Below are 72,089 nucleotides of genomic sequence, written 5' to 3'. Positions count from 1 at the left end.
ATCTGGAAGATACCGACGGCGACTTCAATAATCGTTTATCTATCGGGTCACATTTAGATGCTCCTGATGATCGTCTCTCGTGAGATTGATGGGCTGTTTAAGAAAGATAACATGCTTTACCACAGATTAGAAGTGCCCATTGATGAGTATGTTTTTCTCATTGTTTGTGTATTATGACCAATGCAGAGATCGATCTGCAAGTTGATAACAACGCTGAGAATACGCCTGATTTTTGATTAGATAGGCACAAGCCTGTCGACGCTCGAAAGTTTTCATCATTAACAATTTCAATCATTCTACTTAAAATCGTTTAATTTTCAGTAAAACAGTTATGCCAGCCACTGTTCTAGCGACCTCGGCTACGCAGATGTGTGAATCCTTTTTTCAGAAGAAGAAAACTGAAAAAATAAATAAAACAAATACGGGGAATTGTTCGAAAAAGATCGTGACATAAATACGATATCCAGTTTCCTGTATCGCTGTCTTAGCCTGAACCTGTTCCGAAGCTTTATTTGTGAAGCAGAAAACCTGACTTGCCGGTTATAAAGGCGCAGGCATTTGTGGCTATGGAGGAACATTCTTTTTCTTGTTTTTGCGCTGTAATAGTTCTCCGAAGAGCTTCTGTTAGCAGAAGTTGCCCGAGCCCAGGCTAATTCTCAGAATCCGCGCACACGGATGTGGCGCTGTGTGAGTCTAGCTGCGCAAAATCAAGCAAGTCACAGCTCAGTGGCCAAGCGTTACGTACCATCATCTTATGCTGTCATTTCTCTTTAACTTCAGCTTTCCTTCATTTTTAAACTACCTGAATCTATTTTGCCACATCAGTAACAAATAGGAATTGTCCAAACGACCAGCAGCAAACAGATCTCGTTTCTGTAGCTCCACGCAACGCTTTCTCTGCGATGTTAGGCTGTGCGAACAAAGCGAAGGACAGCTACTCCAAATTCTACAGGAGATTACTATTCGGGTACAAAAGTCAATGAAAGAGCGATCCGTCGGGAGGTGATAAGCTCAGTCTTCATCGTCGTGCTCTTCCCTACGCGCCATCGATCAAAAGAAGGAAAGCGTACATCACGTACACTGATCCCAAATTAAATTGTTTTCCTACCTGTCTAAGGATTTCGACCGTAAGAATTACGACTTAATCGTTCTTAGCTTTCCAAGTTCAACGGGCATTTTGTTTACGTCATGTGTAATTGATAGAAGCGGAGAGTCGCTTTAGACGGCCAGTACATTTTTCGTGCTGTATCGTCTTCTGTCTGGAAACAAAAGGCCGAGGCGTTTCGCACGGCTCGATATTAGCTTCACCTCTGTTACTGCTGTGAATAAATCACGTACCATCTTCTACAGAGAAAGAATCATAATCAGGCCCAGTAGAGATACTCCAGGTGGAGAATTGGCAAATTGTTTTGATAGTTTTTATATTAAAGGACTATGACTTAACTTGTAAAGAAAATAACTGTTGATTTATTTTCGTACAATGCAATTCAACAGGCAATCCTGCTGTTGCTGTTCGTGCGTAACGGAAAATTTCATAAAGTGCGCTTGGTCTCTGGTAAATTACTCCAAAGCGACTATTGTAAATAAAAGTGTTAGGGAAGAGAGGAAGGAGGTTAGGGTTTAATGCCCCGTCGGCCTCGAGGCTATTAGAGACATATCACAAGCTCAGATTGGTCAAGAAAGGGTAAGGATTTCGATACTGTCCTTTTAAAAGGAAACATCCCGGTATTTGCCAGAAGCTATTTAGGAATTCAAGGGAAACATAAATCTGAGTACCACCACAATGGCCAGCCATAAAATCGAACCTAATAGCTGCAATCGATGTTCGTGGGTTTTCTCATTTCCAGACCATAATTTGAGGTGTCGTGTGTATGCCTTTGAAGATTGGTCGGTTGTTTGGGGAAGGAGACCAGACAGCGAGGTCATCGGTCTCAACGGATTAGGGGAGGACGGGGAAGGAAGTCGGCCGTGCCCTTTGAAAGGAACCATCCCGGCATTTGCCTGGAGTGGTATAGGGAAATCACGGAAAACCTAAATTAGGATGGCCGGACGCGGGATTGAACCGTCGTCCTCCTGAATGCGAGTCCAGTGTCTAACCACTGCGCCACCTCGCTCGGTCCCTTTGATGAGTGATTGTGGAAAGTAGGAGTGCGTTTATAATGTTTGGGGTGATCATGCAATTTAAAGCAACAGAGACGGCAGAAAAAACATGATGTCATCGTACAGATCGCTCCTCTGAAATCGTACAAAGGGGCTGTCGAAGTTTATGTCCACACCCGATGGCTGTGTTACATGCACTCAATCCACGCGATGGTACGAAATGTTATATCTAAAATAGGACATTGGCGTGCGGTCTACTATACAGGAACTGATGGCTAAATAACTATGATGAAAATTTTTTCCGACACCATATGAAAGAAAATCCACTAAGACGAATAATGTGTCAGAAAATTCGTACGCACCTCTTGTGGATGAATGCCATATATATTATACAAGTTTGTGCGTATGTTTGTTACTCCTTCACGCTGGAATGGAATTAGTTTATACTCTGAATTAACACATAGGCTAATTTTAAAAATTGTAGTACAATACATTTATTGATTTGAAGGATATAACGCGAAATGTGAAGCAATACGTACTCTTAGAAAAAGCTATACTGTAAGAGGTCCGAGCAGATGTAATTTCGATGTATTGCTCATGCGCTGCCTGCGATATGCAAGGTATAAGAGAATCGCTGACCAGAGAGCAGTGTTGACTGCAGTAGGAACTGTGTAGCTTGACTTTTGGACTAAATCATATTTTTAAAAATGCTTTTATTATTTAATATGCCCTACATAATTGATTCAACGTAATGAATATAATCCTCATAGTGTTGAATCCATACTTCCATACAGCCCGTTGCATTTTAGCTGCTAAGTGTCAGGCGTATCTCAGAGCTTCTGAGATACTTGAAGACTCACAATGACGATGTCTTTTAAATGCTATACAGCAGAGAGACGTCATGCGTTTACATGCAGAACGTGGTAGGCTTTTAGTGATGCTGGATTTGGTTATGATATTCGAGTATATCCGCTGGTAACAGGCACACACATGAGGGCAGAGGACGTTGTTGCACCTACAGATATTATAAAATTTGCTCTACACCGAACTCGAAATTGCTTATTTTCTCCGTTATGTCGGTTGGACGGATTTGGATGAACTCCTGAATGGAGATAACCTGAATTAACAAATAGGCTGCCTTCTTCCCGAAAAAAAATCACTATTCGCGTAGGATGGTCAGCGTCACGTGACTAAAAAGTCATCCTTGACTGTTAAATATCAAATGAATGCATTAAGTTTAGCGTAGAGATTCTTTTTCACCGTTTTGACGAATGAAATAAGTAAATACTTAGATTTAGGACAACATAAATATTCCTCTAGGATAAAATCATCACTAAACTCCATAACAATGTAACATATGTGTTTCAAAATATTTTGCAGCACCTAGAATGTTTTGTAAGTGTATTATAGGGATCACTATAAATAAGAGTCAAGGACAAAAGTTAAAGGGACAGATATACATCAGGGTTCACCATATTTTTCACACGGACAGCTCGGTTTGCGTCCATTGAGGGCTGGAAATCTCAACTTATACGCAGAGAACAAGAAGTTTCGGAACGCTGTTCACAGAAATGTACAGGGTTATTACAAATGATTGAAGCGATTTCACAGCTCTACAATAACTTTATTATTTGAGATATTTTCACAATGCTTTGCACACACATACAAAAACTCAAAAAGTTTTTTTGGGCATTCACAAATGTTCGATATGTGCCCCTTTAGTGATTCGGCAGACATCAAGCCGATAATCAAGTTCCTCCCACACTCGGCGCAGCATGTCCCCATCAATGAGTTCGAAAGCATCGCTGATGCGAGCTCGCAGTTCTGGCACGTTTCTTGGTAGAGGAGGTTTAAACACTGAACCTTTCACATAACCCCACAGAAAGAAATCGCATGGGGTTAAGTCGGGAGAGCGTGGAGGCCATGACATGAATTGCTGATCATTATCTCCACCACGACCGATCCATCGGTTTTCCCATCTCCTGTTTAAGAAATGCCGAACATCATGATGGAAGTGCGGTGGAGCACCATCCTGTGGTACGTTTAGCTGCCTGCTTGCTTTATTCGTCGACTTCCGCGGGCTACGCGTGAAACTTGCCCGCACGCGTTCAACCGTTTCTTCGCTCACTGCAGGCCGACGCGTTGATTTCCCCTTACAGAGGCATCCAGAAGCTTTAAACTGCGCATACCATCGCCGAATGGAGTTAGCAGTTGGTGGATCTTTGTTGAACTTCGTCCTGAAGTGTCGTTGCACTGTTATGACTGACTGATGTGAGTGCATTTCAAGCACGACATACGGTCTCTCGGCTCCTGTCGCCATTTTGCCTCACTGCGCTCTCGAGCGCTCCGGCGGCAGAAACCTGAAGTGCGGCTTCAGCCGAACAAAACTTTATGAGTTTTTCTACGTATCTGTAGCGTGTCGTGACCATATGTCAGTGAATGGAGCTACAGTGAATTTATGAAATCGCTTCAATCATTTGTAATCGCCCTGTACTACAGTAGATTTCTGGCTCTTCAGACACACCGAGATAATTGTGATCTTTTCCGTGCTAGGCATTTCGCAAACAGTGCTCAAATTATTTACTCCCTTTCTTGGCTCATTTAGTATTTGGCTACTCGGTTGGGTAAATTTTTTTCCCCTTAAGTGAGTGAGTTGTGAGCGGCACGTATTCTGCCAGCTTCTCCCATTTGTCAAAATTTGGTGCTTTGTTTCTTGATGTCGCGCAGTTTGCTGGGCCGCAATGGCCCTCGCTTCAGTACCTCCAAGAGATAATTTCTGTCATGGTAAATATACGTGGATAGTGAGTTTCGGCATTAACACCTCTTAATATGTAACTGTTTAACGGTGGGTAACACAGCGGGGCGCAGTTAGTTGGATATAGAGCTAGGTGGGAACTTACGTGAGAGACAACCGACATACATGCTGGAGCAGTTCTCCTATAAGACGTGCCAATGGATCTTAGAAATGTTCTTAAAACGAGATTTGATGACATCCTTATGCGTGTTCGGCGTGGCAGGTAACGAATGCTTCGGTTTTGAAATCAATCTGATAAGTGACCCTACGATGATTGTGGAGCGATTGTTTTCGCAGACGAATATACACTGAAGAGCGAAAGAAACTGGTACACTTGCCTAATATTGTTTACGGCCCCCGCAAGCATGCATAAATGCCGCAACACTACGTGACATGGACTCGACTAATGTCTGAAGTAGAGCTGGAGGGAACTGACTCCACGAATGCTGCAGGGCTGCCCATAAATCCGTAAGAATATGAGGGGTGGAGGTCTCTTCTGAACAGCACGTTGCAAGACATCCCAGATATGCTCAATAATATTCATGTCTAGAGAGTTTGGTGGCATGCGGAATTGTTTAAACTCTGAAGAGTGTTCCTAGAGCCACTCTGTATCAATTCTGGACGTGTGTGGTGCCGCATTGTCTTGCTGGAATTACCCATATGAATGCACAATGGACATCAACTGATGCAGGTGATCAGACTGGATGCTCACGTATGTGTCACCCGTCAGAGTCGTATCTAGAGGTATCAGGGCCCCCATAACACTTCAACTGCACACGCCGCACACCATTACAAAGCCTCCACCAGCTTGAACAGTCCTCTGCTGACATGCAGGGTCCATGGAATCATGAGGCTGTCTCCTTACCCGTACACGTCCATCCGCTCGATACAATTTGAAACGAGACTCGTGCGACAAGGCGACATGTTTCCAGTCATCAACAGTCCGATGTCGGTGTTGACGGGCCCAAGCGAGGCGTAAAGCTTTGTGTCGTGCAGTCATCAAGGGTACAAGAAGTGCGCTTTCGGCCCCGAAAGCTCATGTCGATAATGTTTCGTTGAATGTTTCGCATCCTGACACTTGTTGACATCCCAGCATTGAAATCTTCAGCAATTTGCGGAAGGGTTACACTTGTGTCACGTTGAACGATGACCTGCAGTCGTCATTGGTCCCGTTTTGCAGCATCGTTTCCAGCCGCAACGATGTCGTAGTTTGATGTTTTACCGGATTCCTGATATTCACGGTACACTCGTGAAATGGTTGTCCCGGAAAATCCCCAGTTCATCGCTCCCTTGGAGATGCTATGTCCCATCGCTCGTGCGCCAACTATAACGCCGCGTTCAAACTCTCTTAAATCTTGATAACATGCCAGTGTGGCAGCAGTAACCGATCTAATAACTGCACCAGACTCTTGTTAGCTTACATAGGCGTTGCCGACGGCATCGCCCTATTCTACCTGTTTACATATCTCTGTATTTGAATACGCACGCCTATACCAGTTTACTTGGCGCTTCAGTGTAGTTTAATGTTTATGTTTATTTCATCTGGTTCGCAACCTAGTACAATCTATAGTAGCAGACTCAACTTTCGTGGCTTGCATGTCAGACGGAAGGAATAATGGGGTTTAACGTCTTGTCGACAGTAAGATCATTAGAGACAAAGCACAAGTTCGGTTTGAGAATGATGCACTACTGGCCATTAAAATAGCTACACCACGAAGATGACGTGCTACAGACGCGAAATTTAACCGACAGGAAGAAGATGCTGTGGCGGTGGCGACACCTACATCGTGCTGACATGAGGAAAGTTTCCAACCGATTTCTCATACACAAACACCAGTTGACCGGCGTTGCCTGGTGAAACGTAGTTGTGATGCCTCGTGTAAGGAGGAGAAATACGTACCATCACGTTTCCGACTTTGATAAAGGTCGGATTTGGCCTATCGCGATTGCGGTTTATCGTATCGCGACATTGCTGCTCGCGTTGGTCGAGATCCAATGACTGTTATCATAATATAGAATCGGTGGGTTCAGGAGGGTAATACGGAACGCCGTGCTGGATCCCAACGGCCTCATATCACTAGCAGTCGAGATGACAGGCATCTTATGCGCATGGCTGTAACGGATCGTGTAGCCACGTCTTGATCCCTGAGTCAACAGATGGGGACTTTTGCAAGACAACAACCATCTGCACGAACAGTTCGACGACGTTTGCAGCAGCATGGCCTATCAACTCGGAGAGCATGGCTGCGGTTACCCTTGACGCTGCATCACAGACAGGAGCGCCTGCGATGGTGTACCCAACGACGAACGTGGCTGCACGAATGGCAAAACGTCATTTTTTCGGATGAATCCAGGTTCTGTTTACAGCATCATGATGTTCCCATACGTGTTTGACGACATCGCGGTGAACTCGCATTGGAAGCGTGTATTCGTCATCGCCATACTGGCATATCACCCAGCGTGATGGTATGGGGTGCCATTGGTTACACGTCTCGGTCACCTCTTGTTTGAATTGACGGCACTTTGAACAGTGGACGTTACATTTCAGATGGGTTACGACCCGTGGCTCTACCCTTCATTCGATCCCTGCGAAATCCTACATTTCAGCAGGATAATGTACGACCGCATGTTACAGGTCCTGTACGGGTCCTTCTGGATACAGAAAATGTTCGACTGCTGCTCTGGCCAGTACATTCTCCAAATCTCTCACCAATTGAAAACGTCTGGTCAGTGGTGGCCGAGCAACTGGCTCGTCACAATACGCCAGTCACAACTCTTGATGAACTGTGGTATCGTGTTGAAGCTGCATGGGCAGCTGTGCCTGTACACGCCATCGAAGCTCTGTTTGACTCAATGCCCAGGCGTGTCAAGGTTGTTATTAGGCCAGAGGTGGTTGTTCTGGGTACTGATTTCTGAGGATCTATGCACCCAAATTGCGTGAATATGTAATCACATGTCAGTTGTATAATATATTTGTCCAATGAGTACCCGTTTGTCATCTGCATTTCTTCTTGGTGTAGCAATTTTAATGGCCAGTAGTGTAGTTCCTTTCGGAGGAACAGTCTTTTCATTTAGCTTAAGTGATCTAAACGAATGAGGGAAATCTGGACAGTGGGGTGGAGGTCTTAACCGTCGTCCTCCAGATTGCCACTTCGTCACAACGCTCGGCTCTGTTAATAGGTGGTGTAAGTGAACTCGTTTTGGTGACACTGATTACAATGATTACGTTAGGATCTATTGTCATTCTGTCGTGTGTTTTTGTTCTGTTGACGAGATTGTGAGATTCAGTGCCAGATGACGGCCTACTCCTCTGAAGCAACAGAAATGGGGCCGCCGAGTTTTACATCCTCTCCTGCGGATCCGCCATCAACGGTGCCATATGATACGATACTGCAAAGAGGCGTAGCACCTAATGTAGGATATCAGCGCACGGTATCATGGCCACAATCTGTATGCCACCAGTCCTCATCCCCTCACCGACCGAACAGTGCCAGGTGAGGAAGAAAGAGCCATCTCTTGAGCAGTATCAAGCACGTCGCGGACGTTCGTGAGCAACTAAAATGAGGAGGCCGCAACCGCTTTCCGTTGGCGTTCGGCTTAAAAATGGTTCAAATGGCTCTGAACACTATGGGACTTAACTTCTGAGGTCATCAGTCCCCCAGAACTTAGAACTACTTAAACCTATCTAACCTAAGGACATCACACACATCCGTGCCCGAGGCAGGATTCGAACCTGCGACCGTAGCAGTCGCGCGGCTCCAGACTGTCGCGCCTAGAGCCGCTCGGCCTCCATCGGCCGGCCGTTCGTCTTACGTGACGTCCCTCTCGTATGGTACTATCTTCGTCTCAACTTCCAGATTTACGGAAGTGTTATTAAGGATTCGATCGCAGATAAATATTTCTGACAAGGAAGGCTATAAATACGATTGCTGCTCATTTCGCGTGCACCAATTTGAGCTGTGCTCCTAAGTTCCGGTCTAACCACAGCGTTAGACATCGCGATATATTCAGAAAAAAGGCGATCAAATATTTGTGAGAAGAAAGAATATATATGTTATTGCTGGTTTTACACTCACAGCAATTTTATCTTTCGTTTTTTAGTCAGATTGGCGTCATAAAATCGAAGAAACTCTTTACTGAGAGAGCTCGCTCTTAAACGTATATAACATCAAATACTGCAGAACATACTTGTGTAACGTGAATAATAAGTCCCAGAAATGTGAAGATGAAAAAAAAAATTAGCATCTACTAGGACACAAACTTACTTCCTTCGACTTTGTAATTACACTCATGCTCGTAAATTAAGGATAATGCTGATACATGGTGAAACAACGCTCTGTTTGACGGTTTGCAGGTTTAAATGGTTCAAATGGCTCTGAGCACTATGGGACTTAACATCTGAGGTCATCAGTTCCCTAGAACTTAGAACTACTTAAACCTAACTAACCTAAGGACATCACACACATCTATGCCCGAGGCAGGATTCGTACCTGCGACCGTAGCGGTCGCGCGGTTCCAAACGGAAGGGCCTAGAACCGCTCGGCCACACTGGTCGGCGCAGGTTTAAGTCACCTTAGGGTATGACCATGCGGTGCATTTGACCTGCGGTCGTCGCACGGTGGCGCTGGCAGCAGTCCACGTTCTAGAGGTGTGTTGGTGCATGTCAGAGTACGGTGCAGCGAGTAAGTGTGCAGACGTTTTCAGACGTGCTAATGGTGACTGTGTGTTGAAAATGGCTTAAAGAACACACATTGATGACGTTATGAGGGGTAGAATAATACGGCGACTAGAGGCTGGTCAAACACAGCAGGTCGTAGCACGGGCCCTCCGTGTGCCACAAAGAGTGATTTCAAGATTATGGCAACGATTCCAGCAGACAGGAAACGTGTCCAGGCGTTAGAGGACGGGACGTCCACAGTGTACAACACCACAGGAAGACCGATATCTCACCATCAGTCCCCGCAGACGGTCACGGAGTACTGCAGATAGCCTTGCTCGGGACCTTACCGCAGCCACTGGAACAGTTGTCTCCAGACACACAGTCTACAGACGACTGAACAGACCTGGTTTATTCGCCCAAGGACCTGCAAGGTGCGTTCCACTGCCCCTGGTCACAGATGAGCCCGTAAAGCCTGGTGTCAAGAACACAGTACATGGTCATTGGAACAGTGGTCCCAAGTTACGTTCACTGACGAGTCCAGGTATAGTCTGAATAGAGATTCTCGCCAGATTTTCATCTGGCGTGAACCAGGAACCACATACCAACGCCTTAATGTCCTTGAAAGGGACCTGTGTGAAGGTAGTGGTTTGATGGTGTGGAGTGGGATTATGATTGGTACACGTACACCCCTGCATATCTTTGATAGAGGAACTGCAACAGGTCAGGTGTATCGGGATGTCATTTTGCACCAGTATGTCCACCTTTTCAGGGGTGCAGTGGGTCCCACCTTCCTCCTGATGGATGATAACGCACGGTCCCACCGAGCTGCCATCGTGGAGGAGTACCTTGAAACAGAAGATATCAGGCGAATGGAGTGGCCTGCCTTTTCTCCAGACCTAAACCCCATCGAGCACGTCTGGGATGCTCTCGGTCGACGTATCGCTGCACGTCTTCAAACCCCTTGGACAATTCAGGAGCTCCGACAGGCACTGGTGCAAGAATGGGAGGCTATACCCCAGCAGCTGCTCGACCACCTGATCCAGAGTAAGCCAACCCGTTGTGCGGCCTGTGTACATGTGCATGGTGATCATATCCCTTATTGATGTCGGGGTACATGCGCAGGAAACAGTGGAGTTTTGTAGCACATGTGTTTCGGTTTTCTGAACTTATCACCAATACCGTGGACTTAAAGATCTGTGTCGTGTGTGTTCCCTATGTGCCTATGCTTTTAGCGCCAGTTTTGTGCAGTGCCACGTTGTGTGGCACCACATTCTGCAATTATCCTTAATTTATGAGCATAAGTGTACATATCTTAACCACGTCACCACGACGATCATATAAAATTTTGAGCACTCTTATCGCTCATCTTATAATCTCGTAAGGATATCTAAGCAGATGTGTCGTTAACTAACATTTAATCGCAGCAAGTGGTGCCTAGAGTGACGTGTTTGTGATGATTCTTCGATGTGTCGTTACCTTGAAATGGCATACTTTCATAACATGCAAGTTATGATACGGAAACAACGAAACACAATGAATCCAATACGGCGTCTAAAAAGTAGCGAGCAAGAGACGTCACGTGACTGATTTCAGATTTCAGCCGAAAGCAGGCCGTACGCCGAGGCACTTCCTCATTTTAGTCACTCGTCCGGCGTACCCGCACACTCTAGTCGATCGGGTGGTGTTGAGAGAAAGTTAAAATGGTTTAAATGGCTCTGAGGACTATGGGACTTAACATCTGAGGTCATCAGTCCCCTAGAATTTAGAACTACTTAAACCTAACTAACCTAAGGACATCACAAACATCCATGCCCGAGGCAGGATTCGGACCTGCGACCGTAGCGGTCGCGCGGTTCCAGACTGAAGCGCCTAGAACCGCTCGGCCACACCGGCCGGCGGGAGAGGAGTCTTCAATGCCAATTTTGTGCCGTTGTTGCCAGGTAAAAGATGAATATTCTTGCAGTTATAGGACGGGTGCACGAATCGACATGTACGAAATCACAGTAGAGCAATTTGACCTCTTGATTCTATCACTGGGTAATGACGTGACATTCAGCGGCACGTACTGCAGGTACAGCATAACATACACAGACTGTTTCAGATGCAGTGTCTATCCATTTGTCACGGAAGAGGCTGAATACAGCTTCCTTTTGACAGGTAACATGCTGCTTATCAACCTCGAGTCGATGTTTTTGGGCCAATAGTGTTTTTGTCTTGGTGCGAACAATTGTACATAGTCTCCGCTGGACACACAAACATTTAAGCCAATACTTTTGTTGTAGACACGGACTGGCTAGAGTCGTGTAGCGTGTAGATGTTTGCTGCAGCACGTGGATGACGAGAATTTCATTAGGATTCGAACCGGCTGTTGTAAGGAGTGTGTCAGTACTATCCCTTACATTGAAAACAATATAGCCAACTTAACGGTTTTCTTTGCATTGTGTAAGGTTGGAAATGGATAAGCACTCAGATATCGCTAGTATCAATCTGATGGCGAAACATGGGATCATGATTCTAAGCATTGTTGTGAGACGAGGTCTGTCTGCGAGAGTGGAAGTAGCAGTGTCGATCGAGCGCTCGGAGACAGAAGACGTGTCATGCTGCCCTCACGTCGGTGTTGCAGATCTTACCACACTCAAGGCCTGATTTCATTTATATAGCCAGGAGAGATTTAGATGGCTTAACTACGCAGTTACGGCGCCTTCCATGACCACCAGCGGCGTACGTCGGCCCCACATAATGCCACCCCGAAACATCAGGGAGCCTCCACCTTGCTGCACCCGCTGAACAGTGTGTCTAAGGCGTTCAGCCTCAGCTGGTTGCCTCCAAACACGTCTCCGACGATTGTCTGGTTGAAGGCATATGCGACACTCATCGGTGAAGAAAACGTGATGCCAATCCTGAGCGGTCCATTCGGCATGTTGTTGGGCCCATCTGTACCGCGCTGCATGGTGTCGTGGTCGCCATGGACGTCGAGAGTGAAGTTGCGCGTCGTGCAGCCTACTGCGCACAGTTTGAGTCTTAAAAAGACGTCATGTGGCTGCACGAAAAGTATTATTCAACATGATGGCGTTGCTGTCAGGGTTCCTCCAAGCCATAATCCGTAGGTAGCGGTCGACCACCACGGTAGTAGCCCTTGGGCGGCCTGAGCGAGGCATGCCATCGACAGTTCCTGTCTCTCTGTATGCCCTCCCTGTCTGAACAACATCGCTAGGGTTCACTCCGAAACGCCTGGACACTTCCCTTGTTGAGAGCCTTTCCTGGTACAAAGTAACAGTGCGGACGCGATCGAACCGCGGTATTGACCGTCTAGGCATGGCTGAACTACAGACAACACTAGCCGTGAACCTCCTTCCTGGTGGAATGACTGGAACTGATCGGCTGTCGGAGCCCCCTCTGTCTAACAGGGGCCGCTCATGCATGGTTGTTTACATCTTTGGGCGGGTTTAGTGACATCTCCGAGCAGTCAAAGGGACTGTCTCTGTGATACAATATCTTCAGGAGTTCTGGCAACTGGGGTGATACAAAACTGTGTTTGATGTTTGTACATATATCCCGTAACTTGCCTAAACCTAATACAGACCAAGATCATAAGAGATTATCCGCCAACAATAATGTCGAGGGTAGCGAGAAACATAAAAATAGCAACAATTATCTTAGATTAACTTATTGACAACACGAGTTTAACGTTGTAAACTCAAATGACACACACTAAATTTAGAAAGACTAGTACAAGATTTTTTTCTGTGACAAAGATTGCGCTTTATCTGCTGATATTTCGACGAAAATGTTGAAAATTATCTCACTTTTAGTGCAAAAAAGAGGAATTATCACTTGTTTACAGGCTGTATCAGTTGCTTCTATCTAACATGAATAAATTGCTGTCGAACACGACATGGCCGGCCGCGGTGGTCGTGCGGTTCTAGGCGCTCCAGTCCGGAGCCGCGCTGCTGCTACGGTCGCAGGTTCGAATCCTGCCTCGGGCATGGATGTGTGTGATGTCCTTCGGTTAGTTAGGTTTAATTAGTTCTAAGTTCTAGGGGACTGATGACCACAGCAGTTCAGTCCCATAGTGCTCAGAGCCAGAGCCACGACATGAACCATCTCCTTCTTCTATAGGTGATATTCAGATGTCTACTGTACGTGCAAACCCGACTGTTTCAAGAAACACATCAGGAAATGACGCAAATAAACTAGGAGTTAAATACCAATTTTTGCCGTTTTTACTGACACAGCAACAACACATGGACGATATTTTAAGTTTCTGATACTGATAATAGACTTAAGATTTGTGATGACATTCAGCCGTTATTTCGCGATGGACTCTTTTCCGTAGACACTGCCAGAGTTTAAAGGACAAAGTAAGGCCATTGTGTATATGCCTTGTCCCTCAGTTTACCAACAGTGATCCGAGTTTTGCTGACAGCTGTTCCACACCTGTCGCACAGCTGACAATGTGTGTTGTGTTGCAAACGTAGGCTACTGCTGAAAGTTGCATTTCACCTGGTCGACGCTTTTAGCTGACGAGTTTGAGTACACAGACTACACTGAAGACAAAGTAATTTTTTCCGGCAAATTTATTTTACCTGGGAAAATAGATGTGTGTGTGGATCACTCTGATTGAAACATGAACGACGCTCACCACTGAGGGCTGTTGATTACTAATCTCACTAACTCGCAGGGGTGCTTTTCTCAAGTTACAGAAATGGGAACCAGGAACAGGAACCCATCACTCAAACCAGCTAACGTATTCGGCTTTCGAAACGCGAAGCAGAAATTAAAGAACGATGCAGTGTTGCATACATAGTAGCGAATACCATAAATAATCACGTTTAAATTTAATAACGAAAGTATTGAATCCCTATAGTTCAGTACAGAAGATGTGAAGTTTCCATGCTGCGATCGTTACAGTGATTCGATACATCATCCCCGGACCATATTTACGGAAAAGAATGTCGTTAAGTTAACGGAGACCCTGATTCACCAGTTTCTTCCGTGGTTGCCGACTTCATTGCCTTCTCTATGTTTTTACGGAATAATGGCTGGAAAAGAAGATTAAATACCTCGTGAAGTGTTTCGTGGTCTTCACGGATAAAGCAGCTGCAGTCCAAGATGCCCCAGATTAATCTACATTTACATGACTACTCTACAATTCACATCCATTGCTTGGCACACACAACCACTTTCAGATTATTTCTCGACTGTTCCATTATCGAAAAGCATATGCGAAAAATAAACATCGAAATCTTTCTATGCCAGCTTTGTTTTGTTTTATTTTATGATGGTGGTCATTTCTCCCTACGTAGGGGCGTGTCAACAATTTATTTTGCCATTCGCAGAAGAAAATTGGTGGCTGAAATTTTGTGAAAAGATCTCGCGGCAACGAGAGGCGCCCATGTTTTAAAGATTGCTACGCCAGCTCGCGTATCATACCCATGACATTTTCCTCTCTATTTCGCGATAATACAAAACGGGCTGTACTTCTTTGAACTTTTTCGAAGTCGACCGCCAATCCTATCTGGTAAGGATCCCATACCGTGCAGCAGTACTGTAGCAGAGGATGGTCAGTCATAGATTAGGCAGTCTCTTTAGTAGATGTATTGCATCTTCCAAGTGCTCTGCCTTCAAAACGCTGTCACCACAACGTTTTCTGTGCTGTGGTTCCAATTTAAGTTGTTCGTAATTGTAATCTTTAGGTATTTAGTTGAATCGACAACTCTGTTTAAATTTGATTTATTTATTGTTACCCGAAATCCAGTGATTTCTCTTTAGTTCTCACGTGGAGGCCCTCACATTTGTTATTGTTCAGTATCAACTGCCACTTTTCACATCATACAATGTCTTGTCTAAATCATTTTGTAATTCGCAGTTCACCCGTTTCTCACCATTTCTCTGAGATTTAGCGTTCTGATTTACTGAAGACCGCAACTCACTACATCTTCGTGGGGAGTACAGTAATGAAGTGTCCGTGTTTCGTAAGTACGAAGTTCATTTACTTTCGTTTTGAAGTTAAACAGATTTGCTGTTGGCAGGCCATGGGTCAGTTAGGTAGTGGATTAGAAATGCTGACAAAGAACTTCACTCTCAACGTTTTTCTAATGCTACCGAGAAACTCATACGTCCTTTTCCCTCTATCTGAGAGGTATCTTTTATTATGCAACAATTTTAAAACCCTACCTTAATTTTTTTGAGTTGGCCTTAGTTCGAAGTTTATTGTGAATCTACGTTTGATCACCTTCCTTGAGTCACTTCAGGACACATAGTCCCAAACAACAGGTCCAACCGATATATTCCATAACTGACTAGAAACTTATCGGTGGTATAGTACAGAAACTATCTGTTAACCTCAAGAAAACACATTGTTGCACTCTTATGTGTGTTAAATTTGGCTTTACAAGATACAGTCAATGATTCCATAGTTCATGCTGTATCTCACAACAACGGATGATAACATCGCCATCGAGCGCCCAGAAACCACACACACAAAACAAACACTACCAGGGAAGAGCTTTGTACCTCGGAACACTCTCCTCTACCTCTGTAATAGCAGTTCAAAATACTTTCTTATTTCATTTTGAAATGATAGCATTCACCTAATGTGTGCTGCAGTCTTTTTCTGAAATTACAAAAATTACTCCATAAGAATAAGGTTTATGCTAAGGTGAAAAACTGTTCCAAGGTACAACATGATCATGTACCTAAGAACAAATATTCTGTTAAAATTTAAAAGTGTTACAATCGAGGAAATCTTATCAGTAACGCATTTAATAGTCTGCTATACACTAATAATCAGTAAGTGAAATCAAATCAAGAACAAGTAATATTGGCAATTAAAACAAATTTCCGTTTTCAAGAAAGGAAAATTGTTTTAACTGTGTAACTGGAGAATTAACAATACATTCGAAATAACTTTAGTATATGATACAGCACTTAAATATGCAGAACTCTTAATATTTAGAAACCTCATGTCTCACAACAGCAAAAAGAGCAGAAAATGCAAGTACTTTGTATGGCAGAGTCTAGAATGCATTTATTCCTGTGATTCTAAAATCGGTCACTAGACTGAAACACTGACAAAGAAACATCGTGTGTTCCTAGGATACTATCCTCCAGGCACATCACTCTCCCCTACAGATTGGAAGTATGCTCTCTTTTTTTTTTAAAGCTATCCAATAATGCTTTCCACTCCAAAACAAACTAAAACAATTTATCAAATATTAATATAATGTAGAATACTGCGCATCCTTTCTCACGAGAAAGAAGTCTAAAGGCATTTGTTTTTGGCTACCCTTCAAAATGAGTGCTAAACACAGAAGACTGCCAGTTGAATGATACAGCTCTCTACATATTGGTTAATGGGCAACTTTACTGAATTTGTGTTGGTTAACGATGGCAGATGTAAATGGAATTCATAAACAGCTATTTCGATACCAGAAATTAACACGAGTCTTCTAAGTGAGGACAGATTACATCGTCACAGTAACGTTACGCATATGTGGGCTAGCGATTTAGCCACCCAGGGATGGTAGGAGGTAAAGTGAATTCGTTTGTACAGCTCCAGGGCTGAAGACATACAGTGGCCAGCCCACCTCAGCCACTGGTACGGGCCAACCTGGTACGAAGGCAAACAACGTGGCTGGAAATGGGCAAAATCCCAGATTGGAGCTGGACAGTTGTCACTCGCTTAGCAGAATAAGGGACGCACCAGCAATGACGGACTTAGAGACAATATGGAAGATGGCTAAGTTACAACTCACAGAAAATTTGTAATTATTCACAGTCAAACATTAAAGCAAATCTGAGTACACCTGCAAGCTCAGAAAAATGAGGTGAATCCAGTGGAACAATAATATTTGTAATACCTTCAAAACTAAAGAAGTTAATATCTACACTGAATAAGTATTGTCACAATGAACCTTTGAATTAACAACTTTTAAACACTTCATGCGGCTATTACAAACAATATCTCAGATAATAGCATTGCACTATAGCTCTCATCCCTGAAAGCTATGTATCGGTATCTGTTTTATTTATTGATTTATGACGTCTCTTACATCTTCTATATTATGCAAAATTTGTCAGAACATCGTATTATCTACAATAACACAGCAACTGAATGCAGCATGAGTATCTCATATCTTGTCATACAGGGTGATCAAAAAGTCAGTATAAATTTGAAAACTTAATAAACCACGGAATAACGTAGATAGAGAGGTAAAAATTGACACAATTGCTTGGAATGATATGGGGTTTTATTAGACAGCAAAACTGCTACCGTGACGGGTGAGAGGTACGCCGACATGTTACAGAATCGCATCATCCCCAGCCTGGTTGATAAACACCTGCTGGAACGTACGATGTTTATGCAGGATGGCGCTCCACCCCATATTGCTAGACGCGTGAAAGATCTCTTGCGCGCGTCGTTTGGTGATGATCGTGTGCTCAGCCGCCACTTTCGTCATGCTTGGCCTCCCAGGTCCCCAGACCTCAGTCCGTGCGATTATTGGCTTTGGGGTTACCTGAAGTCGCAAGTGTATCGTGATCTACCGACATCTCTAGGGACGCTGAAAGACAACATCCGACGCCAGTGCCTCACCATAACTCCGGACATGCTTTCCAGTGCTGTTCACAACATCATTCCTCGACTACACCTATTGTTGACGAATAATGGTGGACATATTGGGCATTTCCTGTAAAGAACATCATCTTTGGTTTGTCTTACTTTGTTATGCTAATTATTGCTATTCTGATCATATGAAGCGCCATCTGTCGGACTTTTTTTGAACGTTTGTGTTTTTTTGGTTCTAATAAAACCCCATGCCATTCCAAGCATGTGTGTCAATTTGTACCTCTCTATCTACAGTATTCCGTGATTTATTCAGTTTTCAAATTTATGCTGACTTTTTGATCACCCGGTACTTGCGTAGTTATTTAATGAATAGCTTACTATTTTGCCAGTAACTTCATTTAAATGTTGATTACAAGTGCTATTAAAAACCGTGGTACTTTAAAAGTGGTGAGTTGCATGTGTTAGCTTACTTCACTACTGAAAAGAGGACGATAGGATGCTTCCATCAAGGGGCTCGACCCTACGGCGTTATAGAACTATTATTTTTAAACTGATAAGTGCATATCCCATTTACCTAAAGTACAAGCGACAAGAGGTGAATTCGCAGTTGCTCTGGCCGTATGAACTGCTAGTTAGAGAGCAACTATTCAGCGGAAAACCGATAGATAACGTCATATCACAGGGAATTTGCAACTTCGTCGAAGGGCCGGAGCGTAGGTACCCGAGACAATTGCAACGGGAGGTGGGTCACTAACAGTAGAGTTTCATACTGTATTGTCGGCAGCATTGTCATTTGGCGGAACGTCATAGAACAGCGAGTGACTGCAGCAGCTGAAGAGGTCTATCTAGGGCAGTAGGTGGTTTCTGAAATGGTTACCGAAGACTCAACATCCTCGTTACACGAAACATTGCTCGTTAAGCGATTCAAGCTTTTACAAAATTACACAGTGTATTGCTCGTTATGCGAATTACTCCTTATAGAAGGTTCTCGTTAAGGGAATTTGTATTTTGTTCACCGTAACGATAATACTGGTGGCTGGCCGGAGTGGCCGAGCGGTTCTAGGCGCTACAATCTGGAACCGCGCGACCGCTACGGTTGCAGGTTCGAATCCTGCCTCGAACATGGATGTGTGTGATGTCCTTAGGTTAGTTAGGTTTAAGTAGTTCTAAGTTCTACGGGACTGATGACCTCAGCAGTTAAGTCCCATAGTACTCAGAGTCATTTGAACCATTTTGGTAATACTGGTGTATACATTATGCTATTAATTCATCTACATTTTCTTTTACCTCATTGTCATTTCTTCCCCGCAGAGCATGAGGCATATCATCATGAGTAAAGTCAATAACAATAATGGTAAGATTCAGCGATTATATGGAAATGTACCGCGCTTTGTTGGCACAACTGCAATTTAATGATTAATGGCCAACATCTCTCATTTGTATTATTTAAAATCATACTTGACAATTTTCAGAATTTTTTGTTTTAACTATTTTAATTCATAGGTAGACACCAGCGATATTTGTCATGGATGTCCCTTGACCAGCTAAAAGTAAGCGGGGTTGTAGGCCCTACACTGCGGTAAAAATATAACCGTTTCAATGCAAAGACTGTGCCTGTTTATTTATTAATAATTTCTCAAATCGTAGTTCTATTTTTGAGGCAGAAATTTTGAAGTCATTTTCTACATGTTGCCTATTTCTGTTCTTAGTTTTTATGTTCGCCATTGAAGAGAACGCTAATTCACATACGTAAAGAGTGGCGAATGGCACCAATAATTTGAAAGCTTTCCTTGTCAGATGTGGATATTCTTCTTTTCTCTTCATCCAGAAGATGTCAGTCCCCTGAGAATTAAATTCCATTTTAAGCATACTATCAGCAGCAAAATCTACAAGTGTTTCTTTCATCCTCGTTCTCTGCAGTTGTACTGACATATCCAAGAAAGATATCCATCTACGCCTGTTGTCAGCTTCAGAGTCCAGTTCTGGAAAGTAACTCAACGATTTCTCTTCCAAATTATGCAAGCTCTGTATCATACAATGAATGTGAGAACTTGCTACCACCGACTGGTTCATTGAAATTTCTTCGACACTATTCTGAAGGCAAGGAAAAGACTCAAACGTCATCTTTTATAAAGACGGTGACCACAAACGTAATTTTGCGAGAAATCCTTAGATTTTATCCTTGGCCGTTTCTCCTCTCTGCCTTGGAAGCTCTTGTTTAAAATATTTAGATGGTTAAAAAGATCAGCGAGAAGTGCTAATTTTAATAGCCAAACAGGGCCACAAAAATAATTCCCACATTCAGATTTAGAAGCTTTTAGTTCCAGAACTCGTGTCAATTGCTTTCCTTTGGTGAACCACCTGACCTCCGTGTAATAAGGAGGCTCTAATGGCGCGAACCCATTTCTTCACAAATGACTCTAAACAGTCGAGTTTGCAACCTTTAATATAATAGAGGTCACAAATCTGATCACCTCTTTAAGCCCATTATTTAAATCAGAAGCTATAACCGTGGGGGCCAGAGCGTATCAGTTAAGAAAGCAGTGTGTCCGTGAAACATTTGGCATTATTGATTTTAATTCCGCAACGCGGTATTTTTGTTGTTAGTTCGGCTTTGACACCATCGCCACAAATGTCGACACATTTTCTTCAATGAGTCTCGTAGTTGCGAGTGTTTTCCAAAAACATCTTTCAAAAACACTGGCCAGTAGTGTTCGCAAGAAGTGCCTTGGAAAATAAAATGTCTTCCAAGATACTTTCAGCTGTTTCAAAGCTTACAAATATCATAAACTGAGCGCAGTCTGAAACAACAGTAGATTCATCAAACTGTAAAATAAAATGTGGGCTCTTCTTTAATTTTTCGACAAATTGTTAGGTTAGGTTAGTGGTGTTTAACGTCCCGTCGACAACGAGGTCATTAGAGACGGAGCGCAAGCTCGGGTTAGGGAAGGATGGGGAAGGATATCGGCCGTGCCCATTCAAAGGAACCAACCCGGCATTTGCCTGAAACGATTTAGGGAAATCACGGAAAACCTAAATCAGGATGGCTGGAGACGGGATTGAACCGTCGTCCTCCCGAATGCGAGTCCAGTGTGCTAACCACTGCGCCACCTCGCTCGGTATCGACAAATTGTTCTTGAGTGTAACTGAACACATCGTTTATTCAGCGTTCAGTGGTATTATCGGAAAGTGGTACGCATTTTAGCTTGTATCCTGCTTAGCTACTGTAATTTCAACGATATTCAGGACTGCTGGCAAAATAAGACTCTCGTCATCCGGAATCTCGGCAACCCTGCTGTAGCGACTCGGTATCTAGCTAACAACGCTTTCTGTTTGACACTGGATATCCAGAATCAGATAAAAATATTGTTAAACGAGAAAAACAAATAAATAATCAAGAACATAATATTAGTTTTGACATCAAATAACACTACTATTTTATTACTTGAATAATGGAAGACTGCCGGCCGCAGTGGTCGTGCGGTTCTAGGCGCTCCAGTCCGAAGCCGCGCTGCTGCTACGGTCGCAGGTTCGAATCCTGCCTCGGGCATGGATGTGTGTGATGTCCTTAGGTTAGTTAGGTTTAATTAGTTCTAAGTTCTACGGGACTGATGACCACAGCAGTTGAGTCCCATAGTGCTCAGAGCCATTTGAACCATTTTTTAATGGAAGACTGCTGCAAGCTAAGGACTTTCACTTTCCTTTCGAAGAAAACCAATGGACTGTCATCTTCCTTGAAATTATTATTAGACAGGCGACGTATAAGCTTTGGTGGTTTCATACTCTCACGCGGGAATACACTCCTGGAAATTGAAACAAAAACACCGTGAATTCATTGTCCCAGGAAGGGGAAACTTTATTGACACTTTCCTGGGGTCAGATACATCACATGATCACACTGACAGAACCACAGGCACATAGACACAGGCAACAGAGCATGCACAATGTCGGCACTAGTACAGTGTATATCCACCTTTCGCAGCAATGCAGGCTGCTATTCTCCCATGGAGACGATCGTAGAGATGCTGGATGTAGTCCTGTGGAACGGCTTGCCATGCCATTTCCACCTGGCGCCTCAGTTGGACCAGCGTTCGTGCTGGACGTGCAGACCGCGTGAGACGACGCTTCATCGAGTCCCAAACATGCTCAATGGGGGACAGATCCGGAGATCTTGCTGGCCGGGGTAGTTGACTTACACCTTCTAGAGCACGTTGGGTGGCACGGGATACATGCGGACGTGCATTGTCCTGTTGGAACAGCAAGTTCCCTTGCCGGTCTAGGAATGGTAGAACGATGGGTTCGATGACGGTTTGGATGTACCGTGCACTATTCAGTGTCCCCTCGACGATCACCAGTGGTGTACGGCCAGTGTAGAAGATCGCTCCCCACACCATGATGCCGGATGTTGGCCCAGTGTGCCTCGGTCGTATGCAGTCCTGATTGTGGCGCTCACCTGCACGGCGCCAAACACGCATACGACCATCATTGACACCAAGGCAGAAGCGACTCTCATCGCTGAAGACGACACGTCTCCATTCGTCCCTCCATTCACGCCTGTCGCGACACCACTGGAGGCGGGCTGCACGATGTTGGGGCGTGAGCGGAAGACGGCCTAACGGTGTGCGGGACCGTAGCCCAGCTTCATGGAGACGGTTGCGAATGGTCCTCGCCGATACCCCAGGAGCAACAGTGTCCCTAATTTGCTGGGAAGTGGCGGTGCGGTCCCCTACGGCACTGCGTAGGATCCTACGGTCTTGGCGTGCATCCGTGCGTCGCTGCGGTCCGGTCCCAGGTCGACGGGCACGTGCACCTTCCGCCGACCACTGGCGACAACATCGATGTACTGTGGAGACCTCACGCCCCACGTGTTGAGCAATTCGGCGGTACGTCCACCCGGCCTCCCGCATGCCCACTATACGCCCTCGCTCAAAGTCCGTCAACTGCACATACGGTTCACGTCCACGCTGTCGCGGCATGCTACCAGTGTTAAAGACTGCGGTGGAGCTCCGTATGCCACGGGAAACTGGCTGACACTGACGGCGGCGGTGCACAAATGCTGCGCAGCTAGCGCCATTCGACGGCCAACACCGCGGTTCCTGGTGTGTCCGCTGTGCCGTGCGTGTGATCATTGCCTGTACAGCCCTCTCGCAGTGTCCGGAGCAAGTATGGTGGGTCTGACACACCGGTGTCAATGTGTTCTTTTTTCCCATTTCCAGGAGTGTACTTCGCCACAAATTACAGATAGAGGTTTATTATTCATTACAGTAAATTCGTACTTCACATAATTGTCATGATAAAGTGTAGCCGACCGGTGTGGCCGTGCGGTTCTAGGCGCTTCTGTCTGGAACCGCGTGACCGCTACGGTCGCAGGTTCGAATCCTGCCTCGGGCATGGAAGTCTGTGAAGTCCTTAGGTTAGTTAGGTTTAAGTAGTTCTAAGTTCTAGGGGACTGATGAACACAGATGTTAAGTCCCATAGTGCTCAGAGCCATTTTTAGATAAAGTGTATTCCTTGATTTTGGTTCGCTTCCGCCACTGCCAGAGGCGTAGTACTGCACAGATCTCCATTTTATGTTCGCTCTGAGCTAATCGCAAAGAGACAATAGTCACGTCCGTACGCGCTGGCGTATTCGGACAACTGATTGAAGCGAGCAAAAACGCGCACCTATGCGACTGCTGACTCTTTATCTCTCTCCCCCCCCCCCCCCCTTCCCCATGCCCCATTGCGGCCAACAATATACATTGAAGCGCCAAAGAAACTGGTATAGCCATGCATATTCAAATACAAAGATATGCAAACAGACAGAATACGGGGGTGGGAGCGATGAACTGGGGATTTTCCGGGACGACTAGTTCACGAGTGTACCGTGAGTGTCACGAATCCGGTAAAACATCAAACTCCGACATCGTTGCGGCTGGAAAAGGTCCTGCAAGAATGGGACCAACGACGACTGAAGAGAATCGTTCGACGTGACAGACGTGCAACCCTTCCGCAGATTGCTGCAGATTTTAATGCTGGGCCATCAACAAGTGTCAGCGTGCGAAACATGCAACGAAACATCATCGATATGGGCTTTCGCAGCCGAAGACCCACTCGTGTACCCTTGATGACTGCACGTCACGAAGCCTTACGCCTCGCCTGGGGCCGTCAACACCGACATTGGACTGTTGATGACTGGAAACATGTTGCCTGCTTGGACGAGTCTCGTTTCAAATTGTATCGAGTGGATGGACGTGTACGGGTATGGAGACAATCGCATGTATCCATGGACCCTGCATGTCAGCAGGGGATTGTTCAAGCTGGTGGAGGGTCTATAATGGTGTGGGGCGCATGCAGTTTTAGTGATATGGGACCCTTGATACGTCTAGATAAAACTCTGACAGGTGACACATACGTAAGCATCCTGTCTGATCACCTGCATACATTCATGCCCATTGTGCATTTCGACGAACATGGGCAATTCCAGCAGGACAATGCGACACGCCACACGTCCAGAATTGCTACAGGGATGCTCCAGGAACACTCTTCTGAGTTTAAACCATTCCACTGGCCACCAAATTCCCCAGACATGTACGTTATTGAGCACATCTGGGATGTCTTGCAACGTGCTGTTCGGAAGAGATCTCCATCGCCTCGTATTTTTACGGGTTTATGAACAGCCCTGCAGGATTCATAGTGTCAATTCCCTCCAGCACAGTTTCAGACATTAGTTGAGTCCTTGCGATGTCATGATACGGCACTTCTGCGTGCACACGATATTAGGCAGGTATACCAGTTTCATTGGTTCTACAGTGTACCCCTGCCCGCAGAGCGCTGCGTCCACCTTGCATAGTGTATTTGATTCCCCAAACAGTATAGTAGGAATAGAAATTAAATTAAGTAGGTTGCTTTTGAAATCACTGACATAGTTACATTACGGCTCTGTGGGGAGAGTGACCAGAATTTTTGTAATTGGAAAGGGTTTACGTATTTTAAATGGCTGGAAAACATTTGTAGCGGCACCGCCATTTAGGATAAGGAAAACTAGTTTTGTGCGATATTCGGAGCACGAGTTACAGCCAGGTGTGGACCGGATTGCAGTAAGCTATGCATACCAGCGGTTGCGAAGGCAAATAGAGGCCACAGGGACGTAGAACTGCTGGAGTGGGCGCACACAGCACTTTCCATGGCACAAGTCACAGGCAGAAGAGGGCCACTGGCCAACCTAAGTGTTACGTGTACGTGATGCGAACTGGCATGCTTGGCAAAACAGGCGCACAGCCAAGTATAAATAGGTGTTATTTTCTAACGAGATTTATTGAAGTGTGGCATGTCTCCTGGATGGCGAGGCATGTCACACCACCGGGCTACACGCAGCAACAGATGGGGCGTCAGCATCCCAGTCCAAGGCGGGTCATTGGTTCGACCCTCTGAGGCCGAGGCGGGGTCCGCAGACAGCCAGCGGTGGGCCACTCTTCGGCTCGCTGCTGTGGGCAGTCGTCTCGGCTCCCGACACACGCCATAGACTTACGAGGCGAGGGCCGCAGATTCGGACGCCGGATCGCGGGCGGTCATTGCCGCCGCATTCTTAGCCATGCCGGCGAGGACGCAGCTGGCAGCGTGCAACGTACACCGAGCTGTGCCGAGTCGGTGGGGGCGCAGACCGCCAAGTCAACTGCGGCATCCTTACGACGCCACAACTGTGCTGGCGTACAAGGCCTGCACGACACAGCGTTGCATTGCGCTGGTGTGCTTCCTCAGCATTGCACGGCTTTGTGACGCAGACCGAGGTGAACGGAGTGCTGTAGTGGAAACAAATAAATCATTTGGAAAGTTCTCGCCGAGTTTTAATATGTCACCTCCTCGCACCCACCCATAACACATTGTTCTAGACTATTATTTGTTTCCTACACAATTTATGGCGTTGTTATGTGATATTTCACACAGATTTCACTGTGTACCTCAAGTGTGTAAGAGTAATGTACTTATTTCTGTGTATGAGCCTTGCTATAAACACTATTATATGAATACACAATGTGAGATTGATGGCCCTCTTCCTATTAAATTGCACTGTAATGGTTGTAAACAGGAAGGAATAAATAAATCTTCTCTCACTTTATTATTTTCTTTCCTAGATATAATACTATGTGTAGTCATCATAGCTTAGCAAGCTGGTTGGGTTATGTTAATGGGAAACTATTTTGTTTAGAAATTTAGCGCCATACTCACTAAGCCATAGTGACTATGACTTTTTACTACCCTTATTTCACATTTGTGTGCTGGCTGCTATCAGGGAAGGAGGAAGCACTGCAATAGGTATGTCTCTCATTAATACACAAGGTCACCAGTAAGGCGTTGGCCATTAGCAAGAGCATTATGAATGTATGCACATGTGGGCAGCGTATCAAGACTTGTGCGTGAGCATTGACACTTGGTAAATAGCGATAGTTTATATGCATGCTTCTTCTTTTGACAAAATCAGTAGCATAGCTCTCCATCGAGCTGTAGTTATACAGAATTTGGATGGTAGGATGGGAATGAAGTGGAAAATAAGATATATTTTTTTAAATGTGTATATACACTTTGATATTGTCATAAATTTTTACAGTCATTCTGTTCTGCAATATTTTGCAAATGACTGTTTTATGTACACCTGAAATTCAGTCTGTATAGTATTCAACTCTTAGGAGCAAGTATGTACCTAAGTATTCTGTCTGTAAATTTAGCTTCTACAGATGTATAGGATCTACATTTGTAGACTCTGGTACTGGATGAATATAGGCAGTTATAGGCTGCTTTAATAGATTCATATTTATACTCTGCTGATGCAAATAGTTCATAAAGTCATACTATGCACCTTAACATGTGGACACCAGTTGTTCAGACATTTGTAGATATATGTGAGGGGTTGTACTCAGTTTTCGTATTCCTCTCTGTGTAGTCCACTGTACTCCACAGATAGCCCCATTTCTACCACATATGCCGTGCTTTAATGCCAACACATGTAACATTCTCTACTCCAGTTGCTACATCAGTGTCACTGTCCGGTGCTAGTACTACATTCACACATTTAGATTCACTAAATTATGTGCTATGGCAAAGAGCAGTATGCTGGTGGCTGTTAACTGAGACTCGAGGTAGTTCTGGCCACTGCTGCTGCCACTGTGGGAGCGATACAGGATAGTCCGATAAACCAGGAAAACTTTTTGTGGGCTGTTGAGGTGGTGCATACAATATAGCTCGAACATATGAGTATCCTAGTCCAGCGGTTCTGCTTGTACTGCATCAGGGGCGCAGTGCACTGTTGCAAAATAAGTAACCAAATGTAAGTATAAACGAATATGTTAATAAACGAATAATAACAATATTAATATTAATAAAAATAGATAGACAAATAATTATTTTTCAAATTTGCCAATCTTCTTGTTATTCTAACTGGTTACATGGGCTGATCCGTGCTGCTGCTGCTTCTGCTGCTACTGGCACTTCATGGTGACTCTTTCACTGCGGTATACACACATAAAATGATGAGACTCGCGCTATCTGATTCTGATGATAAAAATGGCAAGGAGAATTTGATTCCCATGGTTCCAGAGGTTTACCATCTTTTTTAAGCCAACATATTGGTTCAGTGAAGGAGGGGTAGAGGGTGACCTTGAATGTACCACATACAATTGCCTCACGGGCATGGGCAGGACAGAATACACATGGGTGGCGGGTTAGGCCAGGAAGATCTTGGAGATAAGAAACACAACTGCCTCAGGTGCAACATGACATTGAAAGTGACCTTGAGATACTATCGTTATCTTCTCTCGTATGCCCTCTGCGATACTACTCATACCTAATCGTCTACTGCTAATGCTATCCTGCCTTGAAAGGTATGTTCTACAATTTACCATCCGATATAGGATATTTTAATTTGGAACGACGGATAGAAAAGTATTACAAATCAACATTACATGTTTTTGTAAGGAGATGATGAGAGGTTGAATGTGAGAGAAGTGAAGAAACAACTGAAAATTAAGACCAGGCTGGATAGTATGAATTTAGAAGGGTAAGTCTCATTAAGAAGTTTTTCTGTGTTGTGAAGTAGAAGTTCTGCATATACGAGAAGGCTATAGTGACAGAGCCCTCTAGCTGATTAACGTAGCTGTCTATTTCTTGAAAGGAGTGGCGTTCGATATCTGTCTCCTAATACTTAATTAGGATTTCTATCGTTTCCGCAGATGGTTTCAGTCGAATTACAGGTCGATTTCTTCAAGAAGACCACCGCCGGTTGATTCCACAACTCGAGTGCAGCTGAGGTAGTTACCTTTCTCTGACACTGTTGAAACTGATGTAGTTGACAGTCTGCTGTTTGTTATACACTACTGGCCATTAAAATTGCTGCACCACGAAGATGACGTGCTACAGACGCGAAATTTAACCGACAGGAAGAAGATGCTGTGATATGCAAATGATTAGCTTTTCAGAGCATTCACACAAGGTTGGCGCCGGTGGCGACACCTACGACGTCCTGACATGAGGAAAGTTTCCAACCGATTTGTCATACAGAAACAGCAGTGACCGGCGTTGCCTGGTGAAACGTTGTTGTGATGCCTCGTGTAAGGAGGAGAAATGCGTACCATCACGTTTCCGACTTTGATAAAGGTCGGATTGTAGCCTATCGCGATTGCGGTTTATCGTATCGCGACATTGCTGGTCGCGTTGGTCGAGATCCAATGACCGTTAGCGGAATATAGAATCGGTGGGGTCAGGAGGGTAAAACGTGAACGCCGTGTTGGATCCCAACGGCCTCGTATCACTAGCAGTCGAGATGACAGGCATCTGGCTTTAACGGCTGTAACGGATCGTGCAGCCACGTCTCGATCCCTGAGTCAACAGATGTGGACGTTTGCAAGTCAACAACCATCTGCACGAACAGTTCGACGACGTTTGCAGCAGCATGGACTATCAGCTCGGAGACCATGGCTGCGGTTACCCTTGACGCTGCATCACAGACAGGAGCGCCTCCGATGTTGTACTCAACGACGAGCCGGGGTGCACGAATGGCAAAACGTCACTTTTTCGAATGAATCCAGTTTCTGTTTACAGCATCATGATGGTCGCATCCGTGTTTGGCGACATCGCGGTGAACGCACATTGGAAGCGTGTATTCGTCATCGCCATACTGGCGTACCACCCGTGGCTCTACCCTTCATTCGATCCCTGCGAAACCCTGCATTTCAGCAGGATAATGCACGACCGCATGTTGCAGGTCCTGTACGGGCCTTTCTGGATACAGAAAATGTTCGACTGCTGCCCTGGCCAGCACATTCTCCAGATCTCTCACCAATTGAAAACGTCTGGTCAATGGCGGCCGAGCAACTGGCTCGTCCCAATACGCCAGTCACTACTCTTGATGAACTGTGGTATCGTGTTGAAGCTGCATGGGCAGCTGTAACTGTACACGCCATCCAAGCTCTACTTGACTTAATGCCCAGGCGTATCAAGGCCGTTATTACGGCCAGAGGTGGTTGTTCTGGGTACTGATTTGTCAGGATCTATGCACCCAAATTGCGTGAAAATGTAATCACATGTCAGTTCTAGTATAATATATTTGTCCAATGAATAGCTATTTATCAACTGCATTTTGACTTGGTGTAGCAATTTTAATGGCCAGTAGTGTAAAAAGGCAGAAGGAAACACACTAACCTAAACATGCCTGTCATAACTAACTGCATACCATTGATTGCTTGTGTACTGGCAAATCAGTTTCTGAGGCACACAAGTTTTGTGTTTTGAACACAACTGAGGTCAACACTGTTACATAGGAGCACAACAGTCACGGCGTACAACCCGACTCTGTCAAATACGCTGACGGAAAAAAAATCCAGACACCAGGATGGAGTTGTGCAACATAAACGAAAGTTGACAGGCGTGTTTCTACATCTCGAAGATGATATCTATTCAAATTTCGGGCTAGTCGCGTAAGAGGGGCGCTAGTACCGCCACTATAAGGATGCAAATCAAATGGCAAATGGCTCTGAGCACTATGGGACTCAACTTCTGAGGTCATCAGTCCCCTAGAACTTAGAACTACTTAAACCTAACTAACCTAAGGATATCACACACATCCATGCCCGAGGCAGGATTCGAACCTGCGACCGTAGAGGTCGCACGGTTCCAGACTGTAGCGGCTAGAACCGCTCGGCCACCGCGGCCGGCGGATGCAAATCAGGTCTGCTTTAAAAACACGCTGCAGCAGCTGTGAGCAGTAGTTGCTTTCGAGACTGGACATGGTGAGTTGATGTTAGTCAAGAATGCTGTTATTAGCACCTCACTGAGTTTGAAAGGGGTCGTGTAACAGGGCTAAAAGAAGCTGGATGTTCCTTCTGCGATACTGCAGAAAGACTTGGCAGGAATGTAGCCATTGTACATGATTGCTGGCAGCGATGCAAGAAGACCGGGCTCCAGATGGCCACGTGGCACTACCGGGAGGGAAGGTCATCGTGTTCGGCGCATGGCTCTGGCGCATCGTATTGCATCTGCAGCAACAATCTGAGCCACATTTGGCACCACATTGCCGCAAAGGACTGTTAAAAATCGGTTACTTCAAGGACAGCTCCGACCCAGACGCCCTGCAGCGTGCATTCCGCTGACCCCAAATCACTGTCGCTTGCGACTTAACTGGTGCCAAGTGAGAGCTCGTTGGAGGGGAGGGTGGAGGTCTTTTGTGTTTTCTGATGAATGCTGGTTCCGCCTCGGTGCCAGTGATGGTCACGCTGACAAATTGGTTGTATGCTCTCAGCTGGCCTCCTCCTGACCAACCAATGACCATCACTGGGCCTATAACAGGGGCTATGCCCTGGGGTGCGATTTCGTATGATAGCAGGAGCACTCTCGTGGTTATCCCACGCATCGTGGCAGCAAAATTGTGCGTCAGTCTGGTGATTCGACCTGCTGTGCTGCCATTCATGAACAGCAATCCAGGCGGTGTCTTCCAGCAGGATAACGCACGCCCGCATACCTCTGCTTTAATCCAACATGCTCTACAAGGTGTCGACATTTTGTCTAGACCTGCTCGATCACCATATCTGTCTCCAATTGAGCACATATGGGACATCATCGGATGACAACTCCAGCGGCAACCAGAGACACCATTGAACATCGCTGTATTGAACCACCAGGTACAACAGGCATTGAGCTCCACCCCATAAACTGACATTTGGCACTTGTGCAACACAATGCTTGCACGTTTGCATGGTTGCATTCAACATTCTGGCTGTTACACTGGTTATTACTGTGCCAGCTTTTCACATATGCAATGGCTTATCTCGCACATACATTATCGTGTGATATTGCTAAGTTAATCACTTAAATATGTTACCTAGATAAAGGCCCCGGGAGTAGACAACATTCCATTAGAACTGCTGATAGCCTTGGGAGAAATGGTTCAAATGGCTCTGAGCACAACGGGACTTAACTTCTGAGGTCATCAGTCCCCTAGAACGTAGAACTACTTAAACCTAACTAACCTAAAGACATCACACACATCCATGCCCGAGGCAGGATTCGAACCTGCGACCGTAGCGGTCGCGCGGTTCCAGACTTTAGCGCCTAGAACCGCTCGGCGACCCCGGCCGGCGCTTCGGAGAGCCAGCCCTGACGAAACTCTACCATCTGCTGAGCAAGATGTATGAGACAGGCGAAATAACCTCAGATTTCAAGAAGAATATAATAATTCCAATCCCAAAGAAAGTAGGTGTGACAGATGTGAAAATTACCGCCGAACTATCAGTTTAACAAGTCACAGCTGCAAAATACTAACACGAATTCTTTACAGACGAATGGAAACACTGGTAGAAGCCGACCTCGGGGAAGATCAGTTTGGATTCCGTAGAAATGATGGAACACGTGAGGCAATAACGGCCCTACGACTTATCTTAGAAAATAGATTAAGGAAAGGCAAACCTACGTTTCTAGCATTTGTAGACTTAGGGAAAGCTTTTGACAATGTTGAATGGAATACTCTCTTTCAAATTCTGAAGGTGACAGGGGTAAACTACAGGGAGCGAAAGGCTATTTACAATTTGTACAGAAGCCAGATGGCAGTTATAAGAGTCGAGGAACATGAAAGGGAAGCAGTGGTTGGGAAGGGAGTGAGACAGGGTTGTAGCCTCTCCCCGATGTTATTCAATCTTATATTGAGAAAGCAGTAAAGGAAACAAAAGAAAAATTCGGAGTAGGTATTAAAATCCATGGAGAAGAAATAAAAACTTTGAGGTTCTGTCAGAGACTGCAAAAGACCTGGAAGAGCAGTTGAACGGAATGGACAGTGTCTTGAAAGGAGGATCTAAGATGAACATCAACAAAAGCAAAACGAGGATAATGGAATGTAGTCGAATTAAGTCGGGGGATGCAGATGGTATTAGATTAGGAAATGAGACACTTAAAGTAGTAAAGGAGTTTTGCTATTTGGGGAGCAAAATAACTGATGATGGTCGAAGTAGAGAGGATATAAAATATAGACTGGCAATGGCAAGGAAAGCGTTTCTGAAGAAGAGAAATTTGTTAACATCGAGTATAGATTTAAGTGTCAGGAAACCGTTTCTGCAAGTATTTGTATGGAGTGTAGCCATGTATGGAAGTGAAACATGGACGATAAATAGTTTGGACAAGAAGAGAATAGAAGCTTTCGAAATGTGGTGCTACAGAAGAATGCTGAAGATTAGATGGGTAGAGGAGGTGTTGAATAGGATTGGGGAGAAGAGAAGTTTGTGGCACAACTTGACTAGAAGAAGGGATTGGTTGGTAGGACGTGTCCTGAGGGCAGTGTGGAGGTAAAAATCGAAGAGGGAGACCAAGAGATGAATACACTAAACAGATTCAGAAGGATGTATGTTGCAGTAGGTACTGGGAGATGAAGAAGCTTGCACAGGGTAGAGTAATATGGAGACTGCATCAAAGTAGTCTCTGAACTGAAGACCACAACAACAACAACAACAATAACAGACCAATGTGTTCCCAAAATTTCATTACTCTACATTAATTATTTTTTGGTGGTGCTATTTTTTCCGTCAGTGTATATTCTTGAAGATGAGTACGGAGTTGTGTCGCATTGTGCTTATAAAAGAAACAGCTAAAGCTATTCGTTTATTCAGGACAAATGAAAATTCAAACTTTGAATTATAGTGTTTTACAGTCAATTTCATTTTGTCAACAGGAATAGCAATGTACCTTACGTGGTTCTGATGTGGACGTCTGTGCCGCGGGCACCTATTTCGCTTCATTTTACATCACAGATTGTCGTTATATTCAGCGCTATTTGATGCGCACAGCTGAAAGCAAGTTGGTCTTAATTACGGAGATAGCCCTTGAAACGTACACGTGACACTTGACGGATGCATCTCACGCAGCTAAACGATAATCTGATCAGAAGAAATGTTGATGATAGATGTATCGATTATCATCAATTATCGTGTTTAGATAGTAAAATATCTTCCTTGCATCTATACGCATATTTGTGAAATAAGTACCTGTCGAAAAGGTCACGATAGCGGCAGAAGAATCGTATCGATAAAGGTACACAATACTGATAAGGGACGTCAAAGCCCTCTTATCTCAAAACAATGCTAACAAAATGTTGAACTTTGCTAGAAACCGAACAGAATTACAGCTCCAAAACGTTACAGCAGGCCATCTGGCAAAAGACCTGGTTTGTTATGATATGATGGTATGAATCTATAACGTACAGGTAGCGTGTTCTATTTTCGAAACGGGCACCTTCTGTTCCCCTCACATGGGATAATGTGGTCCACGATATCTTTCATCGTTTTATTCTTACATACGTTCGCACATATCTATAACGAGAAACCAAAGTTCAGCAGGCCCCTTATTATCCTGAACCGAGGCTACACCGATGACAGAAAAATATGGATAATCAAAAATACACACTTTTTTTTTACCGGAAACTAAAAAAATGGTTCAAATGGCTCGGAGCACTATGGGACTTAACTTCCGATGTCATCAGTCCCCTAAGAACTACTTAAACCTAACTAATCTAAGGGCATCACACGCATCCATGCCCGAGGCAGCATTCGAACTTGCGACTGTAGCGGTCGCGCGGTTCCAGACGGTAGCGCCTAGAACCGCTTGGCCACCCTGGCCGGCTTACCGGAAACTGCTAATTCTTTTATTTACAGAAGATGTTGTATGTCACATCTGAAATGATACTGCATTACTTACGCCTTACTCGCCCGAACATGACAACTTATTTAGAAGACGATACATAAAACACATTTTGTATCCGTTTGTTTCAGTTCAGTTTCGGGAAATAATCGCTCATTTTTTTCTGTTTCTGTTTCACTCTATTTTTTTTCTTCGACAGTTACCATTTTCCTAAGAATCAAAATATCGGTGTAGATAAACGCATGTTTCTACGTACTCTAATAACATGTCAACGCATTTATGTTTCTCAGTGTGCATGAGAACGGTTTCCTCGAGCGCCTCGTGTTCGCTCCCTTCGTCAAACGAACGCACCTTGTTGACTACACCAGCGTCAATTAGTTGCTCACGTCTCGGTTCTCAGGCATCACTATTAGTCACTCGCGAATGATTTCGTCATATATGTATTTCGTGACCAGAAATATACAGGGTGCTACAAAAAGGTACGGCCAAACTTTCAGGAAACATTCCTCACACACAAATAAAGAGATGTTAAGTGGTCATGTGTCCGGAAACGCTTAATTTCCATGTTAGAGCTCATTTTAGTTTCGTCAGTATGTACTGTACTTCCTCGATTCACCACCAGTTGGCCCAATTGAAGGAAGGTAATGTTGACTTCGGTGCTTGTGTTGACATGCTACTCATTGCTCTATAGTACTAGCATCAAACACCTCAGTAAGTAGCATCAACAGGTTAGTGTTCATCACGAACGTGGTTTTGCAGTCAGTGCAATGTTTACAAATGCGGAGTTGGCAGATGCCCATTTGATGTATGGATTAGCACGGGGCAATAGCCGTGGCGCGGTACGTTTGTATCGAGACAGATTTCCAGAATGAAGGTGTCCCGACAGGAAGACGTTCGAAGCAATTGATCGGCGTCTTAGGGAGCACGGAACATTCCAGCCTATGACTCGCGACTGGGGAAGACCTAGAACGACGAGGACACCTGCAATGGACGAGGCAATTCTTCGTGCAGTTGAAGGTAACCCTAATGTCAGCGTCGGAGAAGTTGCTGCTGTACAAGGTAACGTTGACCACGCCACTGTATGGAGAGTGCTACGGGAGAACCAGTTGTTTCCGTACCATGTACAGCGTGTGCAGGCACTATCAGCAGCTGATTGGCCTCCACGGGTACACTTCTGCGAATGGTTCATCCGACAATGTGTCAATCCTCATTTCAGTTGAAATGTTCTCTTTACGGATGAGGCTTCATTCCAACGTGATCAAATTGTAAATTTTCACAATCAACATGTGTGGGCTGACGAGAATCCGCATGCAATTGTGCAATCACGTCATCAACACAGATTTTCTGTGAACGTTTGGGCAGGCATTGTTGTTGATGTCTTGATTGGGCCCCATGTTCTTCCACCTCCGCTCAATGGAGCACGTTATCATGATTTCATACGGGATACTCTACCTGTGCTGCTAGAACATGTGCCTTTACAAATACGACACAACATGTGGTTCATACACGATGGAGCTCCTGCACATTTCAGTCGAAGTGTTCGTACGCTTCTCAACAACAAATTCGGTGACCGATGGATTGGTAGAGGTGGACCAATTCCATGGCCTCCACGCTCTCCTGACCTCAACCCTCTTGACTTTCATTTATGAGGGCATTTGAAAGCTCTCGTCTACGCAACCCCGGTACCAAATGTAGAGACTCTTCGTGCTCGTATTGTGGACGGCTGTGATACAATACGCCATTCGCCAGGGCTGCATCAGCGCATCAGGAATTCCATGCGACGGAGGGTGGATGCATGTATCCTCGCTAACGGAGGACATTTTGAACATTTACTGTAACAAAGTGTTTGAAGTCACGCTGGTACGTTCTGTTGCTGTGTGTTTCCATTCCATGATAAATGTGATTTGAAGAGAAGCAATAAAATGAGCTCCAACATGGAAAGTAAGCGTTTCCGGACACATGTCCACATAACATATTTTCTTTCTTTGTGTGTGAGGAATGTTTCCTGAAAGTTTGGCCGTACCTTTTTGTAACACCCTGTATTTCACAAGATCGATCAGATGAGTAGTAGCATCACATTCCTCACTATTACAACATTCGAAGCCACATTCAGTGGAGGGTGTCGCAATTTTCTTTTACTGTCAGATTTGAGTGAGTTGCAGACCGTTGACTTTTACCTCTCAGGGAAAGGACTAGGCAAACAAACAGTCAAGAAACCGGCGACGGACATGTTACGAGTGAAGAGTTCACGCGTTCCCTTCCATATGAAGTTGGAAACGACGGAAAATGTATTTCTGAGATGACTGTTGGTGCGATTGTGACCTGCTTCATCTTCTGGCGGAAGAACGTGAGTCACATGCATCTGAGAGCATTCTAAACTAAAATATTCGTTATAAATATAACTTAAAACATCGAGACTCTTTTCTTTATTGTTCACAAAAATCACCAAACTATGCACGAATGACCCGCAAATCATATTATCCACAAACTGATAATCGGTACTTGTATCGCATTTGTTACAGTTAAAATTTGAACTCCCTTTATATTCTTAGTTACGAGAACAATGCAACATAATTACACTACTGCCCATTAAAATTGCTACAACACGAAGATGACGTGCTGCAGACGCGAAATTTAACGACAGGAAGAAGATGCTGTGATATGCAAATGATTACCTTTTCAGAGCATTCACACAAGGTTGGCGCCAGTGGCGACACCTACAACGTGTTGACACGAGGAAAATTTCCAACCGATTTCTCATACACAAACAGCAGATGACCGGCGTTGGCTGGTGAAACGTTGTTGTGATGCCTCGTGTAAGGAGCAGGAATGTGTACCATTACGTTTCTGACTTTGATAATGGTTGGATTGTAGCCTATCGATTTATCGTATCGCGACATTGCTGCTCGCGTTGGTCGAGATCTAATGACTGTTAGCAGAATACGGAATCGGTGGGGGCACGAGGGTAATACGGAACGCCGTGCTGGATCCTAACGGCCTCGTATCACTAGCAGTCGAGATGACAGGCATCTTATCCGCATGGCTGTAACGGATCGTGCAGCGACGTCTCGATCCCTCAGTCAACAGATGGTTACGTTTGCAAGACAACAACCATCTGCACGAACATTTCGACGACGATTGCAGCAGCATGGACTATCAGCTCGGAGACCATGGCCGCGGTTACCCTTGACGCTGCATCACAGACGGGAGCGCCTGCGATGGTGTTCTCAACGACGAACCTGGGTGCACGAATGGCAAAATGTAATTTTTTCGGATGAATCCAGGTTCTGTTTACAGCATCATGATGGTCGCATCCGTATTTGGCGACATCGGGAGAACGCGCATTGGAAGCGTGTATTCGTCATCGCCATACTGGCGTATCACCCAGCGTGATGGTATGGGGTGCCATTGGTTACACTCTAACATTCTGCGTGGAGTCTGTTGTTCTATATCGTGTCTCCCTACCACTTTCACGCAACGACGCTCTGAGGGAATTGACTAGTTTGAACCTGGGACCTGTTGCTGGTAAGGAGACGTCAGACCACACATGACATGTAGAGTTTAGAAGAGTTCAGTGAGACTAGCGATGATATAACCAAATACTTAATGATTTTAGCATCAGCTCCATTGCACTCCCTGTAAAAGAATCTTAATACTAACTAAATTTAGTGGAAGGCGTTCAAGGCATTCCTATTTTTAGTTAGCTGGTAACATAACGTCGAAAAAGCAGTTACGTTTACCATTGGAAATTTTATTCTACTCACAAAACATTGTTTATAAATTGCACTATTGATAAAAGGAAATGTTTTAATACAGGATGGTAAAAACCAACTGCATTAAAAAAAATGTGAACGAATATTCCCTGAATGGGTTTCCAAGTTCTACAAAGATCGAAGGATGACCTATGCCATATCACATCTATAATTTAGGTTTAAATTAAGTTTCACAAAAGTGAAAACTATCAAAATGGTCTACAGTGACCCTCAATTATCTTTAATTACTTATCTAACTTGTCGTAAATTACAGTGGCTGATGTGGCTTCTCAATAACTATATAACAGAAAAATCATCGCGTTTCAGATTTTTACTTCAAGTGGCAAATGTGAACACCATGAGCTTTAATTCACGATCGACACTAGTATTACGCAAAAAGGGGGTGTAACAGATGAGACTTCTGCAGTTCTCAGTGAAGCTTTATGCGCTGTTATGCGGCATCGCGTGCGTTCATTACCTTGTCGGTGTTCGTCAGGGGGCGGCGGGCAGCACAGCTCCACTCACCTTGCCGTCTCGGAAGCAACTCTCTCCTAACTTCTCCTTACTACAATTTACCGAAGTTGGTTTAAAAAAACTATCTGGCTGTGTTTTCATCTGACCAATCAGGGTCTCCATGTTAACCTTAAGCTCCACCTACAAAAATTCTGTCTATCCAATGAGAAACGTTATACTTTTCGTGGTGGGGCAATGTTTTTAAAGTTTGCAACGTAACAGAGACGCGAAAATGTCTCACGCTAAAACTTGCAGCTGGTGTGGTCCTTTTAGTGTTATCGTAAGATCTATACTGTTCTTCTGGAGGGCTCTATCTTTTAACATGGGCCGGGTGGTGGTCCTGACGTAACAGAGACGCGAAAAAGTCTCACGCTAAAACTTGCGTCTGGGGTAGCCCTTTTTGTGTTATCATAAGATCTATACTGTTCTTCTGGAGGGCTCTAGCTTTTAACATTGGCTGGGGGGTGGTCCTAGCGGTTAGCTGGTTACGTCGGTGTCCGTCCCTTATCGTAGGGCCTTCCAGCTTAACACGGTTCTGCTCTCGGCTTCTGTTCTCGTTTCTCCCCTCAGAACTGCGTCTGTCTCACGGTGGGAAGGTATGACATGCATTTAGGCATTCTTGTGTTAGTCTGTGGTATTCCATTTGCTCACTCGTTAAAGGTATCACATTGGTTAGTTTAATGTCACGATTTATTCGGAGCTATGTGACATACTACTGGATTTGCTTATCATGTCAGGGTTTTCATGGAAGGTGTTGGATTTGCCTGACACCTTACAACACGTCTCGCTCACCTCTTGTTCGCATTGACGGCACTTTGAACAGTGGACGTTACATTTCAGATGTGTTACGACCTGTGGCTCTACCCTTCATTCGATCCCTGTGAAACCGCACATTTCAGTAGGATACTGCACGAGCGCATCTTGCAGGTCCTGTACGGGCCTTTCTGGATACGGAAAATGTTCGACTGCTGCCTGGCCAGCACATTCTCCAGATCTCTGACCAACTGAAAACGTCTGGTCAATGGTGGCCGAGCAACTGGCTCGTCACAATACGCCAGTCATTACTCTTGATGAACTGTGGTATCGTGCTGAAGCTGCATGGACAGCTGTACCTGTACACGCCATCCGAGCTCTGTTTGACTCAATACCCAGGCGTATGAAGGCCGTTATTATGGCCAGAGGTGGTTGTTCTGGGTACTGATTTGTCAGGATCTATGCACCCAAATTGCGTGAAAATGTAATCACATGTCAGTTCCAGTATAATATATTTGTCCAATGAATACCCGTTTATCGTCTGCATTTGTTCTTGGGGTAGCAATTTTAATGGCCAGTAGTGTAAGTATTTTGTCATCTAGTAATAAATACAACCGTCGCCGTTAATTATGGATCTTCTAGTTCCGCGAAAGAAACACAGTACCATGACGACACTTCGCGACCGTAACTGTGACTAGAGCGTATTTTGTGTGCGTCTGCCTCAAAGCATTCAAGTCGCACAGAAGCAGCAAACACAACTGGATAACATTGCACGTGGCTAAATCGCTTACTGGTTAGAGACCCGGCAGATATAGTGGAAACTGGCCTGAGAGTTCAGAGTTGCTCGTAGGATAATTCCACAACCGTGGACAGGATTCTAGGAAGGAGGAACATTTGAGCTTGTATGGGAAAATTATATCATGTACTAATAACACAGCGCCATGTTCGTTGTCTTGGCTGAAATGCACAAAGACGGCCACCAGACCAATGCTTGTCTCGGCTAGAGATCTCGCGACGATCCAAGAGTCACAAATCTCCAGTCATACTGTGTGTCGTAAGCTTCTAGAGGTACTTTTGCACATTTGGCAAACCACTGTATGCATACCCCTCACAAAAAAGGCAACAAGTATCACAAAAAATGGTGATGTCTTGTTCACTGTGACAGGGTCTATGATCAGGAAGATAGTGACCGGTGTCACAGATCAGTGGCTAGCTAGACTGAAGAGTGAGTCTTATCAGTCTGTCCATCCATAAACTCTTGGAACATGTTACAACCTTGCCGAGATTGGGGTTAGGGACTGAAACAACGGCATGAGAACTTTCATCTGAAGTAACATCGTGTTAAGGTAATGTACACTAATGCATGTGTTACAAGGGGTGAGTAGTGTAACAAGATGGTTACAAATTCAGATAACAATCCAATTCAAGGTCACCACCCACACCTCTAGGGCAACTGTGTGTGGTAAATTCACGGTCATGATATAATCTGATACCTGTCATATGTGTCAAGGTGACCCTGTCCCCTTCTCCATCCACACCTGCAGGCTAATTGTGTGACATAAAAATGAAGGCAAAAAGGAAGGTCGCCCATCCATTGTGTGCATACAAGCTCATTTTAAGCTCACCCTTCACCTATTGACCTATGCCAATTGGAAGACTCAAAAGGCGGCAAAACGAAGTTCCCCTTTCTTCTTCCCTTCCCCTTCCCTTTCTCTCACTAATGCAATTGCGTGAGTTTCATCATTCAAGCTCTGTACATCATACTGAAAGGATCATCATGAAGTGTAATCAGAGATCAGTCAACAGTTCCAGGCAGAATAAAAAAATATGGAGACTGGCACATTCGAATATAAGTATTAGTCCATCCATTTCTCTCATAATTGTTCATTTATTGATATTCCACGGTTTTTTTGCAAATATTTACGAATTTTATTTTTTGCAACAGCGCATTGCCCCTATGCTGTAGCGTAACAGGAATCGGCACAAGCTGATTGTTGGACCCGGTCATGCACCTGTTTGAGTTTCTATTGTTTGCACCATGGCAGCAGCACATACCTGAATAACAGAATAAGGAAACGCAAGTGGCAACCACACTCCACTAGCAGCAGCAGCAACACACAGACAGGGTATCAGAGCAGCCGTCAAAGTTCCCTCAATTTGCTGAGGTGCATTTAAGTCGTTCCACTACACTAATATTCGCCAGTACTTATCATATGACTGCCATTTTTTTCCCATGCAGGTGAGATAAAGGCATCGCAGATGCCTGACATGAAAATTATTGTGCTGTCGATTTCGGCATGTTGTTTAAAGAGAAGCAACAGTAAAAGTTTCAGCGTGGGAATGATCTCAGATCGTGAATTGTACCCAGTGATGGCTTTTGAAAATCCTTGATACGCCGATATGAATTTCATATAATACTTTGATAAGTGGATTCGCATATGAAATTCCTCAATGCAGATTCCTCTCGTGTTATTAAATCTAGGTTATCGTACAATCTCCACAGCGTTCCTCCAATGAACAGTTACATCGTTTAACTGAGAGAGAGAGTGTACTCATCCACAAGCGCACACATTTAAAAATCTAATGTATTCCAGTTACGCGATCCAGTATGTTGTACACAAACAGCTAAGCTGGCTACCATATGTGTACAGATTCTACTACAAAATATGAACCACTTCGTTGGAGTTAATATACCAAACTCTCAATCCATCGGAAAAAAATCATGGGTTAACATTACAGTTCATGTCGTGCACCAATAAAAGAAAATATGTAGTCATAGAAATGCATTCTTATCTAAGCATGTTTATATATCCAGCTATCTCTAACAGTTTAAAAAGGAACATAAGTGTAAGAGCTGCATGCATATTTCTATTTCTCCATGAAATCCCCTGTATGGTGATGTGAATGAACAGTCATAACAATGAGTAGATGAGCAAAACAGCCCTGTCATAAGGACTTTATAGTAGCTGACTCGTCCTGCAGTGATACTGAAAGCTAGGAGAAGTAGAAGACTGGATCACCCCTTTAAAATAACATATGAGCTGTAATTCTTAGCCTATCCGACTGTTGTGAAACAAATGATCTCATATCACTGCTAAAACATTCTGATGGAATCCACTCAGAGCATTATGTATATTTCAACAAACAATTCTTCAGCCCAAGAACCAACTATTAAAGGAGATAGTGCTTGGCATCGATGGTGTAACATATATGACACTAAGTGCTAGCAGTGACAGTCCACCAATTGAAACACTAACTGTGTATTCATATTCGGGGTTGTAGGGGAAAACCAGGTTCAAATTCGGACATTTTTCAGTTTTGGCCATCATATGGGGATTGACACCTTTTATTTGAGACAAATATGTTGCAGGATTCTGAGCAGTTGGTGAATGATAATGAAAACCTTATTATCACTTTAGAAAAGGACAATATGAATTTCAAACACATATATCAAATGCATATAGGAACTGACGTGACATTCACTGAATTTATTACCATATACGAGAATTGCTGAAATCTCATGCAGTACAGGTTTCCGGTTATTGATAGAACAAGAAAAGTGAATGGTATGCGATATAGATGAAACTTGCAGGAGTTTCATTTCAAAAGTTAATTTACCAATACATAACTGTGTCACTATATACATGGAAAAGTTCGAACACAGGTAATGGTGCGCAGGCCAAAGATCCATTTATATGTAGACAAAAAATTGAAGCAATAAACAGATGTCTTATAGTGCGGAAATTAGAAACATCAACAAAACTCTTAAGCGTCATACTACAGAAATGAAAAAGCTGGGTGATGCTATGAAAATGTTAATTGTAAATGTCCTTGAGACTGAAGTAAACTATAGAAGGTATAAAAAACTCTTCCTGTAAACATGAAAGAAAAAATGCTGGAGAACGTATTCCTTAATACTACAGACATGTTGCTCTACAATGACAAATACAAAACTTTACAATATTCTTCACAACGTAATCTTTTTACAAAATAAATCAAACAATATACATCTGTATATTCCACAAATGTGGTATATGAATGTCTATAGCATCATTAGTTGTAACTTTAGCTGCAAGGCTGTAGCACATCATCATCACATCACAGCGTTAGTTCTAATTACACCCACTAGATGGAATATGCGTATAGTTAAGCATGCATGCTCTGTGACGTGTCTCTTTACTCATTAGAGCAGACAAGTGCTTCAGTGTTGCCATTTGTTACAATGCAGTGTACTTATAGAAACATTTTTGTGGCTGGAAATTGACTGTTTATGGTCGTGATGATACTTGTATCGATGCAAAATGCAAAGGTTGAAATAATTTTTGATATATGAACAGAAAATGGCTGCATTAATATATACACTGAGTTACTGAGTTGACAGAAGTCATCATATAGTGTTATGCACATATACAGTGGCGGTAGTACCATGTACACAATGCATAAAATGGCAGTGCATTGGCAGAGCCGTCATTTGTACTCAGGTGATGCATATGAGAAGGTTTCCGACATGATTATGGCAACATGCGAGGAATTAATGGACTTTGAGTGCAGGATGGTAGTTGGAGCTAGACGCTTGGACATTCCACTTCGGAAATTGTTAGGGAATCAAATATTCCGAGATCCACAGTGTTCAAGAGTGTACCAAATTTCAGGCATTACCTCTCACCATGGACAAAGCAGTGGACGATGGCCTTCATCTAACGACCGAGAGCTCTGGCGTTTCTGTAGAGCTGTCAGTGCTAACAGGCCAGTAACACTGACTGAAATAAATACAGATATCAATGTGGGACATACGAAACATGTATCCGTTTAGACAGTGCAGCGAAATTTGGTGTTAATGGGGTATGGTAGAAGATGACCAATGTGACTGCTTTTGCCAACAGCACGACTTCGCCTGTAGCTTGACCTTGTGAGCATATCAGATGGTCCCCAGACTACTGGAAAATCGTTGTGTGGTCAGATGAGTACCGATTTCAGTTGGTAAGAGCTGGTGGTAGGGTTCGAGTGTGATGCAGATGTCACAAAGCCATGGACCCATTCGTCAGCAAAGCACTGTTCAAGCTGGTGGTGACTCCATAATGGTGTGGACTGTATTTACATAGAATGAACCGGGTCCCTGGTCCAGATGAACCGATCATTGGCTGTAAATGGTTATATTTAGCTGCTTGGAAACCATCTGAAGCCATTCATTGGTTTCATGTTTCCTAACAACGATGAAATTTCTATGGATGAGAATGCGCCATGTCACCAGACCAGAATTATTTGCGACTGGTCTGAAGAACATTCTGGAAAATCCGAGCAATTGATTTGGCCACTCAGATCGCCCAATATGAATCCCATCAAAGATATATGGGACATAACCGAGATATCAGTTCGTGCACAAAATCCTGCTCCAGCAACACTTTTGCAATTATGGACGGCTGTAGAGGCAGAATTGCTCAATATTCCTGCAGGAGACTTCCAAGACGTGTTGCGTCCATGCCTGTCAAAAAGAGGTACAACATGATATTAGGAGGTATCCCATGACTTTTGTCACCTTAGTGTATAAGCTTGCCGTATCGTATAAGGTGCATACTATCTCAAATTCAGTTTAGTATTGAACAGCATGTCGACAATACACAAAGTCGTTGAGTGGTAGAAGGCTATCCATTGGAAATTATGACTACTAAAATACGACAGATTTATTCAGATCATTCTCTCATAGAAATACTGAAGTCAATAACTGAAAATCTCGAATGGCTCTCACACATGATGGATGGATGCAGAAGAGAAGGATAAGTGTAAGAACAGGAAGAAGAAGAAGAATATGAAAGATATAGTGGGTTCTTAGAACATCAAATCCACTAAACCCGGCATTCTCTCAAATTCTTTGCCCCCAACCTGTACTGCATGCTAAGTTAACTCTAGTGAATGCTTACCTGTCATATACAGTTTATCCCTGTTGAGCCCAATGCCACATCTATTATGCTAACACTCTGACATTACAGGATTTCATTGCGGAATAATTCTTTGTAGTGTCTTCGGGTTTGCTGCCAGATGCTAAAATCAACATGTCTCATTGTTTTAGTGATCCATCTGTCCTGCATATAGCGTATGCCAGATCTACAGATCGTTGTCCTATATAGACCTTTATACACTACATGGTACATCTGCCACCCACCACAGTTGCTGCCCCCTAGACTGGGCTGTGGGCAGCGATGATATTTCGCACACAAGGACCATCTTCAAACACTCTGTTCCATCACACCAAAGAGCATTGCGTCTTGGCACAAAATAGTACAGGGTTTTATATCTCAAAAACGTCCGTGCTGCGAATGTTACATCAACATCGAATGCACCCGTACCACATTTCTATGCACCAGGAATTGCATGGCGACGACTTTGAAGGTCGTGTACAGTTCTGCCACTGGGCACAAGAGAAATTACGGGACGATGGCAGATTTTTTGCACGCGCTCTATTTAGCGACGAAGCATCATTCATTAACAGCGGTAACGTTAACCGGCATAATATGCGCTATTGGGCAACGGAAAATCCACGATGGCTGCGACAAGTGGAACATCAGCGACCTTGGCGGGTTAATGTATGGTGCGGCATTATGGGAGGAAGAGTAACTGGCTGCCATTTTATCGATGGCAATCTAAATGGTGCAATGTATGCTGATTTCCTACATAATGTTCTACCGATGTTAATACAAGATGTTTCACTGCATGACAGAATGGTGATGTGCTTCCAACATGATGGATGTCCGGCACATAGCTTGCGTGCGGTAGAAGCGGTATTGAATAGGATATTTCATGACAGGTGGATTGGTCGTCGAAGCACCATACCATGATCCGCACGTTCACCGGATCCGACGTCCCCGGATTTCTTTTTGTGGGGAAAGTTGAAGGATGTTTGCTATCGTGATCCACCGACGACGCCTGACAACATGCGTCAGCGCATTGTCAATGTATGTGCGAACATTACGGAAGGCGAACTACTCGCTGTTGAGAGGAATGTCGTTACACGTATTGCCAAATGCATTAAGGTTGACGGCCATCGTTTTGAGCATTTATTGCATTAATGTTGTATTTACAGGTAATCACGTTAACAGCATGCCTTCTCAGAAATGATAAGTTCACAAAGGTACATGTATCACATTGCAACAACCGGAATAAAATGTTCAAACGTACCTACGTTTTGTATTTTAATTTAAAAAACCTACCTGTTAGTAACTGCTCGTCTAAAATTGTGAGCCATATTTTTGTGACTATTACAGCGCCACCTATCACAATGCGAAAAAAGTGGTGCAACTAAAACATTCATATTTCTTTACGTACTACACGAATATGTAATAAAAAATGGGGTTCGTATTTTAAAAAAACGCAGTTGGTATCTGTTTGACCTATGGCAGCGCCATCTAGCGGGCCAACCATAGCGTCATCTGGTCTCCCCCTTCAAGCTAGACAAGTTTCGTTCTTTGTAGTTTTTTCGTTTGACGCTTATTTCGTGAGATGTTTGGCCCGGTCACGGTCAATGGACCACCCTGTATATTGTGAATAGCAACGGTCCTACGACACTGCCCTGCGGCACAGCTCAAATCACTCTTCCTTCGGAAGACTTCTCTGCATTGAGAATGACATGCTGCGTTCTGTTAACTAGAAACTCTTCAATCCAATCACGCAATTGGTCTGATAGTCCATATGCTCTTACTTTGTTCATTAAACGAGTGGAGTTTATCTATCATCTCCGTAACTCCGTCTCAATGGGACTTCTTTCAACAGGGCAGGCAAAGTCACCCACAAGAAACGCCGGTAGTTCCAGCCTGTTAGACGATGTGGAAGGAAGACTGGTCAAAAATACAGTCGCCAATTATCCCATCCGACATATTCCAGCTGCACCAATGCTGATGATTCGCTGTCACTATACCACGGGGGTTCTGCACACTATCCCACAGGCGACTGTTAGGAAAGTTGAACCTACCGTTCCGCATAAAGGAGACCTCAACTGTGAACAGGACCGATGACACAAATCACGGAACTTTGGTTGCCTGGTGGAGAAACCAGTGACAAAACTGCTCCCGGTGTGGGAAGTCTGTTGCGACTAATCCCTCCACATGCTGTAAGTGACAAGGGTAGTAACAACTGTCATGAGGAATGTCCCACATGGTCGTTAGGCTTACCCTGTGCCTGGTACTGACACTGCGGTCGCAGTCCACTGTGTTAATCACATTTTCCTTCAAACCTGGGGTCCAAACATTTTGGGTACGTCCTTAATGATTTCCTTCTTCCTGAAACGACTCTGTCTCAGACAAACGGCGAAACACTGTTGCAAACATTGAATGCTGTGGTTGTTGTTGGTGGGGATAGGTCTCCTGATACAACCTTGCTGCCCACCACCTGTTGCCATTTGCCCTTCCACAAGTAAACCTCATGCCGGCAAGCTCTCAGTTCGAATATAGAACCATCGTGTACATCGCTGTATCACATCCACTACAATGAAAATCAGCAAGAGAATTGAATCGGACACAACATTACCAATTACTAACGCAGGAAAGGGTGCTAGGGCATGACGTATGAGGAACAGTACCTCTCTCTATGGGAAAACCATGCATACTGTAACTGTGGCTGCGTGGCACACTGTGTATTAAACTGCAGTCTCTGTAACGATGTGTGATTGAATAAATAATCTCTGGCATGGAAATCATGCATTTCTGGACAGAAGCTCATTAGATCTTTTTTGTTCCATAACGTCTCATCAATCAATCACTAGAGTTTGTACACTGTGAAAAAAATCACAGTGCAGTGTATAAAATACTGAAAAAAGAAAAAAACTATATGTATATCATATTTGGTTTTAGATATATGAGAGGAAGCGCGCAGACTGCTCTGCAATCAGTTCACCACATGAAACAGTTAATAAGGTCATTATATTATACAGGGTGATTCAAAAAGAATGCCACAACTTTAGGAATTTAAAACTCTGCAACGACAAAAGGCAGAGCTAAGCACTATCTGTCGGCGAATTAAGGGAGCTATAAAGTTTCATTTAGTTGTACATTTGTTCGCTTGAGGCGCTGTTGACTAGGCGTCAGCGTCAGTTGATGCTAAGATGGCGACCGCTCAACAGAAAGCTTTTTGTGTTATTGAGTACGGCAGAAGTGAATCGACGACAGTTGTTCAGCGTGCATTTCGAACTAAGTATGGTGTTAAACCTCCTGATAGGTGGTGTATTAAACGTTGGTATAAACAGTTTACAGAGAATGGGTGTTTGTGCAAAGGGGAAAGTTCTGGACGGCCGAGAACGAGTGATGAAAATGTAGCACGCATCCAGCAAGCATTTGTTCGCAGCCCAGGAAAATCGACTCGCAGAGCTAGCAGAGAGCTGCAAATTCCACATTCAACTGTATGGAGACTCCTACGAAAAAGGTTAGTTATGAAACCTTATCGTCTGAAATTGGTTCAAGCACTGTCTGCAGCTGATAAGATTAAAAGAATCGATTTCTGTGATTTTATCCTTGTTCAAATGGAAACAGATGAATCTTTCGTTTCAAAGGTTGTGTTTAGTGATGAAGCAACTTTCCACACTAACGGGAAAGTCAACCGTCACAATGTCTGTATATGGGGCACTGAGAATCCGCGGGAAACAACTCAGTATGAACGTGACTCGCCTAAGGTGAACGTTTTCTGTGCCATTTCAGCCAATAAAGTTTTTGGTCCCTTTTTCTTCGAAGGTGCTACTGTAACTGGACTACAGTATCTGGAGATGTTAGAGAATTGGCTGTTCCCTCAGCTTGAACAAGAAGCACAACAATTCATATTTCAGCAGAATGGAGCGCCACCACATTGGCACTTATCTGTCCGTAACTACCTGAACGTCAACTACCCGAGGCGATGGATCGGCCGCCAGGCAGCCCGTGACAGAGCACTTCATCACTGGCCTCCAAGAAGCCCTGATCTTACCCCCTGCGATTTTTTCTTATGGGGGTATGTTAAGGATATAGTGTTTCGGCCACCTCTCCCAGCCACCATTGATGATTTGAAACGAGAAATAACAGCAGCTATCCAAACTGTTACGCCTGATATGCTACAGAGAGTGTGGAACGAGTTGGAGTATCGGGTTGATATTGCTCGAGTGTCTGGAGGGGGCCATATTGAACATCTCTGAACTTGTTTTTGAGTGAAAAAAAACCTTTTTAAATACTCTTTGTAATGATGTATAACAGAAGGTTATATTATGTTTCTTTCATTAAATACACATTTTTAAAGTTGTGGTATTCTTTTTGAATCACCCTGTACTCTAAATGCGATAAGAAGAGATTTATGGTATTAGTTGTTAATTTACACAAATATTATGAGTGTATACTGCTTGTCCTCAGCAGTAAAGTATCTTTCAACACTCTACAGTCGACCATTAAGATGCTGTTAATGGAGAACGACGATTTCAAGACATTGGTGTTTTCAGGGAATCTGTTACATTGCAATAGCGTAATTAGAAGACCATGGATTCGTCGACAGACAGAGAGAGAGAGAGAGAGAGAGAGAGAGAGAGAGAGAGTGTGTAACGTGACTTTCGAAATTTATAAAAATGCTTGTTTATAAGCACAATAATTTGAATGCCTTATTTGTGTAATATAACACACAAAATTCTTAAGCTACTACCAGTGTTTTATGGCGATGAGTTTATTTCCAAGTACCGGTGATCAAAAAGTCAGTATAAATTTGGAAACTTAATAAACCACGGAATAATGAAGATAGAGAGGTAAAAATTGACACACATGCTTAGAATGACATGGGGTTTTATTAGAAAAAAGAACAGAGTTCACAAAATGTCCGACAGATGGCGATGGACAGCAAAACGTCAGTAACTGCTACCGTGACGGGTGAGAGGTACGCCGATATTTTACAGAATGGCGTCATCCCCAGCCTGGTTGATAAACACCTGCTGGAACGTACGATGTTTATGCAGGATGGCGCTCCACCCCATATTGCTAGACGCGTGAAAGATCTCTTGCGCGCGTCGTTAGGTGATGATCGTGTGCTCAGCCGCCACTTTCGTCATGCTTGGCCTTCAGGTCCCCAGATCTCAGTCCGTGCGATTATTGGCTTTGGGGTTACCTGAAGTCGCAAGTGTATCGTGATCGACCGACATCTCTAGGGATGCTGAAATACAGAAAGACAACATCCGACGCCAATGCCTCACCATAACTCCGGACATGCTTTACAGTGCTGTTCACAACATTATTCCTCGACTACAGTTATTGGTGAGGAATGATGGTGGACATATTGAGCATTTCCTGTAAAGAACATCATCTTTGCTTTGTCTTACTTTGTTATGCTAATTCTCACTATTCTGATCAGATGAAGAGCTATCCGTCGGACATTTTTTGAACTTTGGTATGTTGTTGGTTCTAATAAAACCCCATGTTATTCCAAGCATGTGTGTCAATTTGTACCTCTCTATCTACATTATTCCGTGATTTATTCAGTTTTCAAATTTATGCTGCCTTTTTGATCACCCGGTATATTTACTGTGAGAAGCATTTTCAGTTGAATGGGGCTCGTGAGGCTGATGGCCCAACTCCTATTAAACTGTGCTGTGAACGTTGTGAAAAAGTGATCAAATAAAATAGATGGCTTCTTGCTATGCCTTGATATATTTTTCACACAAAATGTGTGAGTCATTTAGCACGATGAACTGGTAATAATTTTCTATTTGCAAATACCATACTGACTGTGCTAAATCAGCAGCACCTCTTTAAACACTTTAAGCAGTGAGAGTGACTGCTCCAATGAGACAGTGGGTAGTGCGTCCCCGTGTTTTTCAAGGGCCTGAAGAGGAGGGGGTTGTGCTGGGTGAGACTGCGGTCTGTGCCACCCTAACTCCGTTAGCCACCTGATGCTGAGCCGAGCTGTGCCCTCACCACCCATCGTCCTCCGGCTGAGTGCAGGGGCGGTGTGTGCAAGATAATCATATAATAAAGTGCATAGCTAACCTATCTTAGTGTTATTTACTGAAATAATATTGTATGACAGCATATGTTTTGATGCATTGTGATTTTCACGGGCTATAGACTGTGATGTTAGTCGCTAGGTCTTGTATTCTTGTGCAGGAATGTTATTTACTATAATATTAGAGTAGGGGGAGAGGATTTTTGACACAATGCAGCGTTAAGTTCCATATTTACAACTGTATTCTTTAAAAAGATCGGTAATTGGGGTGCATTACTGTGCTGGAAACTGCACACATTTCACAGTGGTGCTCTTGCTGAAGACTAAGAATGATAGTCTCAGAGTGCTGGAGACACTAGGTGTGGTGGTGGTGGTTGTGGGGGAAAGACCAATAGGAGCACACTGCACCAATTAAGTAGAGGAGACCGCATTTTTGGGTCCTAAATTACCCTCTTTATGATGATAATTGTCACTTTACACTAAAAGCATTTGACCATTAACTAATGCCTGGGTAAAATGAAAGTAAGTGTACTACTCGGCCACCATCTTGCTTATAAACTATGATGATTATCTAACAGTTATGGACCATTAATTGCAATTATAATGGCCGTTATTGCCCATTAACTGTGTCCTAAATAAACAAAAAAATGTCTCTGAGCACTATGGGACTTAGCTTCTGAGGTCATCAGTCCCCTAGAACTTAGAACTGCTTAAACCTAACTAACCTAAGGACATCACACACATCCATGCCCGAGGCAGGATTCGAAATTGTGACCGTAGCGGTCGCGCGGTTCTAGACTGTAGCGCCTAGAACCACTCGGCCACCAGGGCCAGCTTAAATAAACAAAACATGGGTCCAAGTGAGCGGTATGTTTACGTAAGAATCATTAAATTAGACCAGGGCAACTCACCGGTTTGTTTATATAAGAGAACAATACCCCCATTTGGATGAAACTAGCCTTGCCCCCCCCCCCTCCCAACCCTACTATGGTAAAGCAGCTCCTCATAAACCACGCGTTTTTGGAGATTATCCGGAGCGACGCTTGAGGAGGCGTAAAGAGTAACGCCAGTAGACAGTGGACAACTGGAATCGAGTGATTTGGAGTGATGAATCACGCTGTAGCCTGTGGTTATCGGATGGAAGTGTTTGCATTTGACGAACGCCTGGAGAACGTTACCAGCCATCAAGTGTAGCGATAACAATGAATTGAAGTACGAAGGAGGCGGTGTTACGGTTTGGCTGGGGGGGGGGGGGGGGGAGGGGTATTTTATGTGGTTGGAGTGTGGTTTCCCTATTATGCTTAAGAAAACAGCAAATTCGGAAAGACATTTTATAGCATTGCATTTTATAGCATTGCTTACTGAGAACAGTAGACGAATTGTTCAGAGGCAGTGTTTGTATGAGCATGACAATGCACACTGTCATAAAGCAGCATCCAGGAGGCAATGGTTTATGGACAATAATATTCCTGAAATGGACTGGCCTGCTCAGCATTCTGTCCTGAACATAATGGAATACCTTTGGGATGAGTTAGAACCTCGCTAAAGACCACAGCGTCCAGCATGACTACCCTCTTTGGTTTCGAATGCTGAGGAAGAGTGGGCTGCCATTCCTGCACAGACATTCAGACACCTCATTTAAAGTGTCCCAAGTAATGGTGGGGCCTCATTTAGAAATGTCCCAAGCAGAGTTCAAGCAGACATAAAGGCGCATGGTGGACTCTCCCCACACTAATGTACAGTAGCAGGTGTCGGGATATTTTTCATAAGACAGCTTATAAGCTGTGTAAGAGTGGGACAGAGAGAATGCAATGAAGCAGAGAACTGGTTTGAAACAAGAAACTGATTTCCATCCGTTACTTTTCGTAATGGTGTTTGACAATACAATGACACATGTGACAAGCGATATAGAATACGGAATCACAGCAGTGTTATTTGTTGACGATTTGATGGGGTGGGGAAAGAATGAGCAGGATGTACAGAACAATTAGCTATTTAATATTCAGGAAGAAGTTGTATAAGTGTACGGACTAAAATGTAACTGAAAGAAATGTTACCTGGCTGTCACAACATGGAAGGACCTTAGTTAACAGGACACTGGGTGGAGAGCAACACTGAGAAGCTCCAAATAACTTTGGCGTATAATACAGGAAAATAGAAGAAATGACAAAACGATAAGTGAACGTGTAAGGCAAGCGAATAGAGTTATGGGAAGTGCGAGAGGAATGAACGAGACAAGTCCCCCAGAAAATTAAGAAGATGATATTCCAAACTTACTATATCCCAGTTCTGTTGTACGCCGCAGAAGCATTGGTCGCGAAGGAAAAGAAAAAAGTAAGATGCAAGCAAGTTAAATGAAGTTTTGTGCAGCCAAATAAGTATTATAGAAATGAGAAAGGTCAGAAATAGAGCTGTTATGTAGGTAAAACATGGAGCGCCCCTACAAGAGAAGATTGAGGGAACAAAATTAAAATAGTACGAGGATGTGAAGTGAATGTGTGAGAAGAGGATGCCTAGGTAAATGGACCAATGAAGATTAAGAGCAAGAAGGAAAGAAGAGGCCAAGTGGCTAAAACGAGCTGAAGAAGGCATTCGGAAGAGAGAGGAGGAATGACGCACGAGCTGAAGAAAGCATTTAGAAGAGAGAAGGGGAATGACCCAGAGTCGAGGAACAGTGGAGAGGCTTGTGTTTCAAGCAGACCCTCAGAGTGCTGGGAAACTGTAAAAAATGGTGGTTAGAAAAATGTGACTAAATATTTCGTTACACTCCTGATTGGATATAATGAAAGAATGGGAATTGTAAATAAGAATAAACTGCTCGAGACAGCAAATGAAATATCCCATACTTAAGCGTCACATCATCTGGTGTCCGGCAGCTTAGTCCGCAGCTCGTGGTCGTGCGGTAGCGTTCTCGCTTCCCACGCCCGGGTTCCCGGGTTCGATTCCCGGGGGAGTCAGGGATTTTCTCTGCCTCGTGAGGCCTGGGTGTTGTGTGATGTCCTTAGGTTAGTTAGGTTTAAGTAGTTCTAAGTTCTAGGGGACTGATGACCATAGATGTTAAGTCCCATAGTGCTCAGAGCCATTTGAACCATTTGAGCCGGCTGCTTAGCCGAGTTGTAACTTTTTTGCCTACCATGCAGCGCGGCCAGGATCGATTCCCGGCCGGGTTGGTGATTTTCTGCGCTCTGGGTGGTGTGTTGTCCTCCTCCTCATTTCATCATCACCGACACGCAAATCGCCCAGTGTGGCGTCACCTGAAGTAAGACTTGCAACCCGGCTGCCGAACTTCCCGGACGGGGCCTCCCGGTCAATAACGTCATTAGATCATCTCATTTTCTTTACGTTATCTGGTTCGATATACTGCACGTATAACGGAGGTAAAACGAAAACAGTCGGCATTATAGCTGTGTTACTTTAAGATGCAACCTAGTACCAGTTTTTCGTTGTCGAATATCAGTTTGTTCTACTGGGGAGTGACAGAAGAATCAATTACTATTGTAGAGGAAAGCTTTTTAATAATTGTATCCAAGCACTGGATTCACAGCTGTTGGTTTTGTAACCTATCCTAGCTTAGTGTGGTTTTGCGCTTTTTCGCACACTTTTCCCTGCTAATTTCTAACTGGCTTCAACATCTGCCACATAGACATACCACAGAAACAGCTAAACTGAGAACACCATTGGTAAACTTACAGAAAGTAATAATTGCTGACTAGTATGGATAACTGCTCACTGGGTGCTGAGCCTGAAAATGTGAATAATGGCAAGAGCAAGATACAGAAAGAGAAAGCGCTTTTCCATCGTCCCCATACTAGTATTACATCTAGAGGGCGTGATTTACGACGACAGTAATATAGCGTATATACGAACAAAAAACAAAGGAGATTTTATAGAAACTGTCGTCTTATTTTCTTGTGATATGAATGGTGTTTTGTATGTCATTATTATTCTGCCTAGTAAAGAGCGGAGTAAGCTACCAACTTAATACATTGCTTATCGTTATACCGAATATCAGAGATATATTCAGTGCTTATGCAAGAATTCACGGGACTATTGTGCATACGTGTGATTTCCACTGCCGTCTGAAATAATTGTGGCTGCGTAAACCAGTCGCTCTTTGTAGCGGAACGCTGACGCAATCATGACACTGACGTTTCCGGACTTAAGGGTTTCGGAATGACTCAGTTCTCCAAGCCAACTCTCGCGTATTACAAGTTACTGCTTTACAACACAGTATACACGATGGGAATATTCGAGCTATAAACGTTTCGTATGGTTATGTAAGTACACTACTGGCCATTAAAATTGCTACACCAATAAGAAATGCAGATGATAAACGGGTATTCATTGGACAAATATATTATACTAGAACTGACATGTGATTACATTTTCACGCAATTAGTGCGCATAGATCCTGCCAAATCAGTACCCAGAACAAGCACCTCTGGCCGTAATAACGGCCTTCATACGCCTGGGCATTGAGTCGAACAGAGCTTGGATGGCGTGTGCAGGTACAGCTGCCCATGCAGCTTCAACACGATACCACAGTTCATCAAGAGTAGTGACTGGCGTATTGTGACGAGCCAGTTGCTCGGCCACCATTGACCAGACGTTTTCAATTGGCGAGAGATCTGGAGAATGTGCTGGCCAGGGCAGCAGTCGAACATTTCCTGTATCCAGAAAAGCCCGTACAGGACCTGCAACATGCGGTCGTGTATTATCCTGCTGAAACGTAGGGTTTCGCAGGGATTGAATGAAGGGTAGAGGCACGGGTCATAACACATCTGAAATGTAACGTCCACTGTTCAAAGTGCCGTCAATGCGAACAAGAGGTGACCGAGACGTGTAACCAATGGCACCCCATACCATCACGCCGGGTGATACGCCAGTATGGCGATGACGAATACACGCTTCCGATGTGCGTTCACCGCGATGTCACCAAACACGGATACGACCATCATGATGCTGTAAACAGAACCTGGATTCATCGGAAAAAATGACGTTTTGCCATTCGTGGCTGCACGATGCGTTACAGCCATGAGGATAAGATGCCTGTCATCTCGACTGCTAGTGATACGAGGCCGTTGGGATCCAGCACGGCGTTCCATATTACCCTCCTGAACCCACAGATTCCATATTCTGCTAACAGTCAGTGGATCTCGACCAACGCGAGCAGCAATGTCGCGATACGATAAACCGCAATCGCGATAGGCTACAATCCGACGTTTATCAATGTCGTAAACGTGATGGTACGCATTTATCCTCCTTACACTAGGCATCACAACCACGTTTCACTAGGCAACGCCGGTCAACTGCTGTTTGTTTATGAGAAATCGGTTGGAAACTTTCCTCATGTCAGCACGTTGTAGGTGTCGCCACCGGCGCCAACATTGTGTGAATGCCCTGAAAAGCTATTCATTTGCATATCACAGCATCTTCTTCCTGTCGGTTAAATTTCACGTCTGCAGCACGTCATCTTCGTGGTGTAGTAATTTTAATGGCCAGTAGTGTAGCTCTAACCGTTCCTGTAGTACTCTATATGGAAAGAGCAACCATCGAAAATTCAGTTTCGTGCATTCACTCTTGACTCTGCTCCATCGAATCATCACGGAGTCGGTTCGCGAGCGCAAGAACTTCCTGTATTTTAAAGTTAGTGACTGTACGCCAGTATGGCAGTCGGGGAAGCTTTCCACGTGGCGTCGTGGTGTTATGCAAGAGAAAAGCGAGCAACCAACTCCATGAATCAATGGAAACACGAGAAATAATTTTTATTCACAAATCATACTGGATGTACACTGTAATTATGATCACTCTCCTATGGGCAGACTGAGTATATGAAATGTGCTAAAACCGTTTGCCGGCCGAGGTTAGAAATCCGAACCCTGAATTTCGCTGATAGTGTGCTAAGAACTGCACCATTCGAGTGCGCATCACCGATCGTGTAGTATCCAAAATCAGAAATTTAAGATGAAACAAAGCAGGTCGTTTATGCAACATGTGAAGCTGTGTAGCCTTTGTCGTTCTCCACGCGCATCATCGGCTGGTTTAATAGGATATGGTGAATGATAAAGGTATACGAAATAATCACTGCACTCACCCTGCGATGTCTTACAGCTGTATAATAGGCTGCGGTTCGGTGGATGCTTTCCCGGCGCCGTCTTGTTTGGTGGAGTCCGTGCCATTCACGGCAGCAGAAAACGCTGTACGAAGGTCTCTCTAAGTTGTTCATGATTATACTGGACAAAGCAACCACTACTGCTGTGTCAAAACTCTGATGTGTGATGTTTATTTATGTATTTCCAGTATTATGGTTTACGTTAGTTCACCATTCCCAAATCTTATACAGGGTGAAAAGTATTTAAACTGACAAACTCTGGGAGGTTGTAGGGGACATCAAAACAAATATTTTTCCCTGATGTCATTTTTTCCTATGAGGAGTATTTAAACCGGTGGAGGCCGTATTACGATCTTCAGTTGTTAGAGGACGTATTACGCTCTTCAGTTGTAGGCAACTGCTGTCAACCAGTGTAGTAGTGTATTGTCTCTGTTTACTAATGGAGCGATACACCTGGAGTGAGTACACTGATATGGTTGGTGCGTACTACATAGCGCACCACAACAGACGAGCTTCACAGCGGGTTTGTCAAAAACAATATCCTAATCGCCGTATCCCGCATCATACGACCTTTGCTGCTGTGTACCAACGTCTGCGTGAGACCGGGTCATTTAGCAGATTACCTGGACAGGGACGCCGTCGCACGGTAAGAACGCTGCAATTTGAGGAAGCTGTCTTCCAGCATGTGGAGCGGGATCCTTCAATCAGCACTCGTGCAACTGCACGTAACATGGGGACGAATCAGACGGATGTAAGAACAGTCCTTCGAGAGCAATTGTTACGTCCATTTCACTTACAGCGTGTCCACAACCTGGAACCAGTTGATTATCCAGCAGAGCACAGTTTTCGCAGTGGTACCTGGGACACTGTGAAATGCATCCTACATCTCCATCCTCTGTGTTGTTTACCGATGAAGCAACGTTCGGGCGTGATGGAGTCTTCAACATGCACAATTTGCATGTTTGGAGTGAGGATAACCCACATGCCACAGTTACTACCGCTCATCAAGTGCGGTTATTCGTTAATGTGTGGGTCGGTGTTGTTGGGGACTGTTTAATTGGACCGTATATCTGCTACCTAGGCCATTAAATGGCAGGCACTATTACAATTTTCTCGCCAGAGCATTGCCAGAATTGCTGGAAGACGTCCCGTTCTCTACAAGACAACGCGTGTGGTTCCAACATGACGGGGCGCCGGCACATTTCAGTCCTCGTGTGCGTAGATTCCTGGACCGACGGTTCCCAGAAACGTGGATTGGCAAAGGTAGTCCTGCACCATGGCCTGCTCGATCCCCAGATATGTCCCCTCTGGACTTTTTTGTTGGTTTAATTAATTTGTCGCCAGAGAAATCTTCCTCTACCGGTTTAGGAGAAAATGACATTAGGGAAAAATATTTGTTTTGATGTCCCCTACAACCTCCCAGAGTTTGTCGGTTTAAATACTTTTTACCCTGTACATGTCTCACGTAACTTCAGCTTTTTCTCTAAAATTATCTGGCACAGTGAGTAAAACACGTCTTTTAGGAGTTCTGCGTGCATAGTGAATACAAAAATATTTAAGCCGTATTCAGTAATACCACATCATGTTCCAAAACTGAACTAAATCACACTTACTGTTGAACAATTCCACATTTCTTTCTTGATAGACACTATTTTTGCTGTGACTGACGTTAAGTAAGACATCTTTGTCTCTACTTTCAATTTTATTTCAGACTGAAAGTCCTGTGAGGCTAGTACCGGGAAGAAAATACGTAAACAACACAGCCAGAAAGAGAAAGTTTGTATGATGTGTGGTTTATATGTTTGATGGACAGCCACCGTACTACACAACGATCTGCACGCTGTCTTAGCTAGAATACGAAGACTGGATTGCTGTTGCCCGTTATGGAAACTAATGTTGATTCGTGACGAATTTACTCCAAAAGGAAGAAAGTAACATGTACTTTATAATCAAGAATCCAAGAATCAAAAAGACAAATCCCTGAAAATACATCTAAAATTTTTACCAGACGCAGTCTAAAGTTATACTGATTTCACTAAGGCACAATGTGTAGTGAAGAATGGTGTAACCTAACATGTGTTTGATATCCATTATAATTTTGTGATTTCCAGAGAAGCAGTGAAACTATGAGTGTGTTTATGCATACATCAATTAGTGCACAATTCTTGTGCTGGTGCATTTGGAAACAAGACTCGTCTTTTCTGAAGAACGGGTCATGTCATCGACGTCTCCATGAAAATGTTGAAATAATTAAGCGCAATTTAATAAAAAAACGAACAGCTTTGCAAGGCAGAGATATACGAACTCATAGAAATGTTAGAATTAACTCTAGCAAAATAACTACTTCTCATTCAACAACAAAATCTATTAGCAGCCAGATGGCCTAGCAATGGGAAGCAGTCTTGCAGACCTTTTAACCGATATTTACATTAACCATTTGGAAAATCAATTTTTCGGGGCCAATACCCACTTAAAAGATAAACTGATTTATTACGAAAGGTATGTTGATGATACAATCATCTTCTTCAGTTGTACAGTAGATGAAATAGAATCATTTGCAAATGCTGTGAATAACACGCACCCCAATATCAAATTCACTGTTGAGCATCAGACAGAAGAGGGAATCTGTTCTCCTTATATTACTGGTAGAATAAAAAAAAATGAATCAAAAGCATGCCCTTGAAATTCATAGAAAATCAACCACCACATACGTAATTATAAATAATTCTTCATGTCACCCCACGCAGCAAAAAATGGCTTATTTCAGATACATATTAAACTGTATAAATAAAATTCCCCTCTGTTCATCTGCCAAGGAGAAAGAAATCAGTATTATCAAAACTGTAGCTAAGGATAATGGCTATAAGCCACAAATAACTGACTGCCAGTACAATAATATCAAAGATAGTAAATCACCTGCAGTAAATTCAAAACCAGCAGCAGAAAAGGACCTGTTTGCATACATTCCCTTCCTAGGTACAATCTCATACCAAATTACCAAGGACAGGAGTTCAAATACATTTCCGCACCAATAACACTATGCAACATAACATTATCCACAGCATCAAAACCAGCAGGCTAGGCCTAGAAAAATCAGAAATTTACAAGATTATTTGTGACAATCGCCCCAATTTTTATCCTGGACAGACCGGCAGAAGCTTCAGTACAAGATATCGTGAACACATGGGTGCCTTTAGACTAAAAAATTGGACTCTCGGTTTCTAACATTAATGACAACCTTCGTATATTAAATACCACTAACAAAGGAAAGAAAATGGACCTCTTAGAGGAACTAGAAATATATATTCACACCCTCAGCTCACTCCAATACACTTTAAATGAGTAGCTGGAGCTACCCAATAAACATTTTGTAAATAATTTCCTTTGGCTGTTCACAGAAATGAGACACAAATTACACCTCTAATAGTCACACCACTCCAGCTGAAGATACCAGTATATAATTTTATAAATACAAACTGCCATAATGAACAAATGTATTGCTCTCAACCTACTCAGTAGGTTTTTAATTTCATGTTTTCTGCAGCTAACTTATGAACGGTGATGATAATCAAATATAAATATATATAAACGTGTGTACATATACATCTACTTTAATAAGCAATTAGTTGGCTTTAAAATATTTCGTCAATAATTTCCACTGACAATAAAAAAGTCCCCGCTAAAAATAAAAGAAATTTGTCCTACTGCGTTTTAATATGTTTACTCTTAGAGTGCAAATATTTCTCTGTGCACAGGACACACATCATCTTTGCTCTGTTTACATCCTTGGTCAATATTCAATGAGTGATATCTATGTATGTTTGCTTAATGATAGTCATTCTAAACAAAAACATCAAGTGCATAGCACATGTGTGATGCTCAACACTCATTTTAAGAATATTATGAAGCGTGTCAGTGCTTTATTTACAATATATGTGCTGTGTGGAATTCAACAACATACACTTCGACCTAGAAAACTACATGGACCACAACAAAACAAATCGGCGTCTACTGGAAGTTATATAAGCGAACAGAACTACTTTGCATAATATATAAAAAATACAAGGACTTCAGCGTACTTCTTATTAATGAAGCAACTTATAAAGTGGTACTAAATATTCAAATATTCTTATGCAGTGTGGAGCAGACGACATGCTGTTGGTCTAAACATCTGTGTAACAAAAAATATTAGCCTTCTGAAGGTAGGCATAGTAGCCCAAAACCGGTTGTGGTACTAAAATAAAACATTTAAAAAGTATTTGTGGCTGGTTGCGTCATTCGCCAACAGTCTCACTTCATGTTTCGAAGCGCTAATTGTAAGTAGAAAATTAGGCATAATATTTCCGTTATGGTCACTCAGTGCGTGCTGAGGCAAGATCTGTGCGTGCGATGGTTAACGACCAACAATTAGAAAATATAAAGGTCCTTAATTTTACTGGATAATCTCATAAGTTAACAAACACTGCAGCCATCAAGTAACTGGTGACTGTGTTAATTCAGCTGTAATTTTTATAATAAAATTTAGAGTGCATTCTTAACAGTCACCTGTAACAACGTAAATGTTTTTTAGACGTTACACGACATTAAATAAGCGTTATGTGGGTCATGAACGACCAGTGCAAAAGAATGCTGCTTCTTCGTTAGGGCAGAGCAGGGCTAATCCGCCCATTTCAACTGTAAGCCCTATATACTATGACATGAAACTTTTTAAGAACTCTGTCAATGTGATATACACTACTGGCCATTAAAATTGCTACACCAAGAAAAATGCAGATGATAAACGGGTAGTCATTGGACAAATATATTATACTAGAACTGACATGTGATTACATTTTCACGCAATTTGGGTGCATAGATTCTGAGAAATCAGTACCCAGAACAACCACGTCTGGCCGTAATAATGGCCTTGATACGGCCACCATTGACCAGACGTTTTCAATTGGTGAGAGATCTGGAGAATGTGCTGGCCAGGGCAGCAGTCGAACATTTTCTGTATCCAGAAAGACCCGTATAGGACCTACAACATGCGGTCGTGCTGATGAAATTTAGGGTTTCGCAGGGATCGAATGAAGGGTAGAGCCACGGGTCGTAACACATCTGAAATGTAACGTCCACAGTTCAAAGTGCCGTCAACGCCAACAAGCGGTGACCGAGACGTGTAAACAAATGCCACCCCATACCATCACGCCAGGTGATACGCCAGTATGGCGATGGCGAATACACGCTTCCAATGTGCGTTCACCGCGATGTCGCCAAATACGGATGCGACCACCATGATGCTGTAAACAGAACCTGGATTCATCCGGAAAAATGACGTTTTGCCATTCGTGCAGCCCAGTTCGTCGTTGAGTACACCATCGCAGGCGCTCCCGTCTGTGATGCAGCGTCAGGGGTAACTGCAGCCATAGTCTCCGAGCTGATAGTCCATGCTGCTGCAAACGTCGTCGAACTGTTCGTGCAGATGGTTGTTGTCTTGCAAACGTCCCCATCTGTTGACTCAGGGATCGAGAGGTGGCTCCATGCGGATAAGATGCCTGTCATCTCGACTGCTAATGATACGAGGCCGTTGGGATCCAGCACGTCGTTCCGCATTACCCTCCTGCACCCACCGATTCCATATTCTGCTAACAGTTATTGGATCTCGACCACGCGAGCAGCAATGTCGTGATACGATAAACCGCAATCGCGATAGGCTACAATCCGACCTTAATCAAAGTCGGAAACGTGATGGTACGCATTTCTCCTCCTTAACCAACGAGGCATCACAACAACGTTTCACCAGGCAACGCCGGTTAACTGTTGCTTGTCTATGAGAAATCGGTTGGAAACTTTCCTCATGTCAGCACGTTGTAGGTGTCGCCACTGGCGCCAACCTTGTGTGAATGCTCTGAAAAGCTAATCATTTGCATATCACAGCACCTTCTTCCTGTCGGTTAAATTTCGCGTCTGTAGGACGTCATCTTCTTGGTGTAGCAGTTTTAATGGCCAGTAGTGTAATTATGATATGTTAATTGTGAATATATTCCAGTATATAAAAGATAGAAATTCCTTTACAGGAACAAAGTATTAAACAAACATCGGAAGAAGGCAGAAACGGCAATGTGGTGGGGCTATTCTACACAACCAAGAGGCTATTGCGCCACAGGGTATTTCAGTGTCAAAATCAAAAGCATTTACCACAAGTAATCCTTTTTCGTCCCTGACCATTGCTGCCACTTTATCCAGAGAACCATCCTATAACACTCGCTATTGTTTGTTTCATATCTTTCTCGGATAATGAAGTACTTGCCTTTTTCCTTTTGTATGTACGGATCACATGAAAAGAAACCAAGAAGACGTGTTCTCTAGATTTCGCGATAAAATATCTATTAAACTAATAATTTGATTGATCGGAAGTAGGCGCACGTGTATGGGGCGAAATAGCCCCATGTGCAGACATTTCGAAAGATGCGGCAAATCAGACTTTCGTGAAAAGAGCCAGCAATATTTGCACATTGCATAAGCTGTGTTCTTTAACAAGCAACAATAAGAGTTCAACATTTCATGTATTTGTGTTTAGTATACATTAAGTTTGTTAGGTTAAATTCTATAACTATGGCAATAATCCGTCACAATTCGCTTACCTCTAGGGTTTGTTCTTTTGACCTGTCAATAACGCAACAGAAAATTCCCTTACTCCAACCACATGCGATGACACAGAAATAATAGGACACACTGAAGGTAAAATGACTCTGACTCTGAGGGGAACCAGCGCATTCTTGCAACATTTCTTATTTCAGGCCGATTATCCCCGTGAGCGGAATAGCCCCGCTGTTCCCTAAGCTGATTTAAACTTTCACTAAGTAATTCAAAAAAATGGCTCTGAGCACTATGGGACTCAACTGCTGTGGTCATAAGTCCCCTAGAACTTAGAACTACTTAAACCTAAGGACATCACACACATCCATGCCCGAGGCAGGATTCGAACCTGCGACCGTAGCGGTCGTGCGGTTCCAGACTGTAGCGCCTTTAACCGCTCGGCCACTCCGGCTGGCACTAAGTAATTCACATCTATTTTAAACCGCTCTTTGTAGATCTTCAGAAGCCAAGCCGTGACGTACTGGTATCACTACAAATTGGCTGTAATGTGGGATATGAACACCCGGAAGTAGTGACATGTAAATGAAGTTTCTTCACATAACCATATAAGCTGTATTATACATATGAGTCATACCGCGGTGAATAGGTTGTTTCGAACACCTATAAGGAGTTTCAAAGGATGTTTCAAAAATAGAGGGCATCGTATCAGGTTTGTATTCGTAATATGTAGAAAATAAAAAAGTTTGTCATAATATGTCTCCGGTAATGCTTGATTTCTTTCAAAACAGCGATATTCACCGGAACGATTTTCTTCTCGGAGAAAATGTTAACGGAACAATGTGTAAACACTGCCAACGCACCTGTGACAGCATTGCGAGGTATTATTGATGATATGAACTGTCGTCGTTACGTCTCTGAGAAAAGGCTTGCAGTATATTGCTCACGTAGCTATCACAAGTTACGCACTTCCGTTACTTTTTGTAAGATTTCAGTTTGATTTCGACACAGATGCTACTGAAGTGCTAAACGGCGTAATTGTTTCCTCGGATTTCTTTAAACGGTCCTTCCGATTTCGTCCAGATCGCCTAAAACCGATATAGCAGCCGCAGCCTGCTTGCCGTGCAATGCCAGTCACAGCTCTTGCGTCGTATGTGAAACGCCATCTACTTCACTACTTTGTACAGTCTTCTCTAGCTGGGATGCAGCTCAACAGTTGCGCACAAAAACCATCACCGAGGCCTCGATAATGTCGTGGGAGAGGGTTTCTTCGTTACTTCACTTTTTGTCAGAATTGGTAGGCTGTTCTTGCCGGTGAACCGGATCGAACTAGACTTTGTGCGAGCGTGACCCACAAACGCACAAGACTGGACAGGTCTGGCGATTGAGCTATTCAGAAGCCTCGAATAACGTTTCGCGAGCTCACTGTGCAATGCGTAAAGTGTGCACGTGAGCACTAACTTATTGCAATGACACTTCCCTCTGACCCCGAAGGAATGCCCAAACAATTGGATGGACAATACATTTGTTGTATCCTGCACTGTATAGTGTTCTGTGAACAGAAACCGCTGTTATTGTAGGAAGGAAGGAAGATTAGGGTTTAACGTCCAGTGAACATCGAGATGATTAGGGACAGAACACGTTCGGAATGTTTCAAGGTCGGGGAAGGAAACTGTGCCCTTTCACAGGAACCCTCCCAGCATTTTCCGGGAGCTATTTAGGGAAATCTTGGAAAACCTAAATCTGGAAGGTTGGACGCAGATTTAAACCGTTATCCTCCCGAATGCGAGTCCAGTATGCTAATCACTGTGCCACCCGCCATAACGTCCGGCATTATACACTCCGTTATCCTGATTGACGCTGTGCTCACAAAAGATCATCACCGATGACTGAAAAACACAAGAATCTGCTCTTATGAGCCAATCCAACAACTCGTACAGTACATGGAAATTTTGAAAAGTTATCCGAACACAATTTAAACTGGTACTGCCATCAACCTTCCCAGGGTTATATACCAATGAGCAGTTACCCAATTGTTGGCAGGCTATTTCAGCAGCTTTTACACAAATGAATATGTAATAAAAGAGATTATACCTGCCACAGAATCAGCTGATTAGTGTGGGAGGAGCTGATGTAGCATAACTTGTTTTGCGGATGAATGTAAAAGTAAAATTTTAGAACATTCGAATAAAATTTCAGCTCTCGATTTTCATATATCTTCTACTCTGTGAATAAATTTTCATTATTTGCCCATGCGAGCACCATGGGTTTCAAGTTGAACATGCGTATCGTTCAGTGCGGATCTCGCCATTAAATGGTTTGAATGCTAAAAAAATAAATAAAGCGTTACGGCGTGCTTACATGCAGGAAGTGGCCAAAAATATGGAAACACCAAAACAACAACACATAACCATGCCTAACATGATGTAGGGAAACCGTAGCCATTCAAAAAAGCTTCCAGCCCGTCTTGAAATGGATAAATACTGGTACGGTATGAATTTCAAAGGAATCTTATACCACTGTTCCTGCAAAATAATTGTAAGTTCAGATAACGATAATGGAGATGGATAGTGATCCTCACCTTTCTCTCCGAAGCAGACCACAAAGCCTCAATGATACTGAGATCTACTGACTGTGGTACCAGGGGAGATATGACAATAGGCTACATTTCTTTATTAAAAATATGGCACGGATTGTTGTTATTTTCAATGTTTATAACATTCAAACAGCATTTTCTGTCATCTCTTATTTTTGTATAGTTAAAGCTTAAAAAAGCATTAAATTTTGAGATTTGGTCATGTACTCGCAAACGTTCTGTTATTGGCCGCAGTTCTGGTGACGTCACAGGCTAGGAGTAATGCGAAGGTATACGTTTATTACAGGAGTGTTAGCCGAAGCCACTAGCGTTTCTCCGTTCTTTTTCTGTATGAAGTTTAGTTACATGATGATGGAAAACACACTTACAACTTTCATATAACAACAGAACCGAATTTGAGAAGGCTGATAGTGAAAACCTTCTGAATGTTGATTCGTTTATGGTCTCTTAGTTCTTTAAAAACAAGCCAGATTTTTATGGTCCGGGTATAAAAAACTTGAAAACTGCACTACATGGCGAATGGAACGGAAGTACTGTGGCACAGAAATAAGTCGCAGAACTATCTTAAAATTGAGGGAACCTGGAACTTTATTATTTTTTCGGATCATGCTGAAAAGGTTTTCTAGGGCAACATGTAAAAGCCTGCACAGTAGAACACATTGGACACTTTTCCACTCAGAAGATAATTCTGATTGTTAACTGCTGCTGTTGCTGCCTGAACTGCTGCTGTTCCCAAATGCCTCTTTTCTCAGTTTTCAGAATTTCAGACAGCGTAGTAAAGCTCGTGTGAAACTGTAGAACGTCATCGTGTTTGCTTTCACAACTTTATGCGTTGCAGTTTTTTTCTGTTCCTCCACCTCATTAATTTAAACTACTGGAAAATCATGTCTATAAAACATCCACTTAACGCACCAGAATCTTAAAGTACCTGTTGTTCTCAGAATGAGATTTTCACTCTGCAGCGGAGTGTGCGCTGATATGAAACTTCCTGGCAGATTAAAACTGTGTGCCCGACCGAGACTCGAACTCGGGACCTTTGCCTTTCGCGGGCAAGTGCTCTACCATCTGAGCTACCGAAGCACGACTCACGCCCGCCACTCACAGCTTTACTTCTGCCAGTATCTCATCTCCTACCTTCCAAACTTTACAGAAGCTCTCCTGCGCTCTCCTGTAGCCCATTGCTGCCACTTTATCCAGAGAACCATCCTATAACACTCGCTATTGTTTGTTTCATATCTTTCTCGGATAATGAAGTACTTGCCTTTTTCCTTTTGTATGTACGGATCACATGAAAAGAAACCAAGATGGTAGAGCACTTGCCCGCGAAAGGCAAAGGTCCCGAGTTCGAGTCTCGGTCGGGCACACAGTTTTAATCTGCCAGGAAGTTTCATACCTGTTGTTCTACTGCATACTTAACTATTGCTGAAACACTATGATTGAAAAGTACTTAGGCACGACCAACTTTCTTTTATCGTAGTACCCTGGAATTATTACAGTTCCTCGTAGACGCCTAACAATTTTCAGTTTTTCTCTTTGTCAAAATCATACAGCTCCCCAACAAGCTCAGAAGAGACAACTTGAAGTGGCAAATTACTGTCTTCAACGAATTGTTTGGAACGAATAATGTGGTCGGAATTTGTTAAATGATCTCTCAGATTCTTCAGAATAAAAGCATGAAATACAGTTTATTGACTCCATCCGTGTGATTCATGTCAAATTGCCGCGCGGAATAGCCACGCGGTCTTAGGCGCCTTGTCACGGTCCGTGCGGCTGCCCCGTCGGAGGTTCGAGTCCTCCCTCGGGTATGGGTGTGTGTGTTGCCCTCAGCGTAAATGAGTCTAAGTTTGATTAAGTAGTGTGTAGGTATAGGGAGCGATGGCCTCAGCAGTTTGGTTCCATAAGACCTTACCACAAATTTCCAAAATTTCTATCTCAAATTGATCGGGTGTAAAATGAAGCTAATAAATGGAAATATATATTAAAATACGATATAGAATTTAAAGATCTTATGTCACGGTATTCCGAATAAAGTAAACTTAAGAAGACAGTACTGTTTAGCGAAGGGAGAGAGGAGAGAGAGAGAAAGAGAGAGAGAGTCAGAAAGGAAATTCAAATTTAAAAAAATAAAAAAAAAACTTGCTCCGAATGAGGCTCGAGCTTGCAAACGTTACATGAGCAGTCCAGCACGCTACTTACTGCTTTACAAGCGCCAACGTGTTTAAATGTGATGATCACGTCCATTAAAATTATCATCATAGAAATAAGCGCCTGTAGTGGCCTCTGTCTCACTTGGATCTCTACAAGCCAATTGAAATCACATTTTACGCATCTTCTCGTTCGTTGGAACACTCAAATGGCTCTGAGCACTATGGGACTTAACTGCTGAGGTCATCAGTCCCCTAGAACTTAGAACTGCTTAAACCTAACTAGCCTAAGGACATCGTACACATCCATGCCCGAGGCAGGATTCGAACCTGCGACCGTAGCGGTCGCGCGGCTCCAGACTGTAGCGCCTAGAACCTATCGGCCACTCCGGCCGGCTGGAACACTCAAAAACAATTTTTAAGGAGTATTTATGGATATATTTGTACATTGTGGTATTATACACCGCCGGCCGCTGTGGCCGAGTGGTTCTAGGCCCTTCAGTCCGGAACCGCGCGACAGCTACGGTCTTAGGTTCGAATCCTGCCTCGGGCATGGATGTATGTGATGTCCTTAGGTTAGTTAGGTTTAAGTAATTCTAAGTAATAGGGGACTGATGCCGTTACATATTAAGTCCCATAGTGCTCAGAGCCATTTAAACTAATTTATTATACACCATTTGTAACCCATTTTTCGATATGTAAATTTAAAAAAAAAGGTGTCACTGTGAATGAGCTTTATGACAGTAGGAGCAGCGTGCTAGCCAGTGACGTCACAGTCATCACATCATTCAAATGAAGCGTGTAGCGGGCTTTCAAACTATTTGAAATTCATTTCCGTTTCTGTTAAATACCTAATTTCCTGAGGAAAAATATATCACGAGCATAAAATGAAATACTTAATAGTTTAAAATGATTTCCACAAAAACAAATACCCTATTCATACTATTGCTCTATATAACAGTCCACAAGGATTCGTGAACAGAGATCCTATCGGCTTGGAACACAGCGACACCATTCGGGGTGGGACGGACCTGATCAGCCACAATGGTCACACAACCCTTAGCAGTTACACGATTTTGCAGAGTGACCATGGGCTTATGGAATACCACGATATCACTGCACGAGTCATGACTGAGGCCCCGCCATGTTTCACTCCTGGGACGTAAACTCGGCCAGAAATCGTACACTACTGGCCATTAGAATTGCTACACCAAGAAGAAATGCAGATGATAAACGGATATTCATTGGACAAATATATTATACTAGAACTGACATGTGACTACATTTTCACGCAATTTGGGTGCATAGATCCTGAGAAATCAGTACCCAGAACAGCCACCTCTGGCCGTAATAACGGCCTTGATACACTTGGGCATTGAGTCAAACAGAGCTTGGATGGCGTGTACAGGTACAGCTGCTCATGCACCTTCAACACGATACCACAGTTCATCAAGAGTAGTGACTGGCGTATTGCGACGAGCCAGTTCCTCGGCCACCATTGACCAGAAGTTTTCAGTTGGTGAGAGATCTGGAGAATGTGCTGGCCAGGGCAGCAGTCGAACATTTTCTGTATCCAGAAAGGCCCGTACAGGACCTGCAACATGCGGTCGTGCATTATCCTGCTGAAATGTAGGGTTTCACAGGGATCGAATGAAGAGTAGAGCCACGGGTCCTAACACATCTGAAATTTAACGTCCACGGTTCAGAGTGCCGTCAATACGAACAGACGGAGACGTGTAACCAATGGCACCCCATACCATCACTCCAGGTGATACGCCAGTATGGCGATGACGAATACATGCTTCCAATGTGCGTTCACCGCGATGTCGCCAAACACGGATGCGACCATCACGATGCTGTAAACAGATCCTGGATTCATCCGAAAAAATGACGTTTTGCCATTCGTGCACCCAGGTTCGTCGTTGGGTACAGCATCGCAGGTGCTCCTGTCTGTGATGCAGCGTCAAGGGTAACTGCAGCCATGGTCTCCGAGCTGAAAGTCCATGCTGGTGCAAACGTCTTCGAACTGTTCGTGCAGATGGTTGTTGTTTTGCAAACGTTCCCATCTGTTGACTCAGGGATCGAGACGTGGCTACACGATCCGTTACAGCCATGCGGACAAGATGCCTCTCATCTTGACTGGTACTAATACGAAGCCGTTGGGATCCAGCACGGCGTTCCGTATTATCCTCCTGTACCCACCGATTCCATATTCTGCTAACAGTCATTGGATCTCGACCAACGCGAGCAGCAATGTCGCGATACGATAAACCGCAATCGCGATAGGCTACAATCCAACCTGTATCAAAGTCGGAAACGTGATGGTACGCATTTCTCCTCCTTACACGATGTATCACAACAACGTTTCACCAGGCAACGCCGGTCAACTGCTGTTTGTCTATGAGAAATCGGTTGGAAACTTTCCTAGTGTCAGCACGTTGTAGGTGTCGCCACCGGCTCCAACCTTTTGTGAATGCTCTGAAAAGCTAATCGTGTGCATATCACAGCACCTTCTTCCTGTCGGTTAAATTTCGCGTCTGTAGCACGTCGTCTTCCTGGTGTAGCAATTTCAATGGTCAGTAGTGTAATTAGTGTGAAAGAAGACTCATTCAACCAAATGACATTCTTCCATTGCCCCATGATCTAGATTTTACGGATTCGGCACCACGTTTTCCTGTTTCGGGCATTTGCATCACTGATGAGTCGTTTCGGAATTCAAGTGCGCTCTGTAATTCCTTGCTTATGGAGCTCCGTTCGTGTTGTTTTGGTGCTAACGTGGTTCGCGAGTGCGATACTCGGTTCAGCAATGACTTTTGCAGCTGTCTTTCTCTTATATTTCGTCACAGTCCTCTTCAATAACTGTTCGAATTCAGTTAGTTCGGAGCCGGCCTGAGTGGCCGTGCGGTTCTGGGCGCTACATTCTGGAACCGCGTGAGCGCTACTGTCGCAGGTTCGAATCCTGCCTAGGGCATGGATGTGTGTGATGTCCTTAGGTTAGTTAGGTTGAAGTAGTTCTAAGTTCTAGGGGACTGATGACCATAGATGTTAAGTCCCGTAGTGCTCAGAGCCATTATTTTTGCCTGGTGGAACGTTGTTGTCATGCCTCGTGTAAGGAGGAGAAATGCGTACCATCACGTTTCCGACTTTGATAAAGGTCGGATTGTAGCCTATCGTGATTGCAGTTTATAGTATCGCGACATTGCTGCTCGCGTTGGTCGAGGTCCAAAGACTGTTAGCGGAATATGGAATCGGTGGGTTCAGGAGGGTAATACGGAACGCCTTGCTGGATCCCAACGGCCTCGTATCACTAGCAGTCGAGATGACAGGCATCTTATCCGCATGGCTGTAACGGATCGTGCAGCCACGTCTCGATCCCTGAATCAACAGATGGGGACGTTTGCAAGACAACAACCATCTGCACGAACAGTTCGACGACGTTT

This window comes from Schistocerca piceifrons, chromosome X, assembly GCF_021461385.2.
Source record: "Schistocerca piceifrons isolate TAMUIC-IGC-003096 chromosome X, iqSchPice1.1, whole genome shotgun sequence".
NCBI lineage: Eukaryota > Metazoa > Arthropoda > Insecta > Orthoptera > Acrididae > Schistocerca > Schistocerca piceifrons.
Note: the sequence above shows the minus strand (reverse complement) of the source record.